Genomic DNA, 72,089 nt, shown 5'->3' with positions numbered 1-72,089 from the left:
GCTGCTGTTGCTGCTGCCTCTCCCACCTCTCTTGTTGACCCCTTAACCTTGGGGCAGCAGAGAGGACGAGGTGGTGAGAATCAACCCGAGAATTCTGAATAAAATAAAAATCTACTTTTCAAACAGATAAATATTCCTGCAAACTGTAAATCCCCTCTTTTTCCCATAAAACCCATCACAGATGAGTAAATTTGATCATATCCCTCCTTTCCCGCCCCTCTGTGACAGTTTGGAGGACGCTGTCAAACCCCCCTTCATCCATTTACCCTACACCTCCTCCTCCTCCTTCTGGCGGCCCCTCCCCCTGTTTGCCCCCTTCCACCTGACTAGCCAATGGGACCAGGCAGGCTTGTCTGGGCATGGTATGACTGGGGAGTGGGAGGGGGTGTGATGACCCACTGGACAGGACCAAACACCTTGCTGGCCAGACAGGCTGCAGCAGAGGAGCTAAGAGTACGTATAGTAAGAAAATCTGTCTAATCTAGGCTTGCGAAAAGACAATTAATGAGTGAAAGAACTTCTCTAGGTGTTGCCTTTCCTCAATGGATCTATATAGCTGCTGGTGTGAAGGGGTGAAGGGAGTTTCTGAACCTGAGACCTGAAAGGAAGACCAGAAGCAGAAGAGAAGAAGGATATAAACAGGAAGGAAGGACGGTCAATTAAAGAGGGAGGAGGACGCAAATTGAAGAGTATCAGACTAAGCTGATGTCCACTGAAGCTGTTAGCACGGACATCAGACTAACACACGCATAGAGTCCTGCATTATGCCAGCAGGAGGGCGGAGGTTTTCGGACATGGAGATGTTAGTGGGGATGGAGGACGAGCGAGCAAACACTGCCAGGAGCAGGGCAAGGAGCTGTGTGGAGTTTGACATCAAAGTAAGTTTACTTTAGCTCCTTTGAAAGAAGGCTGAGGGAGGTAGATAATCAGCATTTTAGATTATAATCAAGAATTTTACTATATTTTGAAAAGTGTATGTCGGACTGAGTAATATATATTATATATAATTTATATTTTGCATGGGAAGTCAGATGATATTATGGAATTTCACAGAGATACACCAGAATGTGGATTCTCACTTGTTGCACACACTTGTTGCATTTCTGAGTGGAAAAATGAGCAACTCAGGAATAAAATACCATCTGCTTCTCACAGTCACATAAAATGAATGAATAAACTGTAGAAAAATCATAAAAATGCACATTTCAGTTCACTGTGGGATTTTATATGTTGTGTGACGATGTGTATGAGTGAGTGAGTGGATTCAAGGCATTCAGTCATGATCGTATGACTTTTGAGAATGTGTTCAATTGCAGATTATGCAAAATATATGAAGGAATGGACCAAATGGTTGCAATAATTATAATGATGACTATATAATTATTATAATAATAATTATAATTAATAATAATTGATGTCCAGGGCAATGAACTGTGTGCCACTGTTATGCATTACAAAATTCTACACAGTAGTCTGTGCACCACAGGTAAAAAAAGAAAAAGCTTAAGCTCTGTTTCATAACCGTGTGTGTTTATATGCTGATACAAATCTCCACAATACAATAAAGTACACATAATGTAGGTGGTATTTAGAGGGATAAGTTCAACCGTTATTACAACCACTTGTCTGTGCCTCCGTTAAAGCCAGCAGACCAAAAGAGATTTGTATGTGATTGCAAGAGCTGAGCTGTTCGAGGGCCTGAGCCCAGTTGCCAGATGCTTAAAACTGCCCCAGCAAGTGAACGCAGCTGAACCTGATGATTTTTGCCAGCTCTGCTCAGCGGTAACCACCGCCAAGTGTTGCAACAAGTCTGTGGTTTTGGTAAGGGATTAATTACTGTACGTGTTCATTGACACCTTATAGTGCTGCTTGAGGTTTAGGACAAATCAGATAAACCTGAAATATAAAGCAAAGGCCTTTCTGTACCAAAGACATTGTTCTCGCTGTCTAATGTTGAGCACATCTGAATAAATAGAATAGACTTGCATTCAAAAATTCAATTATTGCAAAGAACTGTGACTCTGTAGACTATAAACCCACTTACAGCAAGTTGCAGACTCACTGAAGTTGGAAGGTTTTGCAGTTACGAACAAGCAGTGGAGTTGTACAAAACATGGTTAACCAGCCATTAAATCTGTAAAATTTAACGACTTCATCTTGAGCTTCATTGACGCCAAACTGATCCATGAAAGGCCGGTTTGGCTGACTTAACTCATTAAATCACCTGAACGATCTTCAATCAGTTTATTTGTTGAATCAGGTGTGCTCTTGCTTGATTTGAACAAAAACCTGCAGCCACACAGGCCCTTTCATTCACTGATCTACACACTTTAGTCAGCGTAAGAAAGCACATTGCTGTCACCAAATGAGTCATATGTTCGGCTCATATTCTGCAACCAGTGTAGCATTAAAGTATGGTGGAATAAGAAGCTAACTGAGCAGCAGTTCGCTAGGTAACCTGCTAGTTTCCACCATAATTTCATGGCGGACTACTTCGCTGGTAAAACAGCAGAAAGCAGCTTTGGAAACAGACAAGCTTACCAACTAACTGTCTGTTTCCAGGGTTAAATCAGAGTTATCTAACTAGTAAATGTGGCACACTTACGACCCCACCAACAACTAACAATAGATTATTTTAATTAAAAATAAATAAAATAATAAATCTCATTCTATTGCATAGCATTAAAAATAAACCCAATCTTACATTTAATCAGTGGTGGAATGTAACTCAGTAAATTTAGTAAAAAAAACTAAACTAAGTAAAATTTAAAGGTACTTGTACTTTTGTTTTGAATTAAGGACTTTTACTTGAGTAATTACACAGTGTAGTATGAATACTTCTTCTAGCACTGCATTTTATCTTTTACATCAACACAGTATGGTACCCAGCTGGGTTTAATTTACTACTGTTCTGAAAGAAATAACTTTTATGAGTGTCTTCATACTTCGTGTTTGGTCATTTTGTCTTCAGGTGCTTGCCATAAAAGGAAGAGGGTGCTGAAATAACAATGTTTTGGACACAAACAGAGGAGTGTCTCTTTATGTGATGCTGTTGACAGTCTACAAAGGTCTGCTTATAGAAAACTAGAGCTTGCATACTTGTTTGAAATTGTTACTATTATGCTGACTACTTAAAAAAAATATGGTTGTTGAAACACTGCATGACTGTCATCTGCTACACAGCTGTTCAGTGTTAGGAGTCAACAGTGGACTATCAAAATAAAGCATTACCTGATGTGGTTTGAGGCACGGTTTTGGCAGGCGTGGAAGAGATACTGAATTGAGTTCAGCTGCTTTTAAAGTGGACTGTTTATGATCAGTTCTGGCACTTTTCTAAGACTAGCTATAGGCAGCAGTCCAACTTGATTACATTTCTTAATCGGACTCCCTTTAGAAAGGAATTCTGGATATCCCCATGGTTCTGTTTTATCATCACATGTATGTGTTTTATATGACTGGAATACTTCCAAGGTGAATGGCTTGCATGCTTTCTACCACTGATGTAAATATTTATAAATACCACATATTTATCTGGCTGCATAAGGTCATCTGACCTAAATAACTCATCCTTCTTTTCATAGGTTGAACAGTAGGTCAGCTACCTCCCAATCTCTACCTGACCTACTCTTCAGTTTATTGACATACACTACATGGTTTTAACAGGAAATGTGATTTTGTGCATGTCTGACTCTCTTTCCTCTCTCTGCTGTGAAAAACAAAGTATTTTCTTTTTGTGCATTCAGGTTATTCTGTCAATGTTTTTACCGTATTATGCGCACACAAACACACACACACACACACACACACACACACACACACACACACACACACACACACACACACACACACACACACACACTATAAAATTTGGGTTTAATGGTTTAATGGGATTACAGAGGTGTAAGTGTGAGATCCAGTGTGTACAGTAGGAAATCAGGTGGCATCACGTGAAGTGGACCACAGACTGGACAGACTCAGAGGAATGCTGTTTTTGTGTGGAACAAACCCGCCGGCTCTTTGTTCAAAAACCTGGCTGAGAGGCTGCTGTTGTACAGTACATGACCCCTGAAGCAGAAAGCATTCAAAGGACCAATTAGTAAGCAGATTGTACAAATATAAGGATATTTTCTTACAAATGTAAAATCAAGTAATTACTGATCCATTTAGCTTAATAACTGTAAGGTATACTAGATATTGTAGGTTCAGCATTACTTCTTCTTCTGGCCCAGTGTGTCCAAATGCATTTTCAGTCAGCTTTATACATTACATTTCATTTTTATCTTCCTTTCCTTTATTTTTTTTTATTGAGAAATTGAATCCAATTTTAGATTTTGCAGAGATTCACATATCCACCATTGTTATTTACATTCCTGTAAAGGATAATGTATTCAGCCAACCTACCCAGTATAAATAAAGGTTGAACAAGACCTGGATTAAAAATGTGGGGGCCACTGGGCAACAGGCTAGAGGTCTTTAGCATACTATCTGTTGGAAACACCTGTATCTTATACATAATTTTCACTGACAGGATCAGAACCTGAAGGACAACATCAACACCTGTAGATATCTTCTATCAGATAGGCAACAATATCAAGTTAACAGACAATGTTTAGCTGAAGCACATAGTGCCTAACCTCTACCAATACGATTTTATGATTCGGATTAATTTTGTCACACACTCACATACAAACAGTGATCAAATCATACTGATCTGCGTAGGTATACCTAAAGCAAATATAATAATTGCCTATGTAACCTGTATGTCCTATCACACCAGATTTCAACAGGCTAATATTTTCCAAAAATGTACAACTACTTCTCATTGTATAAACACAACACCTAGGAGAGAAGAATACATTGACTAAATTATAATAGGATATAATAATAAATATGAGAAAAGTCTTCAGTGTTTAAAATTCGCTAGAAGTCACTAAATGACATCATCACCTAATTTGCATAATTTGCCATGTGCATGTACTTGTAATGGACGCTGTAGGAGAGAGGAATAATGTGGGAAAGACAAAAAGTGAGTAAAAACACCCTAAATATGATCAGAACTGCAAGTTCATTGTCTTCTGTAGCAATTCCAACCCTCCTCCTTTATCCGGCCTCGGGATCGGCAAAAGTGACCCAATAGAGACACTGTAAACCAGCCAGCAGAAGATATCAATTGAGACAAAATAGCTAGCTAGCAAACTGCCGCAGCTGCTATTAAAACTAATTGCGAAAATACTGACTTAGTACCTTGTGTAACGTCCTTCTTTCTCGTCTTTCTCTTCGAAAAACTGCTCCGCCATGTCAGCATATTCAGATTGTATTTTTTTCAAAAAATAATTGTTGGTTCATCCTGGTTCCCAGTTCAGTTTTAATCCTCGCCATGAGGAAAAAATGAACGCTCCTCTCAGCAGTTTGTCACCGGTAAAAGTTCTGACATGTCGCTGTCAAAATCTCCCCTGACCTCTAACGTCATCCTCATGACAGGCACAGCCAGCAACCAATCAGAATATTTGTCTTATTTCAAAATAAAGTAATACTGCATTCATTGGTTTGTATTTTAACAAACACACTCAATTGATTTATTTTATGTGATGTTAAAATGACAGGATAGTTGGCACAGCTGGTGGGTTTTTGGAGGCCCCTAGAGGTTGGAGAGGTCGACCTAGTGGTTAATGAACTTAACATATAGTAAAATAAACTGTCGTAGCAGCTAAAACGTACAAACACGTGTTCCTTTACAAGGTCTAAGACTTCAAGACATCAACATATTTGGGCAGATAGAGTTTGTGTGACTCAGAGGTCAGTGTGTATGTGTGTGTGTGTGTGTGTGTGGGGGGGGGGGGGGTGGGGGGGGGGGGGTGGGGGGGGATGATGGTCTGTTTGTGTTCAACACAGTCCAGTGATACTATGAGCCTCGTGTCTGATGCTACATCAGTGATACAGCCAATAACATGTCCGCACGCACGCACACACACGCACACACACGCACACACACACACACACACACACACACACACACACACACACACAAGCACACACACAGTTTGAAGTTCAGAAGCCATGAAGCTCAGCATATCATTAAAGTTATCTCCTGACTCTTTCAGGTATATCATTACTGCCCCAAAGTCATAACAAATCAGGCCATACTGATGCACTGTATATGTATTTAGACATGTATGGTGCCTGTGTATATATTCACAGAGGGGGTTAACAATCATGCTATATGAAGGTATGTGATTGTTTTCACGTGACTGCTTTAATGCATGTACAGTGTGTGTGTGTGTGTGTGTGTGTGTTTGTGAGAGAGAGAGAGAGAGAGAGAGAGAGAGAGATTCCTCTGGGGATTTGGTAGTTTATCTTCTCAGTGTGTCACGCCAAGTCTTCTCGAGACCTGACAAATTGAAACTAAAAGATCAAGTCTCATCTTTATAAACTGAAGCAAAAGCTTGGCCCGTTAATTGGGGGATAAATGCAGTGGAAAGGGAACTGGGTCTGGTCCTTTAAGCATCATTTTGATCATCATTTTGTGTTTAAACCAGATCTGCAGACTTAAGACCTGAGACTCAAGTCATTAAAAAATAACGTTTGAGACCTGACTCGTAGACTTAAAGACTTAACTCTCTAAAGACTAGAGAACAAAAACTTTCAAGTGCGAGTTTTGCCTTAATTAAATCCTTGAGACTTGACATCAACCTGCACTTAAGGAGTTGAAACATGACTTGCACTTGTCTCGTTTGATTTTAGATTTTACTTGAAAATGGTATTGAACTTGCCCTTGGAGGTGTTGGACTTGATTGGCCCATAATGACCTGAAACTCGTCTAGAGCTTATTCATGAATAATTGACGGCTCTAGTGTGCAGTTAAAGTCACCAGCTACTACACATTGTCCAGAGAGATTTGATATTGTCAAGAACAAATTGTTTTGGAATTTGGGGTCATCTTCATTTGGCCCATAAACATTTATCAAATGTATATTTTCAGAAAATAAAGTACCTTGAACTATGATATATCTGCCAGCCGGATCCCCTATAACATTATGGATTTGTAAGGGGACTGATTTATGTATCAATATCATGACTCCCCTAGCATGAGTAGTACAAGGAGCAGAAAGCACCTGACCCTGCCACCTTCTTCTTATCTTAGAGATATCCCCGCTTAGCAAATGCGTTTCTTTGCAAAATTATTCAAAACCAGTTCCATGAGGTGATTTTTAGCTTACAGCCATCTGTCATGGGTTATTTGGTAGTACATTTGAGAGAACACCCACAAATAAGCATAATAAAAGTATAGGGAATAAAACAAAACAAAAACAAACAAAACAAAAACAACTCGAAATCCATTGCTCGGCATGTACTTTTTCACATTGGTAATTGTCAATTGCCCCACGTCAATTTTCTTGTTATGACCACTTTTCAATGAATTTATGGCTTCCATGATATCTCCGTTGGTTTCCTCGCCTGAATTGGATGTTTCGCTGGCATTTTCCTCCTCAACGTCAGCCTCCACAAGTGCAATGGCGCCACTCATTCTTGTTGCGGTTTTTGTTTGTCTTTTTTGTTGCCCTTCGATGGCATTTTAACGTCCAAGTAGTCTGATAATCGCGTTGCTGAAGTTTAAGTGAAGTTATGGTTAGCTTTGTAGGATTTATTGCAAGCTAGCAGCAGAGCTCAAAAAGTTGTGACTACCTAGCACCTCGCTATAACCGGGAGTCCCTAAGAACCTTTGACTTGATTTATCTCATCTGACATTAGATCCAACTTGAGTGTCTCTTTGTAAAGACTTGAATCATGGACTTGCCTTTAAAGAATGCTGGACTTGAGACTTGACTTGGACTTCTCTCTCGTGACTTTAGACTTGCTTTGGCAAGACTGAAGACTTGCTTTGGACTTGTTCTTGTTGACTTGAGACTTGGCTTGACAAGACATTGTTTTGACAAGAATTTAGACTTGATATGGACTTGCCCTTGAAGATGTTAGACTCGACTGACCCTTAAGGACTTGAGACTTGATATGGGTTTGGTGGTGTGGACTTGGTGGTGTGGATTTCCCCACCGTGATCAAAGAGGACCCAACTGATTTTATACCATTTAGGATCCATTTCAGATCCAAGGACTTGTTTCCTGATCAACTGTTTTTAGAGGAATTTCTCCCAGCTCTCCCCCTCATGGGTGGCCATTATGGCTCGACAAGGCCTCCTGACATGTCATCATCAGAGCTTTGCTTGCAAAGACAGCCTGAGCAAGGGATTCAACGTCAGGCTGCATTATGTCTCCTCGGCTTCAGACGGTGGTCGTGACACGGAAGGTTGTGAAGTCTGAGACGTCAGGGTGGCGGCAGGAGGTATTAGTCCAGCTGTAAGAGGACGGATTATGTCCCAATGATCCTGCGTTCCCTGGTTGGAGAGCAGGAGGAGGAGAGAAGGTAAAGGAAAATGAGCATTGGTGTAGAGTGACAGAAAAAGAGGAGGAGAAAAAGGTTGTTAGTTAGAGAGGAAGGAAAGGACAAAAGGAAGGATACAAGAAGCGAAATGGATTAAGATTTTGATGAGATGGCATCTGGCGGGTCTTGGCCGCCCCTCCAGTAACTTTTATAACTTCAGTGAAAGAGGTAGCTCCCCCTGCTGCTGCACCTGTGAATGGCCAAAAGATCAGAAGTTTAACAAATGTGTCACATAACTGTAATTTTACAACAACAAAATCAGATGTGAAGCAAGTGTAAAACTTTTTACTGAACAAAATTGCAAAAGATGTACAGTATAGACAGATATATAAGACCAGAGTTTTAGATAGAAAGCTCCTGTCCAGAAAAAACAAAACATTGTCTGTGACATGAAGTGTGTGCACACTCACTCTGAAGGTGATCAATAGCAGTACCTTCAATCAGAGTCTTTTATACCAACTGCTATAAGGATTTTATTTATCTATAATGCACCAACATAGCCTTGCACTTATGTCTGTCTTGAAGCTGCTGTGACACTATAATTATCCTGTAATTTCTGTAAAGCATTAATAAAAGATCTATCTATATATACAGATATAGTTACTGTGGTGGGAAGATTCTTTACAAGATAAGTGGTGACATTTTTTGGTATATCACAAACTTGGCAGTTAGCTGTAACCTTTTTTAACCTAGAGAGGATTCCTAATTCCCTGAAAAATCTTTGCACATTTTTTAATTTACTTCCAACACTCTGCAGAACTCTGCCAACCATGGATCATCTGAATCGGTTTTACTGTGCAGTCTGGGCCCGTCAGGAGGGCGTTGCAGTAGTCAAGTTTTGAGATGACGACTGCTTGTGTCAAGAGTTGAGTGGCATGTTGAGTTAGGTAGTTGGTAAGGCCTGATTTTTCTGATGTTGTAAAAAAAATCAGACCTTACCAAAATCGACATGCCACGACAAGCTGTCGTCATCTCAAAACCTTCTTCTTAGTAAATGTCTTGTAATGTTTCACCCTCTGTCACCAGACTTACGTATTAATATGCAAACCACAACAACATCAAGTCAGACAGTTGTATGATGGCTTGTTGTAAAGTTGTATGTTGTAAAATGACTATAAACTGACTAACTCTGTGCCCTGAGAGATTGTGGTGTGTCTAATGGGGCTGTCCCACACTCTCCAGATTCAAACAATCCTAAAAATTTCAGTGATACTAAGGACAGGGTAGTGATTGAGGAGTGTGCATAGAGGGTCAAACAACGTGTAGTTCACTCTGTTTCTATAGCAGCACCAAACGCAACTGTTCTCTTATCAGCAGTTCATCTTCAGAGAGAGAGACTCTGGGTGCTCTTAAGTGGATGAACTCGTTCAGATTGTTTCCAGAGCGTAAGAGGAGATGGAAGACTAGATTGGGCTTTTGCTTTGTTGTTGCAGTGTGTGTAAATGTGTGTGTGCATCCGTATGTTCACTCCTAAGCCACCCGTGAAGTAATTTGGTCATTAGGTTGGGTTATTATTATGGGATCTGAGGGTGACCTAGTGTAAAAACATGCACTCGTATTGTCTATATTCATCCATGCTGTTTGAAGTCTGCTGTGAGCAGATAATGTGTGAAACCTGATAGCACTGCAGTTTGCATTAGAGGAAAAAATACACAGACAGACTTTCTGTATATTTTCTCCATGAGAAGCAGGAAAAGAGTCCACTTTAGACCAAGAAGCAACCACTGTGCCTGAGCAGTCAGTCTGATGTGGAAGTGCCTTAAACCTGCATTCTTTGAAATGGTCAGCAGAGGGCGACTCCACCGGCTGCACAAAGAAGTCAGTTTGAGTGTAAATCAATAGGAATATAAGCCTATTTCTCACTTGATTTATGACCTCAGTTAACATTGTCATAATTAGTTTATGGTCTCAATTGTTAGTTTTAAGATTTTTCTTGATTACAGCACGATGTTTATTCAGTAAATAATGATCCCATTTAGAGTAAAATAGATGACAAAACAAGGTATGCTTCAGTGCGTGGCTACTGTGTGATTGACAGGTCGCTACCACAGTGCACTGTGTGTTTTTGTCCTTGAACTTTCACCCTTTCACTTCATTAAAGTTAACTGGAACTTTTGGTCACTTAAAAATGTCTTCAGTCGGACTAAAAGACACTCTAAGAAGTTGGCTGTTCTTTTTAGGAGAACAATCGTCCTTTGGTAACCTAGTGTTAGCTGATGTCGTAGCATCATTCAGGCTCCTGATCCGTTCTGAGCATGCGATGGTTGCAAAAGAACAATATGGCTGCAAAAGAACAATATGGCTGCAACTAAAAAGCAAGATGGTGAAAGCCAAAATGCAGAAATCAAGGCTTTAAAGCAGCAGTCCACAAACCAATAGGTGACGTCATTCTAATGCTACAGACTCAGAGGTGGAAGTGATGTAGAGGAGGGAGCTGTGGACCATGTGAGAAAAAAACAAGAAAGAAAAACATCTCTTACACCCTGGAGAGAGTGATTCATCAATAAGCCTTTACGTGATCTGGCATAAGAAGTCACAGGGATGGATTACAACACAGAAAAAAATAGAGTGGAAAAAGAAGGTGCATATATTTTATTGTGCACAGGAAAATGTGGCGGGATGTAGCATGGAAAATGTTTTTTCCTTTTTTATAGCAGAGAGGGGTTTAGGTCAGAGGCTCTCAGACATCACAGCAGTTGGAAACTTGTAAACATATTCCTGTTGCCCCGATGAAAGTGCTCAGACTTTGATGTAAACATTGAAAAACTGTCCAGTTTGCATTAATAAAGGAAATAAGATTTTAAAAAGAAATCTTAGTGATCTGTTGTGTGAAGCAGCAGTTTTTTCCCCTGTTAAATCAATATGAGTTCTGTAATGATAAACTATCAACTAACCAGTATGCTTCACATTTCTGGCTTTCAGATCTCACTTTCCAGCCCAGAAAGCATCTGAGTGTATTATTGTTCCAATATTTAGAAAGGTGATATATCACCTCTCTCACTTGATGTTTTTGTTGGATTTCAGCTACTAATTAGCTTTGCTTCCTCCTCTCGTCGGAATATTTCTGTTGTCGAAGGGTTCACTATAGGACAAAACTCTGCAAACACATGGCATCATTTGAGTACAGTCGCTCAAGAGCAAAACATTTATGTAAAGATGACATTGCATGATTTCTGATAAAACGTACTGCTTCCTGTTTCAAAGCAGTCTGTTATTGGTTTGATGAAACCAAAGGGCAAACCTCAATGTTCACCGTGCCAGCTGCATCTTGATCGTCCGGCAGACGATCTGTGTCTCGATCTAACTGATAACGGCTCTAGCTCCTCAACATGCCACCGTCCTATTGAATCTCGAGCGACACAGAACAGAGGCTGCTGATATGAGTTGTGGCTGGTGGTTTAGAGCCTGCAGATAAATCTTGTGGTTAATTGTTGTTGCTGACAGCAAGGCTTTAGAGAACACTGATAGCTTTTTGCAAAGAGATGTGCTGCAAATGTTGCTGCAGGAAGGACATAAAGGGAATAAATAGATGAATGTTTTCCATCTTTGTTTATTCAGGGGAAGGTGTGTGGACCATGCACATGCTCCTTTTCACTCCGCTCCACATTTATCCAGTGTAAATCCTTCCTCACTGCCACAGGTGTCATGTGGGAGGCTGCAGAGGGCACAATTAACAGATTTTAAATCAGATTTTAGACTGTATTACCAGTCAATCAGGCCATCAATCCCTGATTTTCTCCAAGATAACCCATGTCTTTTAAATTTCATAAAAATTAACATAATTAAATATGCAAACGAAACACACATTGATGTCAATTATGTCTGTGTCCTTCATTTCTGTTTGTTTATGTTTCCAAGTCAACTTATCATCGTTTCAATCTCAACACCACAACCTATTCTGCTTTCTCAGTATGATAAATGTTTGCAGAATCAGATAATGCTGAATAATCACATAACACAAAGCAAATTTTTTCCTTATTCTATCCTTTTTTTTCTGAGTAATTAGATGAAAAAACAGTTCATCTTGCAGAGCACTTCTCAGCAGATAAGGTTTTTAGATGTGGAGACGGAGCAAGAGAAGATAGTGTCCCTCCACGTGTTGAGAGAGGGATGAAAACGGAGAGAATGACATGTTGCTAGGTTCATGAGAGCTATTTTTAGCATAGGGCTCGTTACACGATGCCACTATTTCTCCTCCACAGTAGCAGGAACTCTGCTATGGCAACGCAGGCTGTAATGACTTATGTGAAAGCTTACATTTAACTCTGAGTGTGTGTGTGTGTGTGTGTGTGTGTGTGTGTGTGTGTGTATGTGTGTGTGTGTGTCCCTTTTGCCCCTTTATGGAGCGTTGCCAAGAAATTAGAAGAACTGTCCATTAGTCTCCTCTGTATGAGCGACTTCAAAGAATCACACACAAACTGTCTCTCAAGGACACAAACACACACACAGAACCACACAGTGGTGGATGATACTTTCAGTTACTATGTCCTGGTAAATTTGATCACAAATGATGCTAAGTTTGCTGTAAGAAGGATCGTTTTTTATTTCTGGCAGCAGGGAGTAAGCACAACTTTGATTTGGAAACTCAAAACATGTGCTTCTGATGCACAATTTGGCTAAATATTGTGCAACAGAAAGGAATTAATTTCCCCCCAAAATCACAATAAACTGATTTGTTTCAGTAAACAAAATACGCAAGAAGAAAATGTTTTTTTAAAACTCATTATATATACAAATAAATAAATAAATAAGTATTATTTCTGTGAAGCACTGCGTGCTATATATATAAATTGTATTCTTATAATAATTATTATTATCAATATTATTGTTGTTATGTTATATCCCTTTGTTTCCAGAATTTCTCACCCCTTTTGTATGTGTATATTCTCTTTAATATTTGTGACATATAATCATATTTTTGTATAGAAATTAAGATTAAAAATAAGAATCACAGACTTTCTTTCAGGTGTAAAAAAAGAAGAAGAAAAAGCACAATGCCAGCAACACAAAATGTATGGTTTTACTGGAGTACATTTTGTAGTTCTGATCTGTATTACATGTAAGATGATCTGCCCTATGCATGAACTTCTGTGAATATTTTGTCTAGTTATTTGGGTTGGGCAGGATGATTTGCTGCAACATTTATACTCCCCTCTGTTGTTGTTCCACCTTCTCCTGCACCTGGATGTTTGCAAACTGCTTTGTTTGCATTTGTCTCACCAAATTTTGCCACAAAGGTTGTCATTTGAATATGAAAGTTTTTCAAAAAAACCTGATAACTTTATTTCCAAATGATACTTTGGCATTACTGCCAGTATATTGTTTGGATAATGCGTTTTTATTCTACCGGTTATTATAAGATATTTAGTCATCTTTGGCACACATCTAAAAAATCCCAGTTTAGCATAATTTAATTGGATCTTATTTCCTGCTCTTTAACCTTACTCTACACACAGAAACCCAACAGAAAAGAAAATCTCTTCCGTCTGTAATTAACAGTAACATTTTCTCAGAGTAAGTAGAGCAGTGATGAGGAGGATGGTGGTCAATGATACAAGCACTTTCACACGTTTCGCACACAGATGTTGACACAGCAGTACTGTTTGCATGTTCAGGCCAGAAGTCCTGCTATCTGCAGTACAGTTGGCTCTCGCCGCTGCTGCACGTTTCTTTCTCTGTTTTGACAGGACACATGACTGAATGTACAACGAAAAAAAAATTACAGCACTTACGGCTTAACAGAGTTTAAATATAGCAACAGGCGTTCCCTGGAAGAAGAGAGAGAGGGACAGAGAGAGAGAGAGAGAGAGAGAGAGGGAGAGTGAGCTGGGTGTGTGATTCTGTGTGCGACTAACACATTTTTGTGAGCATGTGTAAGTTAGCGTGTCATTATTGGGTTTGTGTCAGTGTGTGTTGCTGTGTGTTCACAGTTCATCTGTGTGTGTGTGTGCATGTGTGTTCTTAAATTAAAGCGGGTTAACTGTGGTTAGAAAATGGAAAAAAAAGTTCAACATTGCAATTCTGGTCAAGATCCTGGTTTATTTCGGGTGCTGTATAGCCGAGACGTGCCATCTAGTCTCATTAACACACACACACACACACACACACACACACACGCACACACACACACACACACACGCACACACACACACACACAAACACACATATGCTTCCTTGCCTTCTAATAAAATCCAGACCATGCCTTCCCTGTTCTTGCCGGGTTCGTAAAGCCGCAGTGGAACGGCATCCTGTCAAATTACAACTTGAGGGAGCCGCTCCCTCGACCTGGGCTCAGCGTCTCTCTCCCTGTCCTCTGCAAGCTGCTGTACAGCCTCAAACCCCATTCAATGGCAGTGAAGGGCTGGGCGATATAACCATATATATCATCAAAACTATGCAAAAATATCCATTGTATGTATTTATAACCTGCGGCAATATTTATGGCATTTGGATGATGGTTTACACTCTGATCCTTTCACTTGAGGGCCAAACTGGAGCGAACTCTAGAGGCGCTGTTTTACTAACATGAAGTATACAGAAATAGGCTTCAACATGTAATTATTGCATATTAACAATTCTTCTTTATTGATATGTGCTTTTATTTATATATTCACTACCAGAAAAACAAAATACATTTCCGACACTGATGTCTGTTCCACGTTATGTCTCATGTTCAGTCCACTCCTTAGCTCCTGACCTTTGACCTCTTGATGATTGGCTGCTTGTGATCATCGTCAAGTAGAGGATGTTTACTCTGCAGTCTTTTAGAGTTGCACTGGAGAAACCATCATTCCGTAGATGTTAAATAAAATCTCTAAATCAGATTTCATTCATCCTGAGTTCAGCTTCCACTAATGATCCCGACCTCTGGTGGAATGCAGGCTACCTCTCGACCTTTGACCTCTGGTGCAGCTGATAGGAGACGTCTGATAGTGATGGCAGCTCACACACAGGACCCTCCGCTGTGAATGTCGGCGCTGACTGACGTACTCACACAACACACACAGACGCTGGCAGATGGGCTTTACAATCACACACTCTCTCTCTTTTGTGCACTCACAGACACACACACCTTCACCATGAGTGATAAACGGTTGAGGCTGCTGACTGAAGTGTACATAAACACACTTACCCCCTCCTCTAAACGCTCCTGATTAGCTTTTCTTTTCTGACTGTCTGACTCCTCCAGCAGAGAGCGAGTGCTGTCATTACTCTCTCTGTCTTTCACTTCTTTTCTCCCTGCTGTGTTTTCAGACACGACTGATCAAAAATAACAGAGAAATTATCCAATCTTTCATACAAATGAATGCCCAGTCAGCTTCACATCATCAGCACATTGTTACTACAACAGAGAAGTGACTAAACATATCTCACAAAGGCTATTTCTATATTTTTGGTTTCAAGAAATGCCTTTTAGTTCTTCCTTGTCACATAAGAAATGATGCATTTCCTTTTCTTTTAAAACAAAATACAAACAAGAGGAACTTTATTAGTATGCAACATTTCAAACACAGAGCCGATTTACGTGGCTTTTATATGTAAAGAATAGCAGAAAAACCTTCCTTGCTGTCAGTATTTTCGCCGTAGCAGGCTCACTTTTAGGAGTATACTGGATATACTGGTATCATATGAAACAAGAAGATCTAATGAACCTAAAGAGACCAGTCTTCAGGATATTGTGTCAGGAAGTTGTCAAACATAACGCTGCAAAGTTAGGCTCTTTTTTGATGTTAGATGTTGCTTTTCAAAGTGGTCATGTGACCTCTGACGTCATGCTATCTCAATGAAAATAGGCTCTCTGGGTTCCCACAAGTCTCTCCTATACATACATGGCTGTCTCCCTATTCGGAACTGAGGATTTTATCTTGACAAAACAATTCTTGTTTGAATTTAAAATTGCAATAATATCATGTCGGGGCGTCCCGCTGGCATTGTCCTCGTAAGCGGGTGGCCCGGGTTCGAAACCAACTCGGTGCCCATTCCTTCACCTTCACTCTGTCTCTAACAAAAAAAATCTTTAAAAAATGAATAATAATATCGTATTGTGACTCAAGTATTGAGATAAAATCTTATCATGAAGCCTCTGGTGATTCCCACCTCTAAAATGGGAAACACTGAAGTTAAGTGACGGAACAGTTTTCTTCGAACTACCGAACTATAAAGAGGCAGAGAAAAGAAGGCTACATATATTTTTACTGCATCAACAGAGATAGGAGATTGCAGCATGGCACACAGTGTGAGGTTTGACAGGTGACCTCTGGTAAATTCAGTGCAGAAACAGACAGAAATCTGTGACAAGAATCACAAATGGAAGCGGATTTTAAAGATATCAGCTACAAAAGTTCACTGTGTTATAATGAAGTAGAAACAAGCTGTTCTGAACATTCAAACGACACAACTAGACCACTAATAAACTGAAGGAAGTGATGTTTTCTAAGCAGTCTAATTCTTTGCTCCACCTTGTCAAGCTGTCAGCTGCCAGGTCTGATGAGGTCAGGGATTTAAAGCCCCCCCCCCCCCCTCGGGGTTCTGCTGATGTACCGGATATGAGCATATATCAAATGGCTTTGTCTTATTAGTGCTAATATTATCTTGGCTGGTGATTAGCAGGGGGTCAGTTTGATTGACTGGATGAATGTTGATGAAGGTGTAACACCATTTGAAGCACAAGTCAAAGTTGGCTGCTTTCCTACAACAACCCAAGCCAGAAAGAATAAGGGATTAAGTAAAATAATAGCAAATATAATGTGTTCAGAACTCAAAATGACATCTTTTTTTGATTTTGTTTGTTTGACCCACAGTCTAGAATCCAAAGATATTCAATGTTTTCTTGACATTAAACAAAGAAAAACAAGCAAATCATCTTGTTTCAGAGAGTGCAACCAGCAAATACTCCCCACTTTTCATTGATCACTGACAATAAACAACTTACTGATAAATCATCTTAAGCACATTCAGTCAAATGTTTCTAGTTAGAAGAAAACTGGGACAGCTCCATGCATGCTGTTGTCCAGCAGAGCTCTGTGTTAAATTGGCAATTCATCATCATTCAAAGGTTTGAGGGAAACAACAAAAATGCACAAACGAGCTCCTGCAAGTCGTCTCTGACTCGCCAACTGATCCGCAGCATGAAGGTCAAACCGTTGGGAGCAATCTTCTCTTCAGGCAGAACGTGACATTTCATGGTTGTCGGGGCTTTAGTGGAAAACGTGACCACTTCTTCTCGGCAATCAAGTGATTTATATTGACTTCCATCTTCTCTGCTCTCTCCATTCTCTTGATCATTTTCCTTTCAGCTGTTAACTTTGCTTAAATATGTAAGCGTGACCACATTTGTTCTGGTGAAGAATGTCGCTCAGATGATAAAACGACGACCTTTGTATGGACCCAGCGTAGCCCAAAGGGATTTCTTTCCCTGAACATACGAAGAGTACATTTTCAGACGCTGACATGAGTTTCGCTGTTGTTTGGATGAAAACATCAGTCAAATAAGTTGCCAAAGATGTATGCAAACATTTGCTGGCAGCATGATGATCCACTGTGATTACATCAACAACACACGGTTACAGTGTGTGTCAGACAATGCAAACATTTTGTCAATCAAAGATATAAGAGAGAGCATCAACCAGCAACTCTTGAACTCTGTATTTCACTTGCAATAGCTGCAATTTGTAAACAACCACTTGGCTGAAAAAATCCTGCAGCAATCAACATTTTTGATGATCTTTTACAAGGTTTGGATAAAGCATCTGCATGATTTCTTTTTGCGTTGTTTATGGAAGAAAAAATTCTGTACAGTGCTGTTGAATGGTTATGCAATCATGACTGATTTCTGTTTGGAGAAAAGGTAATTAGAAGATGACCTTTGTTTTGGAACTGTCATTGTTTGGCTGATGAGGTCATGAGGGTCAGCCTGCAGGAGTTTAGGCCTGTAGTGTAATTAAGTACGTTTTTTAAACCCGCAGTGAGGAACTTTTGTCTCCCCCCTCTGGCAGTGGCAGTAATTACACAAACCTTGTCGACACATTTCCCCCCGGAGCGATCTCTTCAAGAAATAATTCAGAACAGGCCCGTTTTGAACAGGTACAAAAGATACATTTTTAGAAATTCCAGCCTGTCCAGTAGCACTAAGCATGTTTTGGTGCACTGACACAAACTGTGAAATACGGGGAGCTCTCCTTGGCATTTATAGGGGGCTAAACTGTAAGAGGCATCCATTTATATGTAAAAGTTTCACACTTAAGTTTTATTGTGATCGTCAGAGATGCTCAATTTTATATTCATTAGTCTAATTTTCTAAACTTTAGATGAGCTTCATGGACAAAGTTTGTGACTGTTATTTCTACAATATCCAGCAACTAGAACAAAGTTAAGCTTGGATTAATGTGAGGGAAAGAGTGTGATTATGCCGTTAAAAAAGGAGACGAAGAAGCCAAAGTTTAGTGTTCGACACCTCACTTTATAATCAACACTGTACTTCTTATATTGGACAATCGGGCAATGCAGCATCATCAATGTGAGGGATACAGAGCTGGTTTGAAGAAGAAATTATATTAAAGGACAATTGGACAAGTGAAAATCAACAAATGTTTGTCCAGCCTACTGGAAGCACCAGGAGGGTGGAGGTCACAGCAACATGACAGGTAGTATCAGGTAGGATGTCTCACTAATTTGCATATTTAAAAAGCTTGTTTTACTCTCATGCCTTGAAGCATTGGGTCAAGAATCAAATTAGCACAACATTTAGTGTGAAGATGTGATCCGTCTAGTTTCTCTCCAGATTTACATAGATAATGTTCATGTTCATCTGCTTTGTTTTAAATAAATTGTCCAAATGTCCCAAAAAAACCCTCCAGTTATGGTTCATTCGCTGTTTTATTGGATGAACTCACACTGCATGGCCACACAGGACCCTTGCTGCTCTCTCAAGGAAACCCTGTTTGGTTGAACCTGCTGCTGACACCAGCACGACCCCGTCCACTTAAACCAGTCCTGTCAGCCTGGAGGAAATAACTTAACCTGTCCCGCTGCATCCTCAGGATTACTACCAAAGCACATACACAGACTATTGCATACTGTACACACTATTTAGGGACCAAAACTTAAAAGCAGAAGTTCTTTTATTATAAAATATGATAAAATAGAACTAATGACATTAAAAGATGTTTAAACATGTATAAACAATACAAAAAATCTAAACACTGTGTTTAGATGTGTGTGTTGTGTATATTTTTACAAGTATTTAATGTAATTTACTGCACACTAAACTTAGCTAAAGTGTACAGTTTACGGCTGCATATGTGACACAGTGACATACAGTCAACAACAACAACAAAGATAAAGCACAAACACGCACATTTCAGTGTGTCAATAGCTTCCCTGACTCTGTAGGGAGACTGTGCTAATCAGATTAGCTGGGTTAGAGGGTCTGGAAGGTGGAGGAGGGGTCTCTGTGTGTGTGCGTGTGTGTGTGTGTGCGTGCTCCCAACAAGAGAGCAGATGTAACAAGCCAACAGCAAGGCTCAGACCGTCTGTTTCTCTGATTTCTGTCTTAGTGTCTCTCTCTGTTTGTCTGTCTTAGACGGGTGGGTCTTGGATAATACTGAGGTGTCAGAAAATGTTGGTTTCAGGTTGAAAAATGCAATTTCCCCCCACTTAAGTGTGACTCCTTCCTGAAACAGTGGGAATTAAAATCATTTGTGCTGACAGAAAAATACTTAAATATAATGATAGATAATATGATAATGGTCTCAATGAAAACTGTCCTCAGGGAGGTTTTTGGACAAATCAGATCTCAGCAAATAACAGTGAATCAGCATAATCAGATAGCACTTAAGGTAAGAAATGTGGTTTTGTGGGTATTCTGCTTAAACTGGCCTGTTAAAGTGCATTCACACATTCAAGTTGTTTCAGTTTAACTTCAAGACATTAATTCACACTCTGCTATTCCATCCGTTACTTTTTCTCATTTTTACCAGAAACATGCAGCCTGTGGGTTTAAAAGTCAAATTCTTTTATTTTGTAGTCCACTCCCTTTCTGCTACTTCTCCTTTTTGAAAAACATGACTGAAAGCAATCCTGGCAATGCAAACTAGTAGAATTTATGTATTTTGTAGTTGCACATTGACCTCTGCAGTATAATACGTCAGCTAATTACAGAAACTGGAAATAACTTTGGTTGAACCTTCTGACTTGACAGGATGATAAATTATATAAACTTTTAAACTTGCTCCTTTAAGGCAGAAGACTGTAATCAACAAACCCCAGTTGTAATTTAGTCGGAAGAAATGTATAGGCTCAAAACAAAGAAAAGAAAGGGATTTGTGTATTGCTTTCAGGACATTATGTGTTTTAAAGTGGCCTTAATGTGGTGAAAACCGGCTGTTTGGTGCCTCAAACAATCCTTGAAAACGTCATAGTGCTTGAGCCAGGTCTGGTAGTGGCAGTGGCCAGCTAACCCGCAATTTCCATCTCCAACACAATGTTGTTTAGATGTCTTCCTCCACCTGAGTCACTCCCTCTCACCGCAGGCTTTTGTCTCAGTCTGGTTCGCCTCCGTCTGTCCCCTCCACATGTCTCCACAGCCTGATCCGCCTCGGCCTCGCCGCGCCGCAATGTTTAGACGAACTGAAAGAGACAGAGACACACTGGCTGTGCAGTAGAGTGATGCTGAAATTTCCGCCTTCTCGTTCTGTGTAACTGCCCCTGATGTTTGTCTCGGAGGGTTTAAAGGCTGCATCCCTAAATCCCCGAGAAGTAAACATGTGATGAACTCAGCATGTAAAGAGCAAAACAGTCAAAATAAGAGAAGTCTTCACTTTCAAACTTTTTGAAAGGGCCCCTAATTGATGCAACATTAAACTCTAAGTGTTGGCAATTCAACTTATGTATGTACTTTGTAGTTTGACATTTTGGGGTCAGTCTGTTTGCTGTCTAACTGGGGCTTTGATGGAGCGCTGTGTTCAGTGGAGAGATGGATTTTGAATAAGATGCAGGTATTGGGAGGTAAAGGATGCTAGCCTCAGTCGAAAGAGCAGAAAGTAGCTCCTGGTAACTCTAAAGCTGACATATTCACATATTCTATCCTAGCTGTCGAACCACAGGTAAACCAATATTTAAAATCATCTAGTTCTGTTCATAGATGGAAGGAGAGTGAAGCTGCAAAAAACTTCCTGGTAATGCGTGATAGAACAGTTTTAAAAGTAAACTATGTACATAATTGCCGGCAGTGATGTAGTTATGAGGAAGATGTGACTACTACATAATCATAAGGTTCGCTGTTGTAAAAAAAAAAAAAAAGGCTGAAGTTTTGTTGAATTTAGGCTAAAAAACCACTGACCTAGGTTTAGGGCAAAAAACTTCCTGGTTAGGCATTATAAAAGACAGTTTAAACAATGAATAAATGTATGTAAATGGCAGAAGTGAAATGGTTACAGATGTGACGTGACTTCAGGAAGTAAAACTGTTACATCAAAATGTGATGCACAAAATGTGAGGCGCAGAACTCCAGTGATGTTTAAATCATGATGTTTGTTTTTCACATGGGACACAAAGCCCGTTCTACTGGGTGAAAGTCTGACGTCTGTTCTACACACCCTCGTCAATCATAATTACTAAAGGGCAGTGTAGGTCAGTCTAAAACGTAAATATGGGTCATATTTTGCTGCTTGTACAAACAACCTATTGGTTTGTTTCTGGTTTGGTGCTGCTGCATTTCCACTGAGGTTTAGCTGGCTGTAGATTGTCAGTAAAGAGCAAATAGTGTCTCTTTTTCTATTTAAAAATTGGTTAAAGTAAGAACATTTGCAGCTCAGTGGCCAGAAAAAAATTTTGGCTTTATACTTTTCTGCAAACTGATTAACAGATATCTTAATTATAGATTATAATTGAGTCCCGTTGGAGCAAGCTTTCAACTGACTGCAATGTAAATCCATTTGAGTATATCAATATCAGACACATGGAGGTGCAGGTGCTCCAAAAGTCGTGTGACGTATAACGAGTGGGTGGATGGATGGATGGATGGGTCAAAAATACTGGACTTTCACCCAGCAGACTGTGGTTTGTGTCCTGTTCGTGTCCAGAGTACAAGTAAAACACAGGTTATGTGGCAAGACAAGGCAAGTTTATTTTTATATCACATTTCAGTCAGAGGAAGTTCAGAGTGCTTTACATCAGCATGAACATACATACAAATAAAACTAATACGACAAATCATGACATAAAAAGAATATTGTAAGTAAGTAACGATTATAAGTAATAAGTCAAAGATTTGCAGGGGATAAAAGTTCAATAATACAACATCTTTAAATGACCTCTTGGAAGCCAACAAGAAACTGAATAGTTTTAAGTGATTTAAACACAGACTGACAAAGCTTTAGTTTGTGATGAGAAGGGAAGGAAAACAGGTTGCAGCAGTTCAGAAAATTTGAGATTTAATGTATCTTTGGTTTTCAGAAACTTACATTTTATTCTGGCTGCAGGGTTAGCATATGACATATTTCTGACTTCATTGACACTTTTGATGGAGCTGAGTGCCAAATAATGGAACAGGTAATGTAGATAATTGCCAGTAGTTAATAGTTTTTTCATTGCGTTATATATAAAGTAATATATTATATATATATTTTTTTTTTACAAGAGCAGAGCCAGATAAGATGGAACAAACAGCTACATGAAGTGCACCAGTGGAGTTTTTCAGGTCTTCTAAAGAAGTTTATTGCTTTTCCAAAACACTGAGAGTGACAATAAACTACAGTCTTACACGGCAAAAAAAAAGACTGCACACCCACATGTCATTTTTTCCAGAATTTGCAGAGCCATACCTCAAACATTTGTCACCCAGAAACCTCTGAATTATGCTGCTCAGGGAAAAAGGGAAACAGTGGGTCTTTATTTTTGGTCGGCAACGTGGAAGTCTGGCTTCTTAAAGCAGCAGTGGCGGCAGCGGTGGTGGTAGATGCTGTTTTGGGTCACAGCAACTCCCCGTCTGCCTGAAGCACCTCGATCATCCATCCATCCATCTCTGCATCTAGCTTCTCCTCAAACTCCCTGCACATGTGTGTTTGTTTGCAAAGGAGGGAGGAGAGGGAAGGCTAGAGTGCTCTTTAAATAGATATTCAGCTATGTATAGTGTGTGCGAAGGTGCATTCGTGCATGTGTTTACAGTGCAAAGTGCAACCCCTTACACCCCACGCAGACAAGAATGAAGCCTTCATGTGCGGCTCCTGTCAGAGCTCTGGACGCTCTCCAGCTCATTTTCTCTCCCTGGAATCGACTGTTTGCCTTCCAAGTCGATACTCTCCCTGGCTTCAGGTTTTCAATAGCCTGACTCTCCAGGCGTGACGGAGGCATTCCCTTTCAGACACACTTAAAAGGAAATGTCAGATGATATTCACATGGACACATATTGATTCTGTGTCTTTCATTCTTAGAGGAGAATCACTTGCTCGGATTAGACTTCCCGTTCCCGTCCTGACCTGAAGTTTCTCAGCCAAACTCGGTTCAGGCATGAGGAGAATCTTGCAGTTTTTGGCTGCAGTCTGACAGCAATGTGTGTGACCCACTTTGTTTTTTAAAAATGCGGTATAAATGTGTGTTTTTAACCTATGCTGGAGAAATGTGTTGCTTTTTGCCATGGATACTAAAAGAAAAAAAAACACTCCAAGACACATTTTTTATTGACGCAACCCAACGTCTTGCAGAGTGGAACAAAGAGGAGGCAGAAACAAAACAGTGCAGCAGTCATGGTCAACCAGTGGCGTTTCCAACCACATTTCTGACACACCCTCAATTTAGTCTCGCTTTTTACTTTGGGTCCTTCCAGACGGGCTGCTCCTGACAAAGAGCAGGAAACAAAAGCAGTCATTTAACCCCTGAAACTAGGGAACGTGAAGTGGCCATTGAAGTTCAAAAACAAATGTGACTCTGCTGCACTGAACCCTTGATGACAGCATGATTTAGCCGTAGAGACAATGTTTGTTAGTTGGTTGTGTATCATGATTGAAGCCACTCTCCAGGCTATATCCCCCGGCTGTTGTTTTGTGCAGCTTGTGACATGATTAAAGCGGATGATGGAGCATTATCGATGTTCTTATCACTTTTCAGAGGACAGAAAAGATGGAACAATTGTTGCATACCTTTGTGTTTGTTTAGAGGAGACAATGGTCTACAAGAGGCTGCTGTGGGAATAATGCTACCAGGTCTGTTTAAGACAGATAAACAGCCACTCAGAGGCATCTTCGTGTCTCTTTTTTAATAACAAAAACATCTAAATGGATTTCTAGCGAACTGTTATCTTCAGTAGTTATCCAGCTCCAGGTATCTCTGCAGACATGGATTACTGACTGGGCTAACCAGGCACAAGCTCAGGGTCTCAGAGTGTTTGGTGCTCCCCTTGCTCCCCTTCACCTGCAAAATATCACTTCTTGAGACATGTATCAACCACGAAGAGATGCAGAATGACCACAAAAAGACTGCTAAGAGAGAAAACTAAATCAGCAAAAAGAAATAAGCCCAGAACTATTATAAAAAAAGGCAAAGCAAGCATGAAAAGACACAAAGCAACAACAGAGTCGAAATGAATACAAAGACACAAAAAACTACAAAGAGATCAAAACATCTGCAAGAGACAAGAGTCTCACAACTACTATAAAAGGAGAAAAACAACCACAAAACAATTAAAGGAGAGTCAAAATGAAAACAGAGACGAAAACAAACCACAGACTCAAAATGACTACAAAGAGACCAAAACCTCTTCAAAGAGATACAGAGACTCAAACCTACTATGAAAATGGGCAAAACAACAGCAGAGAGACTCAAAATGACACCAAAAAGACAAAAAAACAAACCTCAGAGACACAAAATGATGATGAAGAGTCACAAAACAACTACAAAAGGGGAAAAACAACCACAACGAAATACAAAGCAGCTATAACAAGACTCAAAATGACATCAAAGAGACACAAAACCTCAGCAAAGTGGCTCAGAGAGACTCACAACTACTAAAAAAAACAACATCCATAAAGACACACAAAACAACTAAAAGAGACTCAAGATGACTGCAAATAGACCAAAACACCTGCAAAGAGATATAGAAGGACTCACAACTACATACATGTGCCAACCAACCACAAAGGGACACAAAATGACAAAGAGGACAAAAAATAACCACAAAAAGACATAAAATGACCATGAAAAGGGACAAAACAACCACAAAGCAACTACAAAAAGACTCAAAATGACTACAAAGTCACCAAAACAAACTAAAAAGAGACACAAAATGATTAAAAGGACGCACAAAACAACTACAAAGAGACCAAAACCAACTAGAGACAAAACTGAGACTCAAAATGACCATAAAGAGACTCACAACAACAACAAAAATAGGCTAATGTCTGTGTCTTTCTTCTATGTTGGAAAGACGGTTTACATGTCTCTGCTGGGGGGCCCTTTGTATTATAATCTATAGTATTACACACCAAACTGTAACCAAAGTTAAAACTCTGTTTGCCTGGTCAACAAATCAGTTTGAGTTAAACTGTGATGGAGGTGTGTTCTCCTCTTTAAAAGTCAACACTCCCACCCACTCTGAAAGCTGTCCTGCAGTAAGGTATACTGTAGATGTAGCTATAGGGTGAATGTGTCATGCGTCATGCTGATGTAGAAGAAAAAATAGTGTGGACATTCCTCCTCATCAGTCGTGTTATTCTTGGCCCTGGGAGTGCATTCTTACACCTGGTCTGGATGCTCAGCAAACCGCCATCCTGTCCTACAGGAACAGGCAGCTTCTATATGAAACAAGAAAAACACATGATGGGCCCTTCAAATAAAAACACACACACTTGTAGGTACACAGAGAGCTCAAGAGTTAAACCAAAGCATCCTTTCAGTTATATGAGCTGTGTCAAGCAGGTTAGGACAGGAAATGACCAGAAGTTAGGTTTGCCTTCAAAATAAAAGAGGGAAAAATGGATAAAGTGATCTGTGTACAAACATCTAACATCTTAATTCCCAAAATGACAGCTCTGCGTATTTCACTGCATTATGATTACGTGTGTTTAAGACATGTTATCAACGGATATAAAATTATAAAAAGAAAAATAGAAAACAAGAAGGAAAATAGGAAATAAAAATATTAAATGGAGCATACATCTTCCATAAGATGTATGATTTAAGATAAGATTTAATTAGATTAGAGACAAAAGTAAAGTGACACACAAACTGGATAAAATGGCAAAAAAAAAATCACAAACTCTAGGGCTTAATCTGACATACATTTCCACAAATATCAAAACAGTATACAGTCAATTACATGATTTTACATTTCAGAAAAAATACAACCAAGTAAAGTTTCTTGTTATATACACCATTAGGACATTCAGACCTTGACCAATAACATGGAAAACCCATCCTGTGATTGCGTTTCAAAAACTTCAGACATTTTGTCAACAGTAGTGTGCTTTCACAGTTAAACGCTTGCAGATAAATCAGTGTGCTAAAGCGAGGTGAGGCCCATAGTTTCCTTTTGGGTTGCAGTGAGTCTGAGAGTTTTAATTGGAGCACTTGCAATCAGAGGCTCCAGAAACGTACCTCAGGTATCGAGTCTTGGTAATTTTTAACTGAATGCAACACTGAATTTCTTCACTTTATTTGTTTGTATTTTAACAAGCGCTGCTAAAAATGTGTCTGGAGCCAAATTTCCCCCTTATCTCGACTATTTTGCTACCTTTTATTGTGCACAAACACAAACGCTTTTACTGTGAAAAGCGGGGGCGGAAGTCATTTGTTTCGTCCTCTTGGTTTTGGCAACATTAGAGTGAGATGAGGCGGACCGGAGTCTCCGCGCTCAGACACACAGAGACACAGAGAGAGGAGTATAGGCTTCACCTCGTCCTCCTCATCTCCGGATCAAAACTCTCCATCATGGATTGTCGTGCTCTTATCTTTGCTGGATAAACTTTGGACTTAACGCTCGTTATCATGGGAATATACTGCCTGCGCGCGTGGCCCCGTGGATCTATACAGCCTTGATGGAAACCATGTCACCACAGCAGGGGACCATGGGACAGAACAGGTCCGACTCTCTGACCGGAGAGAGCAAGGCGCTCCCCGACAACAAAAAGGTACAAGAGACGCTCCTCTGGAGGGCTCACTGCGGACACGGTGCGCGTCTTTACGCACTGAGCTGCCCAGTGCGCTCATTAGGATACATTAGTATGTTTCAGTTACACTCTGAGGAGATGCTGAAGTTGCATTTTAGTCTATTTTGTCCTTTAATATCCCTCTTAGTATCGTGTGTCTATTTGTAAGAGTTTAAAGTCTAAATACTGATATATTTCTGAAATGTCAGTTTTTTTTGCTTTAAATGCACAATTTGTTTGTACTTGTTTTTGATATTCCACCAAATCTGCAGTTTTTGGGCAGTCTTGACTCTGTTTGACCAGAATAATATTTAAGTTCATGATGTTGTGTCAATCTGCTGTGATTGTCTTTTGAGTAACAATCAGTATTTTAAACATTCCCTACAGGTCTGTTTTGATCAGACCTTTTTCTGTATGATTCAGTGTGTTTGATTTATCAGAAGAATTATCTTACCGATCACAAAGGTTGTGCAAGTATGAAGAGTGCAGTTTTTTTTAATCTTCCAGGAAGAAAAGGAGACAGACTTTGCATTTTTTATATTTTATTATAATTCTATTAAGTTCTGACTTGATTAAACAACCTTTTGGACCAATAAAAACGTCCAAAATCCCCCTCTCACTATAAGATTTCACTGCTCTTTGTGTTATCCTGAATAAAATAGTATCTGACAGGAGGAGGACAATGTGCTGATAATGATTATTTGTTAATCAGACAGACAAGAGTCACCAAGTAAACACAGACCACTAGTTCTGTCTCCTCATAATTTGGAGTGATAAAAACACAAAAATTACAGTTTGAATTGAGTCCTGATCTCTAAATTTCTTGTAATTGCAGTCCATATTCTTATTTATTGTAGCTTTCTAACCCTAGTTTTTGGTCCATGACACTGATAGAAGGTGATTCTCCAGCAGCTGGGGCAGTTAAATTGCAGTAAAGAGCGCCCCCCATCTAACGCGTGTTTAAAAGCTGTAACTGCACATTTCTGCAGGCAGGATATGATAACTGAAGGTGACATCAGATTTGCTGCAAAAAGCAGCGATTTATTTGCAAAAGTTCGATTTATTATTAAGTCATGACCTCCAACATAACATCACAAACAGAACGAGTAAAATCTTCAAATAAAGTCTGTCATTTGTTCACTGAAATGCTGTTTTTATGAGCCTTAATCTGTAAAAAAAGAGAAGAAAAAGAAAAAAAAAAAAGAAGGCTGAGTAGAGTTAATTTGACTACAGATTGACACAGAAATCAATGCATGATGTTTAACTGTTTTTTTACAACTGGTACAGTAGGTCTGAGCACTGTTATGGTATCATCCTCCAGTTTCTTCAACCCATTGCATCATTTTCTGGCACCATAATATAGTTACTAATGTTTTCATAATGTTTTTGTAAGTATTTCACCACATCTCAGTCGGGGGCTTGCTGTTAGAGAAAATCTGGCTCATGAATCCACAAATGTTGTTACTGTAGCCCCCTTTTTTATGAGCATGTTGCTGCACTTTGGCCTGGTTCTGGAAAGTTGTGAGAAATGAGCTGTCAGACGGAGCAGGGAAACTTGAGCTTTAAAAAAAAAAATACTGCATGAATGTAGAATTTCCACATGCTGCTCTTTACTTCAGTTTGTTGAGATGTTTGTGTCAGAACGATGACAGTTCTTCTTGAGCTGTACTCGACATGCATGACAGGTACATACATTAAATGTATGTATACTGCGTGCAGTATGTCAGTGATTATACTGCAGAGTAAGCTGAAATAATAACATTGGTATGTTTTTTTAAGATACTGCCTTCACTCAGTGCTTCCTATTTAGTTTCTGCGGACAGTCAGCATTATTTAAGACACCACGGCTCGTTGTTTGCTTTGTTTCATCATATCAAGTGCTTCAAGTTTTCATGTCAGTGTCCTGTCAGTCACCTCACACCTGCAGGGAAAACAGGCTTACATATTTTAGTATTGCCTTGGACTTTTATTTCTCAGAAAATTTCCGCTAATGTGTCAGAAAAACAGAAGCACATTATTATGCAAGAAGCTTACTCTGCAGACTGAAATGGGTCACTTTCTTCTTCCGTCTTCTCACTCATAAGTCTTTAATTATGGCAGCTTAGTCAGTGACCCTACACTTCAAAGCATGACGTTCCATGTGGCAGTAAAAAAGAGTGACAAAGTCCACATAGCGAGAAGGTTGAGGTGGATGGATGGGTCTCAAAGCCAAGAACTTTTTAACCAGGAGAATCCTGTTCATGTTGCGTGTGAAACTAAAAGACAAGGTTGACTTTTTGTGAATGTAATTTATAACTTAACCAAAGCCACGCTTGTTTCATGTGAACTCAGACATTTATTTCGAAATACAATGAAGCCATATTATGAGCTTCAAACTATGACACTCTACGTGGCTGTAGTTTTAGTAGGAGTAAAGGAGAAAGTTAGGAGATGTACTATAAAGAGTGACAAGGTCTACATAGGGAGGATGGCTTTCACCCAGGAGAATGCTGTTGTTGTCCCGTGTGAAACTGAAATACAAGGTTGACTTGTAGAACATAGTCTAAATTACGATCTTTTGTGAAAATGGACGTTTATTTTGAAATGGCAGTGTAGGCACGTACTAAGCTTCAAACTATGACAAAGAGTAAAGGAGGCAGTCAGAAGATGTACTACAAAGAGTGACAAAGTCCACACAGGGAGGAGGTTGAGGTGAATTGATCGGTGGCAAAATCAAGACCTTTCACCCAGGAGAATATTGTTCATGTCCCGTGTTTAACTAAAAGATAAGTTTGACTTAGCTATTACCTAAATCTACCCAATATTTTTGTTTCCTGTGAACATGGACATTTATTTTGAAAAGACGTGGGCACGTAATTCGCAGAAACCAACATGTGCAAAAGAGGGGAACAAAAAGCCTATTAACCGTATTTAACAAGTTGGAAGTAGGAATAATTGTTTTTTATATGAAACTAATGAAAACCATTCCCTTATCTCATCAATACATTTCCCACCAAACATAACCCAAAATAAACAGACCCACAATGTATTGAAATTGTGTTCAGCGGCTCATTTCAGACAAGAAGTATTTGAAACATTTGGAGCAATATAAAGTAGTAGTCGTAGTAGTAGTAAGCACCCCCATAGTGCACATCATGTTATATATTATTCACCACTCTATTATCTTTGGCCTGCATGAGTCAAATTCTTCCCTCAACACTTCTAGAGGAAAGGAATGTTTCCCATAAGTCACAGAAAAAGAGTTTAGGACGCACATTCTTATTTCATTTCTGTCCCTACTTTTGACTCTTTTCCCCCCAGATTGGATGACTGTAGTGTATGTTTTGGGCTCACATGGTTTTGGTATGTTGTAAATAGATTTAGGTTTAATTAAAATAGCTGCGGCGGCTGCAGGGATGCCTGTCATACTTCTGTGAGGCAGCTTCCCATTCATCATGTTACAGTGAGAATATACGAGGGCTCATAAACGTTGTGCAACTGCTGGACGACATATTTGCCTTTCTCAGTGTCCCTTTTGTCATTTATCTTTCTGACAGACGCCATCTTTAACCATTTAGCCCACTTCCTCTTTGGCTCTTTTCCTTCTTTTCTGCTGTCACTTCTGCTTTTCTTTCAGTCATCGTCCTCCCTGTCCTACTTTAAATTCTCCCTGAACACACTGAATTTGTGTCTATTTCCCTTTTTCTATATTTCCTGCATTGACCTCAGGCAACAACAGCCCTGACTGAGTGTTTTTAAAGTCATGTTTGCCATCATTTGTCATGCAATGTGCATTAAAAAGAATAGTGCAAAAAACAGTCAGCTCCAGCCCCTACTTGACCCACCTCCTCTCTCTTTCTCTTTCTGACTGTGTAGAAGATGAAGACCTTGGCTCAGAGACGACAGTCAGCTCCCTCGCTGGTCATCAGCAAAGCACTTACCAGATCGAGAAGCACATCCAGGTATGAGCATGCACACACACACACACACACACACACACACACACACACAAGCTGCTTTCATAAGAAAGAGCTGCTGTGGCGTTGACATCGTTGTTGGCCTGCAGTTCTTGAATGAAGCAATGGGATCTCTCAGTGGATGTTACAGATGTTGCTGCTGCTCCACTGGAGGAGAAATCATCTCACTGTTTTACTGAGCAGTTTGTAGTTGTATTTCTTTTTCTTCTGGCTTCTTCCAAGTCCTGTGTAAAGTTTTGGTACTTCTCACTAATAAGGCAAACTTGATAAAGTTGTTGCCAATGGCTTTACTTAAATAATGAGTCAGTTCTTTCTACTCCATTAGTCTTTTTTGTATCCCATAACTTATGGAACGGTAGTGTTTACTAATACATTATTATTTTCTACAAATGCAGACTATACAGACTGTTAAAATATGCCTTTATTTACCATAGATGACTTCCCAATATTTGTTCATTGCTCATCATTCAGCTTATATGGATGATTTACCAATTTGTCATTGCTAGTTTAAAACCTTTTTATGGATGGTTGATGCATGAATTGACTCTCAAACCCCCCGTGATATGGAAGTCAGAGCATCTTCAGCTTCTGTGTGTGACTTATTTCCCTTGTGTTCCAGGTTTTTTAAGCATATTTGGACAGTTAACACATGGACACAAGGTTAAAACTGTACTTTTGTACTTTAAACTGGACTTTAATTGAATCCTCTCATTCAGTCCCAGAAAAACTGACTGAATTTAAGCATAGAGATTAGAGAAAAGTGATGCTGGGAAGCTGCAGGTTAAAGTCAATGGACTGACTGGAAGAAGAAAGTGAGCAGAAGTGGAGGGTTGAGCTTCCTCTGGGCTGCTCTGACTTGCAGAATCTCTCTGGAGAAAAAAACAATTACAGAATCTGTGAAAAAGAAGTTTCAAACTGCCGTTACAGATGAGATATTTTCACAAGATTTAGGCAGTTCTCCCACACTGCCTTAAACGTGTCTCAAACATCAGATCTAAGAGCTTTGACCTCTCGACTCATTCATGGCTTAGAGCGGCTTTAAATGCTCACTTCTCCCAGAGCTATCAGGCTTTTCATCGCTAGCGTATCGCTCAAATCCCTTCCTCTTCCTTCAGCAGGGTCGGAAAAAAGCCATTACAAACCTCTCAGGGACAGTTATTATTTACTGGAATCTTTGTCTCGTGTATCTTTGGATGTCAAGGGAAGTCTTTTGAAGAAAATCACCTTATTACAGAGAAATAAACAGCTTGAATTTAAATCAAGGGGAAGTGGATCAGGATTCCTTCAGGAATGTTGTGGAGCTCCTTCTGGATGCAGGCGGAAAAAGCTTGAATAAGCTCTTTCCGGCTTAAAGAACTAGGTTTTTATGCCATTATAATGTCTCCAATGAGCAAATGCTTGATGTTGAAGCTTGTTGTGGTGTGTTTATCTGACATGTTTATAATGTATGTGGGACCTAGTGGCAGTTTGAGTGTTTGTAGAGGGAGATCAGGCTGGGTTGAACTGTGAAACTGAACCATTAAGACCAGTGCTGAGGGAAACACTCCACACTGTTAAATGGGTCAGCGCTCTTGTGGCTGTGTGTGTGTGTGTGTGTGTGTGTGTGTGTGTGAGTGAAGATGAAAGTGACAGCTCACATATTGAGTTTTTAGGCACAGTGGAAGGGTAAACCAGGCAAACTATTGAGTGAAAGTCACTTAGTCTGACCAGTGTGTGTGTGTGTGTGTGTGTGTGTGTGTGTGAGAGAGAGAGACAGAGAGAGAGAGAGACAGAGAGAGAGAGAGAGTCTCAGGGGCTGTGGAGCCAGGGCTTGACACTCTCAGCTGTCACCCCTGACCTTTGACCTCTCATCAGGAGGTGTAGGGGCCAGTGGGGGTCACCTGAGGTCAAAACCTCTGATGTCTGTGCATGTGTGAGGTATTCATTAATGTCCGGGAGTGCGTGTGTGCGTGTGTGCGTGTGTGCGTGTTTGCCACGGGAGAGATGTGAAAGTATTGTGGTCAGGTGACTCACAGCAGGTGAAGGTGAAAGGCCATTGTAGACATTATTGGGATTATTACTTCCAATCTTTTTTAGAAAGATTATTATTGATCTGTCTTTGTTTTTTTTGTTATGAATTGTAGAAGTTTCTCAGATTGTCTTCATGCTTTGGTAACTGTTAAAACTATAACGCCCTTAAGTCCTATTAATACAGTTTTAATGGATACTTCAGTTCTGCCAACAGTTCTTGGCAGCAGCTTACTCATTATTGCATCACCCCTGTGGTTTTTATCCGAGAATGAGAGTAAATATTAGAAAGCATAAGCAGCACTGATTTTATTTTAAAATTGATTTCCTTGTTAAGAAACAACAACCAAAACATATACAATGTAATCCAGTACTTTTGGCACTTTATACTGCATAAATTGGCTCGCAGACTTTTTCCTCTTATCTACTCATATCTTAGTTGTGGCTAAACACTACGATTGAATTTCAGCCTGCATTGACATTTTTCAGCCTGAAATTGTTGAAGCAGAGAGCAAGTTAGTTTATTTCTTCTCCAATTTCAACTTGTGCAGCCACTGAACAGCATCAGCTCCTCGTGTTGCAACCACAACTTGTACACTGTTTAATAGTTACAGTTAAAATCAGAATGAAGGACTTTTTTTCATTTGATGCACAGCTAAATATAATTTTTTTTAAAGCTCCTATTTGACGACCTTCTTCGTTCTGATGTTGGGCTTGTTTGGAGCATCAGCTGGATGTCTGAAAAATAAAAATATCACAAGTGTTTTTAACAATTCTAAGCTTTTACATTTTCCTTTTTCCTTTTATCTTTTGCAATGACGCCTTCTTTTGCTCCATCTGTCCTGCCATTCCCATCAGGCCGGGAGGCGCTGAGAGGCTCTCTGGCCCTCCGCTCAGCCACTTACATCACCTCATCACACACACACACACACACACACACACACACACACACACACACACTTACAAACGCACCTCATCCAAAAGTATAACCTCATCCTTACAGCCTCCAGACTTACAGTACAGGGTGTTATGGGTTCAAACTGGAGTATAGATCCCCTCCTCCTCCTCTTCCGGCAGTGAAATGTATACTGCAGGAGGGAGGAAAGTGGCTGCACCTTAAAGAATAAAAACAGATGACTGGCTCACAGCCCTGACCTCACACTTTCACTCACTATCAGTCACAAGTGTCACCACAAAGTGACACATATTATACGACAGCCTGTCAGTCAATTCTTCTTGCATTCTTGTATACAAACACAGGTTTATGTCACTGAGTTTATTTTATTTGAAACCTGATTCCTAACTTGCATTAAGATCTTAAAAAAAGAAAGAAAATGTCCCTAACATGGCTGATTTTCCTGCTTGTTTGAGGACATTTAGTCCCCAAAAATGTCACACACAAGAACACACACACTTACTCACACATCATGCAAAAGATATTTCCTGGTTTTAATAATGAGCTCTGCTAAGGACATCATGGCTGACAGCCCCTGGTCACTTCTCTTTTACTGGCTGCAAAAAAGGGGGAGAGTTTCAATATTCTGACCTCATCCTCTGTGTGTGTGTCCCTGTATGTGTGCGTCCCTGTGTGTGTGTGTGTGTGTGTGTGTGTGTGTGTGTGTGTGTGTGTGTTTCCTCTGGCTGTATTGAGGGCATTGTGTGTCAGCCAGGGATGACATTATAGTTTGCCTATGGAAATGATCCGGCTCAGTCAGTCAGGTGGAAACAGGAAGGACAGAGGAGGGAAAACATCTGCAGCAGTCCAGTTTGATTGTAAAAATCTGGTTGCCTGCTCAATGTTTCTGCACTTGACTGTGTGGACATAAGGATTGTATCTCTTTTGGATTTTCCATGAAAGAAGTTGTGCATTTCATTAGAGATATATACGCTCGTAGTAATGAACTCAGAGACACTTTCCACCTGCAGTTTCCTTCAGGTCTTCCAAGATTTTTGCTTGTGTTTAGCATGTTGTTTTGGTTTTTCAGCCCATAAAAATCACTCTTATAAACTAGTAAAATAATATATTTGAACCCTCTAAATGCCACAATCCGGCCAGGTGGAAAATTATGTTTGTCAAAATAAAAAAATTGCCAAAGATATTGTGAAATCTCATAGAAAGAAGTCACAAAAACAGGCATTATTGTCAGAAATTGACCTTTTCTAACAGTCCTTGAACAGATCATGGTTACGAAAGTTTTCATTGGAAAAAGTAACCAAATAGAAGCTTAAAATTGTGAGATTTCTGTCAAAGAAACACCCTGAAGCGACTTTTTGAGGTTTAGGGGTTTAAATGAAAATAATAACCTGTTTTTTCATAGATAACTCTAAGAGTTCTGTGAACGCTCCACATAAAATTAAACCAATTTCAAAAACAGTGTGTCAAATGAAAAAATGTGCCATGATTCATTCAATTCTAATTTTCAAGAATACATATATAAATACAAACATATTCAGTTTGTTTTAATTGGAGCATTCAGAAATGCAGCTTTTGTTTCATGTCTTTACTGTCATCCTTAATGCAGTTTTGTCGGACAAAAGCCTCCACTGTGGGTTTAGGAGATGGCACAGACTGGTGTGTGTTTGTTCTAAATGACATCTTCTTTAATCTGCATGTTGACAGTGTCTCTTTCTCTCTCTGACACACATTCACTGAGCCATCAATTGATGCTTGTCTGGATGGCTTTTATCTGCGATAAAGAGGTCAAACTACCCGTGATGCAATCCTACTAATGCAAAGACACACATACAAGTTCAATTGAGGACACGCACACACAGAAGGGCACTCACGTACACAGTCTCTGGCTTTCTCTTCCACAAAAATAAAACAGTTTTATATACACAAACCTTCAATGAATGGCTGTCACATCTCTGACTCGGCTCTTTTACTTGGAAATCTCAGTCAGAGTTCACTTGTTGCGTAATAAACAAAAGCAGCGAGCTGAAGGTTTCTTCTCCAGCCAGCATCTTTCTTTTCATTCAGTTGAATTCGACTTGAATTGATGACATAAAAACCTCAAATGCTTTGGTGGCCTTGCAGTCAGATTTAGCTACCAGAGCAAGTCAGCTGCACACAAACACAAACACACACACACGCACACGCACACGCACACGCACACGCACACACACACACACACACACACACACACACACACACACACACACACACACACAAACATAGTCAGTGTTATTAAAAAAGCAGAACAGATGGACACTTATACAAGTGTGTGTCACTGCTGCCCTCGGGGAGGCAGTCTGCTCGGTCAGGGGAGACTGTTTGACCACTGAGGTGACATAACACTGTATACAAAATACTACATTCGAGCATTGGGTGCATTCAGTCAGGGGGAAAAACTGCACAAGAAGAAAGTGAGACAGGGAGTCAAAGAAGGGGGTCGAGAGAGGACAGTGGACATGACGGACATGTCGTCAAAGATAATCAGGGAGAGGGAGAGGAGAAAGAGAAAGTTGCAGCTGTTTTTCCAGCTAGACCCAGGGTGTGTGATTACAGGTGTATGTGTGTGTGTGTGTGTGTGTGTCCATGACTAAGGCTTTACTTATCCTCCCCATCCCAGCTTCCAGAGGGAATCAGATGTGAGTGTTTGCTCTATACGAACACAAGGAGCAATGATGTTTCATGATAATCCACAGTAAAATTGTGTAGTTTTACGGTTTCAAATTTGAATTATCACTAAAACCGTGTTTGGAAAATCTCTGCAGTGTTTCGCCAGTTTTTCACCAGGTTAGGGATATATATATATATATTTATTTTTTTTCTAGATCTAGATCTTTATTAAATACAGTTTCGCTCAGTGATAAGAGGAAACTTTTGTCTGTTATACAATTTACTTTTATTACATTAGCCTTAATCATTTCTGAAACTAAACCCATGCCCTTGGTTGTATTTGATATTTATGATGATCTAAAACTTTGTAGTTCTTGCTTATTATTGTTATTTGTTGTCTATATATATTGTGATTCCACTGACTAACTGATGGAAAGGATAGAGAGGCTTCTTGGACAGATTTTAGGCAATATAAAAAATAAAAAAAACGTTGTCACCTTGCCCTACTTTGTGATAAATACCGATAAGATCAACCTTTTCTATCCAAATCATGTCGATGCTGTTTAATTATTCATGCTGGGACATTAGTATGCTGTGTTGTGTGGTTCATTGTACGCCGGCCTCTTATTGTGTCGTCCCAAAAAAAGTCAACAGTTCTCCCCGCACGGTGCCGTGCCTCGACAAAAGGTGGCCATGTCTGCGCGGGCAGGCTGAGCACTCAATTTATCAACATCACATGACTTACAATGGAGCTATTAGCTGCTCATCCGTCAGATTCAAAGGACGGCTGGCTCAACTGTCAATCTCACATTCAGGAGGGAGGGATGTGCGGTGAATACGGAAGATGTTGTCTTTTCTCGGGGCAGCTAGAAATGAAAGGGCCTTTACAGGACGGTTTGTCCGTTTGTGTTAATGTGTGTGAGTGTGTTCTCTCCTGACAGCAGCGTTTCCCCGAAAACTGCCCAGACAATCGGGACAGAGGAGGACGTGTTGATGAATTTTTGAGACTTTTACCCCCAATGCTCCTTTATCAAGAAAGCCCCAAACCCTCCCATCATCCTTCTATGGTGGTCTTTTAGTAGATGCTGAGCTTTCAAGAGAAATTTGAACAAAGGGAAAAGGAAAATTTTGAGGCCTGTCACAGATTGCCACGATGCCAAAGAAGTGACACCAACAATGTGCATTTTATTGCTGCTTCCTGACAAACAAACAAAGAAATGCTTAATTTTTTTTCGGTAATGGTGCATGAGTTATGTAAATGTTGTCAAAGGGGGTAAAATCATTTTACAGTCCACCACATGGAAAGCATTTTCTTTCTCTCAGGGAACAATAGCTGATTGTTTTGCAAATGTTGATTCTGCAATTTTTATAGCAACATGGTGTTCTGTATACAGTTGCTGAACAAAAGAATGGGGGAAAAAGATTTGTTTTACTCTCTTTAACTCATTCTTCGTCAAGGCTTAATTGGCTACATTCATCGCTTTTAATTGAACTCGCTCAGCCTCCTTTTGGATTTATTTTTGGATGACACACAAAGACGGACCAAGAGGGAAGCACTCCAGCGTGGCTGTCTGTTCTTCGTTAATTAATTACGTAACCAATCACTTATGCAATGAAGCAGGAATGATCATAGCGTATGAAAGAGTCCAAGCTTCTGTTTTTCTCAGCAAGACTTGGACTACGACCGGGTGCTTTGTTGGTGATTACCAACAGCATTGTGTGTGTTTGCGTGTGTATCAAAGTTGTGCATGTTTGAGAGAAGGGATGGAGAGTATAAACTGTGGTAAGAAGTGGGTGTGTCAAAGCGTGAGAGCGCAGACAGCGTGTTTGGGTGTTTGTGTACATGAGAGAGACACAGAAAGGTAGAGAATGAGATAGAAAATGTCTATATTTGTGTGTAAGTGGAGATTTAGGCCTTTTATCTGGCAGTGAAGGGTAAACAGGAAAGGATGGAGCCCTCAAAGTATTTCCTCTTCCTCCAAAAATTCCCCCTCTGCTTGTTTACTTCGGTCCATCAGCGGCAACTATTGACAGCAGGGAAACAAGATAGACAGTTTTAATTAAAACAGATTCCTTGTGTATTTTAGTAGCAAACAGGAGCCAGGAGTTTTTTAAAAAGTGTTTTACTGAAAGGAGAAAAAAAGACAAGACAGTGTACAAACACAAGACAAACAATGGTGTTGGATAAACCTTTTATTGCAAAATAATTCACTATTTAACTCACACACTGTAGTTAAAGTTCTATTGATGCTGGCAGGAACTTCCATCTGAACTTTTTATGGCTCATTAAGTTAACAGAGGCACATTTGTGCAGCTCCAAAACATGCAAATAATAACACATTTCTATCCAAATGATTGCACTGCAGGTCCAAAAGTCCAATATTTACTCTGCTGATAATGCTCGGCTATGTGTGTGGTTTCATCTGCGAGGAATCAGCAAAGGAAATCCAGGAAATAGCAAGACAAATATTCCGCTTTTGGACTTTTACTGAGCTGCATGAAGCTATTTGGACACTTGAGCCTTTACCAAGTTTGGTTCACCACAACATGGGCCTCATGTTTTTTTCGTGCATCGTTCTTTCTCGCTGTTGAGTTTGGAAAATCCTAGAGTGCTAATACGACACAGTAAAAACACTGTAGTGAATAAAGCAATGCAAATACAAGGTGTTAGGGAATATTCAAGGTTTAGCCAACAACTATACCTTGTTAGAATCCAATGATTCAGTGGCTGCAAGGAAAGCTAGCAGTTGAATCTGATGTGTACCACAATTAAGATTCCTAGTAAGTGACTCTTGCTGTAACACTTTACGGGGACTTTGAGTGCTTTGCACAAAAAAAGCAATTGACCATTGGCCAACTTGGAACCAAGCCCCCAGGCCAATTTAATATAGTGTAGAAATGGTGGAATTACAATTTCCGGGTCTGTCACATGATGCCATTTGACCCAGAAAGACCTTTTCCCATAGACGTACATTGGTAAAGAATGACACAAACTGCTGCAAAATAACTTGTTTCACTGACAGAATTAGCTCCATTTGGTCAGATAACATCAAGTTAAAGTCTAGAAGAGTAGTAAGATTAATTTGTTTTATTCACATTCATTTTAGTGGAGAGCTAAACCAGAAGTAGTCGGAAGTCTTTAAACTCCCATGTCCTACGGGCCCAATATGTGCAGAAGAGCAGCAGAAGATCTGCAGTAAAGTCGAATATTTTTTGGCTTCATGCGCTACTGAGCAACTTTATATCAAATAACCAGAGCCCGACCAACACTGTATCCAGTTCTCTTTATACACCCGCTCTCTCTCTTCTGGCTGCTTTGTTCCAGATGTTCAGCCTCTCCTCTTCTTCGTCACTTCTTCTACCTTGTGTGCATGTTGTCCTTTGTGATATGAGATAACATTGGAGGTTAAGAACTTGTTTTTTAGAGGCATGGATGACTACTTTCTCCTTTGTGTCTAACAGTGTATTTCATTCTCTGTCTCTCCCACAGGGAAAGCTGTCTGACGCCGGTCAGCCCAGAGTCTTGTCCCCTGGTCCAGGCCTTTCTGGCCGAGTGTCCACGCCGCCTTTTCCTGGGTCATGTCCAAACGCAGTTAAAGACGGGCCTGCAGACCCAGGAGAGACACCTCTTCCTCTTCACGGACACATTGCTAGTTGCCAAGGCCAAGTGAGTTTCCTTCTGTGTGTTTCGTGAAATGACAGACATGAAGAAGGAGTGTGTGTTTATGTGGTTGTGTGAGTGAGACAGAGATGGAAAAATGCAGACCGGGGAGACATAAACAGGGAAAAACAAAAAAAGCAACATTTCATGTAGTTGTTTCTGTAACACTGATACTAAAAACTATTTAGCTACATCCTTCTTCTATCTTTCCCGAAATTCTCTTTCCCCTTACTGCCCTGGTCTTTCACTTCTCCCTCCCTCATTTTCTTCCAAGTATATAATTATTTCCCAGCCAATTAAATCCATATGAAGCCTGGCTCAGATCAAAGCCACACTGGCCTGCCTCGGGCCTACAGTATGGGGCTCTCCACCCACAAACTGCCACACACACATGTTCAAAAATAGACCCTTAAAGAGCACATTTATGTTTTTGAAGTCCACAAACACACATATACAGGCACTAACGCACACATATGAGCACATGGACATGTACACTTCAGCTCTGTGTACTTATATTTACTGTACAGACACACACAGGTCTCAACACATACACAGCAGGACCTCTGTGGTCCCTCTTAAGACTCATGTGGAGCTGACCCTTCCAGCACAGAGTATACGCCATAATTGGCCATTACGTTGTGGCTGAACACAGGGTGAGTTTGAGGAATGTGTGTGTGTTTGAGAGAGAGAGAGAGAGAGAGGGAGAAGAAGTTAATTGATGTGTCTGTGCATTTGTGTGCCTTTCTATCTGTGTAATAGCAGTGAGAGCATGTGTGTACGCCACATGTGTGCATTTGAACCTTTTCCCTCTATAATCACACATGTAGTGGTGGATAAATACATTCTGGCAGAGAGTTCCCTGTCCTAAAATGCTGAAAATAGCTTGATCTTTTAATAATTTCATTTCTTGAAAGACTGCCATGTGGTGGAGGTTTGTGGAAAAATGTTCTGTAAAGAAAATTAAAAGTTAGGTTGTAAACAGTAGAGGACCCCAGTTCGTTCCTTGTGGAACTCCTTGATAAGGGACCTTCAGGTTTTTATGCAATCTTTTCCAAAATAAACCTTTTGGGTGTTTTCATTGCAAACTTTTTTCCTAACTCTACTGTTTGATTAATTTTTTAAGTCATCATATCGTAATCTACAACAATTTTGATATTTTGTTCATCATTTAAGTCATTTTTGCAGAAAATAATCCAGTTTTTATTGGTTGCAGCGTCTAAAATGTGAAGATTTATTGCTTTTTCTGTTTTAAATAGTTTGAGCTTTAGACTGTTGGGCAGTCAAAACAAACAATCTGGAGATGTCATGTCACAATTCCCCATATCTATTGCATGAGCCAGGTGTATGTAAGAGGGAAGAGTTGATCAAAAGTTGCAAACAAACTATCAGAATATATCAGTATATATAAATATATATCAATATCAATACACTCTAGTTTAATGTTCCAAACATTCTCTTCTGCAGGTCTCCCACTCATTTTAAAGTGAAGTCCCAAGTCCGAGTGTGTGAGATGTGGACGGCCAGCTGCATGGAGGAGGTGTGTGAGGGAAGCACCAACCCAGAGAGGAGCTTCGTCATGGGCTGGCCCACCTGCAACTGCGTGGCTACCTTCAGGTACACAGATTAGAAAGTTGTTCACACTCAAATGTTTCCCTTTAGTATAACTTTGCAAAATTATTTTAATTTGATGCAAAATAACTCAATTTCCTCTTATATAACTTCATTGAGTACATCTGCCAGCAATGCATGATAATCATTCATGCCAAGCATAGTAAAGATATTTTCAAAGTCGCTGCAGTATACTATTAACTGAGTACACTGTGTTCTGAGGTGCCAATGCCCATCATAAAAAGGAACTAAATACCAAACACGGAACCACAGCATCCCTTAACTCTCAAGTGTGAAGTCAGTTCCCAGTCATAAAGCCACTCAGACAGCCACAGTCGGATTGGATTATATAACTACGTATGCACAACAGGCACAAACAGGTAAAAACACATACATTCATATATAGTCAGCTGTATATTTGCAAGTTCCTCGATGGCTCGACGCATTCATGCACAGGCTCATTACGCTCTGCATCAGAAAGAATCTACTCATAGCTCGGGGGGAAGTCTGTGCAGTTACATAACAGAGAGAAACAGACAGACAGTTGCTATTAACATGATTTCCTCTAAATTATGTTTTTATCGCTCTGTTTACTCTTCTTCAGCTCCGAGGAGCACAAAAACAAGTGGCTGGCGCTCATCAAAAGGTAAATCCATGTTTTATTCTCATTTTGCTTTTTCTGCAATGGCTTGTTTTGCTATTTTTAGCCTTTAGTTTATGTTGCAATTCAAAGATGAGATTTGCATGAAAGATAAGTAATTAAATAGAAGCCAGCTCAACATGAATGAGAGTCACCGCAGTGTGAATAACATGCTTGCATTAAATCCAAGTGTTAGTCTCCCATATCACAGTGCTGGATTAACCATATGTACCTATATTAAAATGTTTCCTTTGTGTTTTCTTTAGTCGGATAATTGAGGGAAAAGAAAAGGATGACCCCAAGACGATTCCTCTGAAGATATTTGCAAAGGATATTGGAAATTGTGCATATGTAAGATTCTCCTCTCCCCTCTGTGATTTTTATTGCTTCTATCAGCAAAAAATGTGTACTTTTATGGCTTTGCCTTGTCTGTCTTTAAGTGGGAAATTAATGTGCTGTCATTTATGTAACACGCAAACAACCAGATATTCTCATAATGTTTCCAAAATGTTTCCACCAGGCCAAGACGCTTGCGGTCAGCAACATTGACAGCACCACTGATGTCATCCGCATGGCTCTGCTGCAGTTTGGCATCTCGGTGAGTAACCACAGACCGCTGCTGATATTCTACTTCATGTCCACTGATTTTACTTTGATGTAAGTTAAACGGAGCCTCAAGGTTGGATGCTAGAAATAAGCTTTATTAACCATCTACATCCAATGGCTGAGAATATCAATGTTAGACAGTCCACACTAAGTATTATCACAGTGTCAACCATGAATACAAACTGGGATTTTAGATGTGTCCCAAGATTTGTAATAGTTAAAAAAACAAATTGAACTTACAACCACAACTCCAAAACGTAATAAAACGTAATAAAAACAAAATTCATCAAATAATTCAGAATTCAGTGTGTGAGTTGTGAACATAAAATATACTGTTTTTGTACAGTTTTCAATTGAATATTTGTTACAAACGATTAGAAAAGTATTGCATTTTTTTTGCATTTGCATTTTAGACGGTGTCCCAACTTTTTGGGAATCTGGATTGCAGCATCTAGATCAGACATTTTGTAAAAATTCTGTGCAAATATTGGTTGGCTAAACTGGTTTTGCACAGCATATTAATCTGTACTGTAACATAATCTGTAGGTTTGTTTAGACCACAGACATGGATTCATGAAGGTACATTGACTAGTAAAAGCAGGTCATTTAATTAAAGTTTAAACTAAATTGTTAAACCTTTATTTCTTCTTCTCTGTCCAGGGGTGTGTTAAAGACCACAGGTTGTGGGTGAGCTCCAGTAAGGATGACCCTCCATACCCTCTCATTGGTGAGCCAACCTGTCAAAGACACTCTTAAACCTTTCCTTTAAAACACCATCAGAAGCAAGAAAAGTTAAAAAAAAGACAATAACTCTTTTCCCTCTAGTCTTCCCTTTTTTTCCTTTTTCTCTTAAGAAAACTGCTTAATCTCCAGTTTTTTCGGATAAAACTTTTAATGCCTTTTTTAACTGCATGGCACAGCTCTGCTCTACTCAACTCACTTTTAAAACCAGGTCCTTTTCTCGATTTCTCCTGTAAATAGTACACCCTCAGTGTAGGTTTTGAAACTTAACAATTCAACTATTGTCTCAGCTCGTTTGAAACTTTGGCTACTAAAAGAAGTATCACTGTTGCTAATGGAAAACCCCCAGAAATTAGTGAGTAGAGTTGAGTAAAGCTGTGTGGTATCATACAGTTGAAATGTGGCGTAATAAGACTGGTGATTCTTAAAAACCTGTGTGCACACTTTCAATTACAATTGCAAGTTAAACAAAAAACAACAACAATGGGCTTCATGCAACAACATCTTCCATATTCTTATCTTAACTTTCTCTTACTTTGTCATTTATAGTTTATATGGATTTTCTGCAAAAAAAACCTGCATGATATCAAATTGTCTTCGTGCCACAGAGAAAATTAAAAATCAGAGAAAATATGTGAATGCGTCAAGCATCACTTTTACACGCTGCTTAATAATTACTCTGTTCATGTGAGTAGTTCTTGCTTGAGGCCTTCATGATGTGTCTAATCCCTCTGATGATGATGAATATTTTGGAGGCGAGCAGTACCAGAGCAGAGAATACCCGCAGCAGGGGTGACTACTGCATCAGCAGTACACAGAAAACTCAACATCTGGGAGCGTTTCAGAGCAGTTAGTTTTGTGTCACAGTGGTATTTCCGTGACTTTTTTTCTTCACACTGAATTCCTCACATCCTGACTCCAGACCACTGATTCATCGCTGTGTGGCACGAGCTCTGCCCTAATTTTTAGCACATTTTTAATTTATTTTTTGCCTCGTCTCCATGTCACATGCACAGACTACACATAGCTGACCCCCTGACCTCTGACCTCTCTTTCAGGCCATGAGTTTCCCTTCAGCATTAAGATGAGCCACATACGGGATGGTGGGACCAGTGGAGGAGGACTGGGAGGAGGGAGGGACCCAGCTAGTCCCACAGACTGTCCAGGGGTGCTGCTGCTGGACCAGTGTCTGCCTCCGGACACCCAGTGCCAGTTCATCCTCAAACCCAGCAAGGTCGCCCCGGGACAGACTCCACTCATAGGTAAGAGAAGTCAGAGCCTTTTCATGAGAATCTTTTAAGAAAGTATATTTCAGAATAAAAAGGCAACTTTGTACCATCTCACACACACATACATGGATACACATATGCATACATAGTTTTGCTTGAGCTCTGATTTGGCCTTTTTATTTTTATTTTTTATATGTTGTATTAAATTATTCACTCATACTTGCCATATTCCTTGCACCTTGTCTTTTTATTTATTCATTTTGTATTTATTTATTTTTATTTTTACTTAGTTTGACTTGTTTTGATTGTTTGATTTGTTTTATATTTGATGGTGTTTAGATCTGTTTTATTTAATTTTTATTTAATTTGCCTTTTCATTCCCTCTTGTTTTTTTTGTCATTATATGGCTCTATACAAAGTATATTTCAAAATTAACTTTGTACCATCTCACACAGATGCATGGATGTATATGCAGTTTTGCTTGAACTCTGATTTTCTGATTTGGCCCATTTAAACTTGGACTATCTAACGTAATCAAAGGGAGAAAAAGTCAGAGCAACACTGATAAATGTGATTTAAAAAAATCGCATTAGGTTTTTCCATTGGTCTAACATCAAAATCTGGCCTTGTAAATCCATCATGCGGATCAGTTCTTTTCTGTCAAGTGCAAATAAAAACACCTTTTCTTGTGAGAAAGTTGCAGCTGAATAGTGTCTCCAAGAAGTATTTAGTAAAAGTGCTTTCAAACCAAAAATTCTAGTCTTCATTAAGTGTTAAAAGCAGCATTAAGCAGCATTTTGGGGAAAGGAAATATGCATATAACCGCTGTCAACAGTGAAAGTATGTGTTGTGAGGAAGAGCAGTGAAAAATATTAGTTATTTTCATCAACATGACAGCTGAGGTTTCCAAAAGTAGATGGTTGGACATTTTCAGGAATCCTTTCATGAATCCAACTGTGTATGCAACCGCGAGAAGAAATATGAGGATACAGAAGTATTAATGCAGAACAGAAAGTACTTCCTCAGAATTGATTTCGCTTACATAAACCAACACAATTTGTTTGTGCTCGTTCTTGACACTCAGTGATGTTGTTGGTTGTGATGATGAATATGGAGGTAAAAAGAAGAAAAGGAGTGAAAGAGAATGGTGGGAAAAGAGATTGCAGCGGACATGAGGTTACAGCGGGGGTTAGGAGAGACGCAGAGACAGAATAAGAAAAACATCAGACGGACAAAGAGGAAGAAACCCCAGAAGGGACGGAAGAGTGTGAGAAGAGGAAGATGGAAAGTGAAAAGAGATGACACAGCTATTGAGTAAGTCTGAAGGCCAGCGGAGGTGAAGGGAAAAAGAAACAACAGACTGTAACAGATAGAGAGAGAAGAATTTGCCAGGCGGGAAAGGGGACCTCAAAAGAGAGAGGGACAGAAAAATGAGGAGGAGGAGAAAGAAAAACAAGAGGACAGGATGGAGGACGAGTAACGGGGGGACAGGAATGGAAAAAAGAGGAGGATGAGGTTTAGAGGAAAACAAGTTGAGGAGAAAAAAGTGTGTGTTTTCCAGTCAAGGAGGCTACACTTTGCCAACCACAAGCTTCGCCTCAGATTCCTTTGCCACGAGCATAACAGCATCTTACATAATCGCTGCGTACCAGCCCTGCCGCCATCCAGGCCCGATCGCTCACACCCAGCCCAAAAGCTAACAAACGTGTTATTTAACAGTGGCCATGCCATTCTTATTCTGAAACAAACCTGCAGGCAGTTCTGCCGCCAGCATTAAAAACTAATTGGTACATGTAACAAAGAACTTTGTTGATGTTATTTATTACCCCAACATTTTTTAAAATGCTCCGAGACTCCAATACTGCATTCTGCATTCTGCATTCTGCATTCTGCATGTTGAATTACCTGTACTGCTGATAGCATCCAGCCGTAAGGCCATGATTTTTTTTCGGGCTGTGTTAAAAATAAATTTCCCCAGCTGCATATTTTGTGCATAAGTGTGCATTTGCTGATTTGAGGCAAACTAAGGCACCAAAAACAACGTCTTTAACATTAAAACTCTGCTTGACCTTGAATGATTTAAAGGATAAAGATGCATTTTTTGTTACAGTTTGAAATCATTTGATTACTTTTTGGAATACTAAAAAAAAATTAAATAATAACCCATTTTTTCATGCAAAATTCTCAGTTCAACCATATTTCAGGATATTCAGCATAAATATTCACATTAGCTTGTCAGTAGCCACATTTTTCACAAAACTCACCCTCAAAATATCAGATGCTCGAGCGGTTCATCTTCTGGAGCTGATAATGAGAATCTTTCAATCTTGGTTTATTTAAAAGAAGCAAACAAAAAAGTAGGGCAGTGAGTGCCTTACTAGATTTTCTGATCTGGCATCACTATCATGACATTGTTTATCTTCTTATGACCATTACTAAAATGATAGCAGAAGATCAGATCATAGACGCTGCCCACCCACTCATCAAGTGGTTTATTTCCTCACTGTAATGATGTAACGCCTGATTTACAGCGAGGTCGTGTTTTTTTTTCGATGTTGGTGCAGAACAGTAACTCTGCTCCAGAGTGTATTTGGGCAAGACGCCACAACAGATCGTTAAATCACGAGTTCTGTGAGAGGTATGCTACGTATTCTGGGTCCTCCACCCAATGAAAGAGTCCTATGTTTTTCAGGAGAGTCCCACCCTTGATTACAAGTCACAGTTGCTTTATAATGTAAATGTTATCATTCTAAGACTTCTGGTGTCAAAGAGGTTACAACCATTAAATTTCACCCTTTAAAAGATTTATTGCAGCTTTTGCAATCTTAGACGTCGCCAAGAGGTCACACATCAGTATCAAATCATCTATTGTGTATTTTTCTGATATTAATCAAGATTATTTTTTAGTTTATTAGTTGTTCCTGCCCATTTTAAGTTCCCAGAATGCAAGGCGAAATTTTCACAGTGCTTGTTTTTTTTTAAAAAAGCAGAAAGTATTGAATACTTAAACCTGCAAATATTCAGTGTTTTGTATCTTCAAAGTTGGTTGCAATGCATGCAGTGTTTTTTCTGCCTGCGTCATTTTCCACAGAGATCAGATCAAACTGCAAACGTTTGCTTTGCATTCTCATTTACATGCACTCCAGTGCTAACACATTATTCAGTTTCATTACTGCAGAAACATGCTGAGCTGTTATGTCACACAGAACATATCGTGAAGACGGACATGCAGACAGACGCACAGGTAGAAATTGTGACTTGGCACCACTGAGCAAATAACTCAACAAGGAACATTCAGTCACAAGCCTTCTGAGACACAGAGTCCCATACATGCTGTCACACGTGTTTGGATAAACACACACACCTACACACACAAATTAAACGGTGCTCTTGAGCATGAGTTCATGTCCACATATATCTCTCTCAGACACAAAGGTTCTTTTTTCTTCTGTCCTTCTGTCGCTGTCTTATTGGTGTCTTTCTCTTCAACAATCTCCCTCTGTGACTTTTTCTGCAGCTTTTTTTTGCTAAAGGGTGTGAATAATCCAACAGATGCAGCATTCATGCAAAAAAGGAAAAGAAAGTCCACCCTTTGGGACCTTTAAGCTAAACAATTCACACAACTTTGCTGGAAAACAGTAAAAAAGTTATACAATCGTGACATTTGGTGGATCACAGACTGGACATGCACACCAGTGACTCCAACATGCATTACTGAAGCAGCAGCAGCAGTCTGATTCTGTCTTATAAAAGTTGCTCAGTGGTGCATGAAGCCTAAAAGGCTTGATTTCTGTGCATGAAATTACTCAGATTTTCTTTGGCTCTTCCGCATCTGTCGGCCCGTAGAGCAGAGACTTCCAGCCACTTCCGGTTTAGTGCTCTGCTTACTTGAATTTTAATGAAATAACGTAACATATAATAAACGTATAGACTTTCCCAAATGACTTCAGGCTGAATTAATCAAATTCAGATAGTATAAAACGACTCATTTTGCATTTTTGAGTTGATGACCACATAGACTTCTCTCAAACACAATCAATTGTTCATATTTCTACCCTATTTCCATCAGTGTCTACTTCACAATGTCCCTCTGTGTCTGTTTGTCCATCTTTCCTAACATTTTTTAGAATGTGAATATTCTGACAGATTAAGCATTCATGTGCAAGCTGAAAAAATCAGCCGTCTGGGACTTTTAAGCTGAACAATTCACCTAACTTTGCTGGATTTGACCCAGAACTCTAAAAAAAAAAGTTGTTACACAAGCATAACATTTAGTGTATCACAGACTGGAAGTGCACTCCAGTGACTTCAACATGCATTACTCAAGCAGCAGCAGTCTGATTATGTCTGAAACCACAGCTCACCTCTTCCTCTTTTCTCTCTCCCCCCCCTGCAGAGCCTGGTCAGCAGAAGTCCTTTAAGAGGAAGAGATCTTTGATCAACTGGCCTTTCTGGAGAGGCTCCAACACGCAGCTGGACGGCATGCCCCTGTCCCCGATCGCGCTCTCCCCCACTCAGGGACGGCTGTTCGGACGACCCCTGAGCTCCGTCTGCTCTCCAGAACATGGCCTGCCCAAGCCCGTCATGGTGAGCTGAGAAGAGGTCATGTAAGGCCGACGGGAGGGGTCAGGGTCCCGTCTGCAGGGGTCACAGTGTATTTGGGGAAAGGGAGATGCAGTGGGAAGTAGATTTAATGCTGTCACTATTTACTGCTACTGTTGGAGTACTATTCTGTAAGTTATTGACACTCCAGAAATAATGGACCTGCTGGACTCACTTGTGAAGTGAATAAGCAATCCAGTTTCGACACGCTTTAATTTGTGGTTTTGTTCAAACCAATTAATTGGCTTCTGGAGTCACAATAATTGTTTGAAAAATCATTTATAAAATCTTTGGGGCAGGCCGCCACAGAGCACAGAAGCATTTATGCTCAACGTGTTGTTTGTTGCAGTTTTTCTCCAAAATCACAGCAGGCGAACAAACAAAATATTCTGCGAAAAAGCAAGAAGTAAAACGAAAAAAAAGTTGAAATTAGGCTGCCTGTCAAAAGAAGTTAACAACAACGAACATTTGTCAATTTCCTCCTCAGACAAAATTAATGATATTTAACAAACTTCCCTCAAGTCCATGTTAAATTGAACAGTGCACCTTGTTACATAATTCAGAGATGCACAACCAAGCGACTCGACAACTTTTGAAGCCTCTTAGCGATTATCCCGGGGAAGTCATTTTTTTCACATGCACCCCTGCGATGGGAACACTTTGTAAACGTACCATTACGTAAACATAATCCCAGCTTTACCCTCTTAATTTGGTGTCCACTGAGCTCTTCGTCTCTTTGTTCATAGTGAAATAAAGCCATTTGAGGCTGCAGAACACAATTCATAATCATATTCATGCAAATGAAATTCTGACTCTACAGCAGGGTTTGAGAATGCTAAATTGACGTAATCCAAAAATCCCTTGATTTGAAACAAGCGATCTTAGCAATTAAGAGATTTGGTGTCAAACATGAAGTGCTTTTTGCTATTAGGGGCTTTTGAGCTTTTTGTTCTGTCAGTGATACAAAGCTGCTAATTTCTCTGTTCTGTTCAGAACATGGATTAAAAGGATGACTGTTTCCTGCAGGAAATGCTGGTGTTCCTGTACCTGGAGGGGCCGTACACCAGGGGCGTCTTCAGGCGCTCTGCTGGGGCCAAAGCCTGCCGGGAGCTTCGGGACCGACTGGACAGCGGAACAGACGACCCGGAGATCACACACCAGTCTGTGTTCGTCATCGCTGCCGTCCTCAAGGTAACACACACACACACACACACACACACACACACACACTTAACCAGACAGTGACCCTTAACACTGGTTTGAAACCAGACAACAGAAAGCAGGAGCGACTGATGTTTGTCCAAAGTCACATAAATCCAGACAGGATAATCTGTCTCTGCAGAGCCAGGCAGGCTGCCAGTCGCACTCACAAGGTGCTGCATTGTTCAGCATCCAGGCCAAACAGCCGCTGCAGCGCGTAGCATCCAGGGAGCAGCTGAGGTGGTCCGAGGGTTTAAACCATCTCCCGTTTTTGTTGTGCTTTACCTGTTTGCTGCACAACGGACAAGGAGTGTGCCTCAACTGAGACAAACACAAATCTGCTGTGAATCTATTAGTCTTACAGAAAATAAGTTAATGCGGAAAACAACCAAAGCAGGGATGTCAAACTGATCAATGAAAGGGCCAATGTGGCTGCAGGTTTTTGTTCCAACCAAGCAACCAGAAGCCACCTTTTTAATGGATCAGTTTGATTCCTTCCGTGACTAATTATCATTTTTATATTGTCTATATTGTATTGGTTTCACACTTTGTTGTTTTGTGGTCTTTTATGTTGTTAAGGCTTCCATTTAATCTATTATAGAAACGTATTCCTGCTCAGGATGTTCTCTATGTCTTTGTCTTTTTGTCTCCTTCTGACAGTGTGATATTTTACTTTTTAACCTTTTTACCTTGATGGCTATTTCTGTTAATCCCTCAGGTGTTTCCTGCATCACATGGCCTCATTTCTGTGGTACTGTCATTAATTTAACACCATGTTCTTGAACATGATGAAGGTTGTTTAGACTGAAAAGTTGCACGTATGAAGGAGGAAATAAAGCAGCAGTGTGCGGAACTTTGTGTGCAATATTAAGGCTGTATGTTGTGATTTTATTATTTAAGATTATCTTAAGTTCTAGGATAATTGTGCTCAAAATATTTTTTTCAATTTCTGCATGCAGGACTTCTTGCGAAATGTCCCGGGCAGCGTGCTGAGTGTTGACCTGTATGAGCAGTGGATGGACGTGATGGAAGGAGACGGAGGGGACGAGAGGACACAATCTGTCCAGAGGTACGCTCTCTCTCTCTCTCTCTCTCTCTCTCTCTTCAAACCCTAAAATACATCATATCTGACATGTTAATGTGTTCTGTGTGGCTGTGGTGGCTCCAACACCTTACTGTGTTGGTTTTTCCTTTTAATTACAAACTGTTTATGTCTAGACAGTGAAAAAAAGACGAATGGGAAAATAAAAAACAAGTAACTTAAAACAATGAAAATGGAATTTCTGCGGAGATCTGCAGACAACACACACACACACACACACACACACACACACACACAGGCACACACTGTGAGAAAGTCTATTTTATGATTTTTTTTTATATATACTCTTCTCTCAGGTTGCTCCACCTCCTGCCCAGTGACAACCTGCTCCTGCTGCGACATGTGATCGCCGTGCTGCACTGTATCCAAGGCAACGCCCACGACAACCAGATGAACGCCTTCAACCTGTCTGTCTGCATCGCTCCCAGCATGCTTTGGGCTCCGGCGCCGACCACCCCCGAGATGGAGGGAGAGGGCACCAAGAAGGTGAGGGGGAACACAGATTTGGGAAATACACTGATTTACTTACTCGCAAAGTCTCTCAAACTAATAATTATTATTTTTTGTTTATTAATCTGCTGATCAGCTCACCTGGCTCTGTCCGAATATATCAAAATCAGCCGACTAACATCCCTGAAGCTCACTTATGAACACATTATTCGTCACCATGATGTTGGCAGTCAAAATACAATGTCATTGCTCCCAGACAAGAAATTGTTCCACACATAACCCGCAGTAAAACCATAAAACCTTTGTTTTTATACTTTGTTTTTGAACAGATTAAACAAATAAGCTTTAGGACAGTACCTGCTTCCCGTTACTTTTTTGCTCAAGGTTTCAAGCGAGCTGAGATGATGCTAGAAGGTGGAGTTGAAACACTCCAAACCGCTGGCTGGTCTGAGAGAATTGCCACTAGCATTACACGGGTTCCTCTTTGTTTGTTTGCCAATGAAAGGATTCAGTGAGTGTTGCACCGAAGATGATGTCAAGGCTGTTTCCACAATAGGGCTTTTGGCGATCAGCTGCATTAGCCGCTGCAGTGAAAAACAAAATACAGAAAAGAACCTGGTACCAAAAGTCAACCAAGTCAAGCAGAGCTGCAGAAAACAAAAGTTACCGTAGCTCAGCTAGCTGTTTCCTCCTGTATCCAGTCTTTATGTTAAACTATGCTAAGCTAAACATTGTATTGAACATACAGCATCAATATTCTCATCTTACTCTAGACTCTGAACCAGTGTGTGCAGCCTGTGAGGAATTTAACATTTAAATGGAATAATAGAAGCAAACTGCCTCAGTGTGAGTGTGTACGTGCAGCTTTGCGCATATGAAACAGGTGTGATGAGACAGACAGGCAAGAGTTTGACGGACAGGTAAGAAATTTAGATTTTTTTTTCTGTGTGTGTGTGTGTGCTCACACATGTGTTCACATGCACACACAATCTCTCCGTCAACCTGAGAGCCGTTTGTCAGCAGACAGTTTCCCTGAGGATGTGGGTGTTGACCCTCTGAACAGGAGCTGACCCACTAACACACAGCTGTACAACACACACACACACACACACACACATGCTCAGTCACATTCACATGTCATCGCTGACTATCATTCATGAGCTAAAATCTCCGAGCTGAGAGCAAGACATGACAGGAAAGAGGAAGGCTTCACAGTTTCATGCTGTTTTACTCCCAAGCACGCTGAAAAATGTGTTTTTAACTATTTTTTTTCATATACCTCTGGTGGATTTTTGCCAAGCATTTATCTTTGGTTTAATTTACTGACAGTGTGCTTCATGCAAGAACTACTCGTACCAACAGTTTTGTTCCTAAGTCGCTTATACAAGTGATTTAGGAGAGCTTAACGATTCATCCTGAATTTTCTCTCGGGCACAAACATAACTAACGAGCGGCCCAGACCTGTTGTAGGAGACATGTGCAGTCTTTCACTAATTTATTGTGTATTTCACTCCTTGGAAGCGATTTTAAGTTTGATAATCCTTTATAAAGTGAGAGAAAGTTGCAATAAAGTTATGAAAGCTGAAAAAAATTAATTGATCATGCTCATATTTTTGTTGAACTGAACCATTCTCTTGTTAACTCTTTTGACTCATGCAGTGAGTTTTCTGGCATCCAAGGATTTGTAGCGGCTGGCATGCCGATGTTGTGTCGAAGTCTTTCCCGATAAATTAACAAAATTAGGTTTCTGGTAGCGCCCCCTCTGTGGTTAGGATTAGGGATAAAGTTTGGTTTAATTCAGACAACACAGCTACAGATTATTCATTTTAAATAAAGACCCTGTTAACTGGCAGCTCTCAGCTGAATGTGTCGGTGGTTGTTTCCTTCACTAAAACCTTACATTTTTACTTCACTCAATTATAAATACACACTTATTAGTGTGTATTATCTATGCCAACCATTCATGTAAGTTAATGCAAGTAACTGATGTATTGGGCAGAAAGTTACCAGTTAATACAGGCACTTGTTAAAACTGAAACACTGGTGCTGCTGAATATTTGAAGAAGATTTATGAACAAATCAGTAACATGAACAGATTACAACTAAATAAATATTGCATTTTGATACAAATGATACCTGAGCAGTCTAAAAAATAAGTCAGAACTTAAGCCAAAATAATGAGAACTTGCACAACAGGACTATTTAATATCAGTTTGTAGGATTTTTTTTTTTACCCTAAACTTTGTAAAATGAAGCAACATTGCTCAATGTTTCTCAATTACTTCTCAGATGGCCTGCTTACCTGAAATGACTTAATCCCGCAGCAGCAGAAGCCAGAGCACACAGTGCAGCCCCCCAGAGCCCATCATCATGTAGTCATACAAAGAGCTCTGATTTGTGGTCTGCTTGGAAAGTTACAGTAATTGTGTTACACTAAACCTCTGTGTGTGGCTGGTTTGCTTATCTTTTCGAGTGTGTGTGTGTGTGTGTGTGTGTGTGTGGTGGTTGAGGTTCATTGAGAAAACATGAAAAGAATTTCCTCCAGAATCCTGAGGCTAAGTGTGCGTTTTAGTGGAAAATTGTGTCGCAGAAACACCCCTTTTCTCTCTGCACACACACACACACACACACACACAGTTGTCATCACAAATACCCACAAATACCTAAATATCTCTTTCCAAAACACTCCCCTGATAAAACTTCCCCCCTTGCTTGTTTGTGTGTGCAGCCCGAGCCCCGGCAGGCGGCCCTTTTTCTGGGAAAAAAATCTTAAACAAAATGACAAAGTGAGATTTCGACATTTCCCTGCTTGCGGTCGGAGCCAGGGGCCAATTTAAACTTGCGTGGGCTCCCGGCTGGGTAATGGCTGCTGCCCAGCTCTGTGTGGAGACACGTGAACACTCAGTTTGAGCCAGTTCAGTTTAGTCTCCATTTCCCTCCTTCTTCCACGCAGCATGTGATTTAAATGTTTTTGGTTTGAACTTGGCTGTTCAGTAGGTAAATACAGCTTTACTGTGAGTGTTACTTTAGATGGACACAAATCACTGAAAAGAACTTTGTTTTTCTCTTCAGTTTCGTTCTTGAAATGTGGACCAAACTTAAGCTATTCTTCTGCTTTCCTACATTACAGTAGAAGAAAAAATAGAAAAGACCATAAAAACCACAGAAAAGACGTAAGCAATTTAAAAAATAGAGACCAATGCACAAAAACAATAAAAATTATAAAAATGTAATAAAACATCAATAAAAATGAATAAAATAAAATACAAGAAAAAGACGTAAGCTATACCAAGAGTAATTATAGATAAAACTGATAAAAAGACAAACATAAATCAAATCAAAAGAAGGATAAAATGCTAGAAAATAACAATACTACATAAATACAATGAGATAAGTCAATAAAAAAGCATAAATAATATCTACAAACTCTTTCTTTTCAAATTCTTGCCTGAAGTTTTATGTTTACGAAGTGAAATAAAAACTAGACTATAAATTACATAAAAAGACAAAACAAGGATAAATAATGATAATTATAATAAAATGCAATAAAAGACAAAATCTAGATAAAAATGATTAAATCACAAAAGTGAATACAATTGAAAGAGGGATAAAATGAAAAAAGTAACAGATACAATAAAAAATTAAAATAATAATACTAATAATAATAACGAAAAGTGATGCACAAGCAGCTCAGTAGACTCTTCTTTGCCGCCTGCTTTATAAATGTATTAACTAATGACCTCGGAAATACTCAGAAATGTCCCACTTACACACACACAGTGTGTGTTCCGTAAATCCTGCAGTGGTGTTTTGTGTAGAAAGTACTTTGTGATCTACAGCAGAACAGGTGAGCGAGAGTTTAAGAAAACATCCTATTGAGTTAAAGAAGAAGAAGCTGTTCTGAATGGGCTGCTGATGGATGGATGGATGAGTGAGAGACTCCTGGATGCCCGCGGGCTCTTTCTACCTGTGCTCTGTGTCACGTAGCAGCGCCTCTGTGAGTGACAGCCAAGAATGCTGAAGGAGTGATTGAAACAGAGACTGGTACTGTAGGTTTATGGGAGGGAAGTAAACAGGAAACTAAAGAGAGGAGGGAAAAAGGAGAGAGGTGAAAACAATGAAAAGAAGAGATGAAAAGGCTTTGATTGTGCAATCAATAAGTTTGACAAAATCCTGTCACATTTTACTTACTGTGGCCTCATTTTTCAGTCCTGCACCACTGTGGAAAAAGCACAATTCTGGCTGGAAGTAGGGAGAACTCAGAAATGTCTTTTTTGTGGAGAATAACACAGATTTGATGCCATGAAATATGAATAACAGAAAAGTAAATGCAAGTTGAATTTCTTTGATAATTTTTACAAAAATTAGAATGACATGGAATCATCATCAAGTTCCCACAGGTGTTACAAAAATACAAAAACAAATAAATTATTTTCAACTATTTACACTTTACAACCTGTCTTGTCCTCTCTTCTCTGCTGCAAAAAAAGCCTGCAGTTCATTTGAAGTTTCACAGAATTGTTGTCACATGACTGGCCATTCACAGCTTCCTAGTTGCATTAAGACATCCAGAATTGTATGTTTTTTACAGAATCTGGTTCCTGCCAATGGTTTATTTTTGGCAAAATTTTAAATGAGACACTTTAAATAAAGTGATGTGCAGGAAATATCTTTATTTTTAAGCTCAGATTTAATTATTTTTCCTAATAAAAGAGTTCCTCAGACATGATTCATTCAAAGATCATCAAAAAATGTGAAATCCCAATAATATATATATATTTTTTAACAGTTTCTTGCTGTAATAATGGTGTTTTTTTGCTGATTCTTTTTAAAAGAAAACATGCCTGAGTGAGTGATGCAGATGTAGCAGTTTAAAGGCATACATTTCCCCTTTCATTGTGAATTGATAAACACATATTTACCTGTTTACTGCCTGGTAAAATGCCTGTGAGATGATGTGTTGTTCTTCAGGAATGAGACAGATGAATGTCTTTGTGCTCTGATTGAAGACAGATCTCATAAAGTAGCAACAGTATCCAAAGGTAAAGATATATTACCTGTAATTATAAACAGGTTTATTATTTTATAGATCATTCGATGTGTTCGCTGACAGGCCTCTGATGTTTTTCATTGGTATATATAGGCGGATAGTTTTAATGAGAAAGGATCACAGAGAGATGAGACATTTGTGCCTTCATCTGCTTGTTATATAAGTTAAAGTGCTGCTGCAGGACATGGGAGAGCTTAGAATTACCCTAATCCAAGTCAAATCTGGCCTCAGGACTTTCATACAGTTGTCATCAGCACATCTGAAGAGAGGTGTGTGTACACAGAGAGTAGATAAAAACCAGAAGAGTTATGTTGGATTTTCTCTCTGCTAACATTTTTAAGGGATTAACTGTCTGATTGCTTGTATGAAACTACCGTGGAAGTTATGTAACAGTTCTCATCTCCTCCTGTCATCTGTCAGGTAAACTCTTTGTCTGTCATATTTTAATCTAAACTTTGGTCTGTTATCAGGCCCTCAAAGTGGTGTTTAATGTGACAAAAATTCCAGTGCATGAAAATAACTGCTTCTTATATAAATCCACTTGTTGTTTCTTGCCAGAATAGAGAAAAACGACACTTGAGTCTTTAAAATTCTTGAAACGAGTTGGTTTTTAATGGAAAACGGATTTAATATATTTAAATAATATATCAATTTGCTTGCTTTAACAGTCTGGATTCAATCAAATTACTTTTTCATGACGTGACTACTTAAAAATGAAGTAGCATGTTTCCCTGCCCGCAGCTTCCCTCTATAGTGCTGACTTGAACTCCACACCAGTTTTTGTTTGATGATGATCGGCCAAGTTAAACCAGGGATAAGGTCAAATATATTTTGTATAAAAAATATAGAATTGTGACAACCTGCCCCCTCCATCTTGTTGTTTTTTCATTCTATGCTTTCTGCTCACTGGAAGTAACCTCCCTGTTGTAGCAAATAAAGGTATAAAAAATTAACAATCTTGAAAAAAGCAATATGGATAGAGACAATTTTGAATCCACCTTTCCTAAGTCACAGCGGGACAAATAACTTTTACAGTATATATCGCTTTAGATATCCTCCTCATTTTACCTCTTATATGTTATATTTGAAACCTGTGTTTACATTTTCAACATTTAAATTCTTCATTGAACAGGATTGAGTTTTGAAAGTAAAAAACCCATCATTTTTAAAATCCAATTTTATGTTTTTTACATTCAAAATGTTGATCCAGTAAGTCAAAGTGTAAAATTAATTATCAGGTCATATAGGTGAGGTTGTGCTGAAAGAAATGATACCAACATGGCTGAAGTGGATTATATAGGCAGAATGAAAAGAAGTCAAAAGAAAATAAGCCATATAACTTTCAACCTAGTTGTGCATTGCTCCGTCTTTGTTTGACCACTGATTGCTGCAACACATATGGACACCATACAGATGCAAACAGACATCATACCCAACAAAGAAACAAAGAAACAGTGAGGCTCTAAATTGTGTTTTCTCTCCATCATGTTTTCCAAAGTGTCACAGCAACAGCAGGAAAAACAGCTCATTTATAAACACAACAGACAGATTTTTGTGGAAACCTTTCACAACTTGTTCGGAGGATATGACTTGTGTCGCAGCTAGTCGTATGTGTTTAGTAAATGTTTTGTCTGTTTAGTTTAAAAGGCGGTGGTTTCTGCCAAGTAACGTGATTTGTTTGAGTACAGGTTCCAACTGGGCCGATAACTCTTAAAAAACAGAAACTGGCAGCTCATTTCAAAATTCCCCTCAAACCGACTCTCTAAGAATACAGCAGAGAGTTTATTTTGCAACTTTCCCCTCTCTGTGTTTTAATGAATACAGTGATATAAATTACATCTCACCAGACATAAAACATTATTCTCTCAGAAAAGCTACTGTCAGAAACTTCCACACTGGATCCGTCGATCTCGGACACTCAGCAAACATTTAAGCCAGCGATTATCAGAGTCAATACATGATGCCAATTAATATTATCAGGACGTTATCCAGCACTGGGAAGAAAGAGTTTGGTGTTTTCTTGGTCGGCTAGGAATGCAAACACTCGCGGAGTTGGAAGGTCGACATCAACGCAAACAAACCAACGCAAACTTTTCTCATAATGATAATGTGGGACACATACAGAAAAAACAGGGCTCTAGACAGCTGTTTGGAGCTGATAGTAGGCAGTTATTTGGGTCATGATTCCTCAAAATGAAACAGGGAGTCGTACAGTCCAATACACACCAGTTTCACTAGGCATTGTTTATTTTTTAATTTATATTTTGTGTCCTGGAAGCTGCATATTTTGCTGAACTTTGGAGGAATGAATGAATCTCTGCACAAACAGGAACAAAAATACACCATCAGCCAACTGCATAACAGTGAAAATGAATCGTCAGCAGCTGCAGCGAAAGCAAAGAAGTGTTCATGCATTAATCAGGTATTTTTTTCTCTCCCGCAGGTGTGTGAGCTCGTCCGATTCCTCATCGAGAACTGCAGCAGCGTGCTGGGAGAAGACGTAACCTTGCTGTTCAGGAGCTTCAGCCAGAAGAGCAGCAGCAGCGACCATGGATCAGGTACGAACTGAGAGTGAGAGTGACTGACTGAAAAATGATGGTAGAGTCGTGGATCGAGCTTCTACGCCTCGTTTTCCCATTTCTGTTCCTTCCCAAAAGCCACATTTCTACTACATCTAATATAAAGTAAAACTAATAACATCACAATTTAGAAATACTGAAGTAAAAGTCCTCCAGTGAAGTAAAAGTAGAAAAGTAATTAAGCATCAAAACAAACTTAAAGAACTGAAAGTAAAAGTGCTCATTATGCAGAATAAACCATTTCATGTTCATGATCACTTCATGTTTTCTGAAAATGCTTTTTAACCGACAATGCCTCAGTGTGTTTCAACTCAAACACACTCACTGTGTGTTTGTGTGTGTGTGTGTGTGTGTAGCCTCGGCTCTTTCAGACCTGTTGATTGGGGTCAGCAGATTGACCTGCAGTAATTGCAGTGATTGCTGGTGTCACAGGTGCTGATTAACACAGCGCTGAATCTCCTCATTCATAAACAGGGCTCACACTATAATTACCCAGCGGAGGTGCTCACAGCGGGACGACACTCTGTCCTCTGTTCTCCTCGTGTCCTGCAGTGAACTGTGGCATTGTTCATTTCAGGGTCTTAAGATTAGCTTTTAGGGATGTAGGACTTTTTGTTAGTTTGTTGTGTAAATATAAAAGTTTTTGGAGCTAGTTTGTGGAAGTAGAGAATTTTTGCCAGAATCAAACCTAAACTTTCAGCAAAAAACACAGACTAATAGAACCTACATTTATTTTTTATTCCCTCATTTCTCTTCCCTTCCCAGATGCGTCGTCCTTCCAGATGAACGACTCGTCCTACGACAGTCTGGAGAACGAGCTGAATGACGACCCCGAGTCTCCGTTCCAGGAGCAGCTCCCGCTGCGTGACAAGGACAAGCCGGACAGCCGCAGCCGCGACTCCGTCATCACACTCAGCGACTGCGACCCTGATCCCGACCAGGAGAACGATCTCCTGCTGCAGCTCCCCCCGCTGGCCAGACCCAGGAGGTTCAACCCCGCGCTTCGACAGCCTCGCACCCGCCAGACCAACGGTCAGTCGCAGGGTCCCAGGAGGCTGCGGAGGAGCTCCGAGCCCGCCTTGGCCCTGACAGGCACGCCACCCATGGGCATGGTGATGGTCCACGCTGATAACCACCACCTGCCGGTAAGAAAGGCGAGCTATGATGCCGCCATGGAGGGTGAGAGGGGAGAGGACGAGGTGTTTCTGGAGCGGGAGCTGAGCCAGCTGCAGCTAAAGGAGGAGGAGGAGGACGGATGTGAGAAAGGAGGAGCCAAAGTCCAAAATGGCGGGCGGAGGAAGATGAAGCACGCTCCCCCGCCTCCGCTGCGGCTGGATGCCAGCTGCTCCAGCCTGTCGTCACCTGCGACCTCGCCCACAGGCTCCTCCCTCAGCTCGTTAGACTCCGCCTTCTCACAGTACTCTACAGACTACGCCACCAACGGGGCGATTTCGTTGGCTGAGCCCGCTCCTCTCTCCCCTCTCTTTCCTGGGCGACCCCAGCTGTCACCCAGAGACTCTCCCCCTCAGAGAGAAGCCCCGCCCATTTGGCCACAGCCCGGCCAGGTGCCTCGGAGCAGCCAAACCCCGCCTCACGGCCTCCACCCTAACACGTGGCTCAAGAAGGACCGCCGCCTGTCACTGAGGCAGACTGATAACGGACATTCAGAGGAGGAAATGCCTTCACTGAACGGGAAATCAAACCAGACCAGTAACAGTGTTACGACCTCTGTCAGCACTCAGGAGGGCGTGGTGACGAACCAGCGGCGGTCGAGCAGCCCGCCGTCCTACCAGCAGGCTCTCCTGCAGCTGCAGCGCAGCCGCTCCCCGTTCTACAAGGGGACAGAGAAACCTCTGACGGTCCGGGAGCTAAGGCAGCTCCATGACCAGACCTGCACCTACAGCCCCAAAGCTCACACAGGAAGTGAGGTCACACATCGGCTGGCGAGAAACGAGTGCGTGCAGCCACCGCAGGGGGTTTTCTTTGGACAGAACGCCACGACTCTGGTCCTCCAGAGGCAGAAGTCCCACTCTCTAACTCCGACTGTGGATGGACAAAACAGGCAGAGGACCCTTCCCCGCCGAGCTTCCGAACCGAACTCTAACCACTCCTCCACCCTGGACAGACTCCGCCCCCCTAAAGCTCAGCCCCAGGACGGCGGCCTGAGAGTGTCAGAGGTGGAACCCAACCACGCCGAGCCACGCTTCTGCCTGTCTCCCTCCGCCACCCGGGCTGTCAGGGACTACTTCTCCTCGCAGGGGCAGGAGGATGCAGACGCCTGCCTGCGGAGGAGTCAGGAGGTGGCGCTGGCCATCGTGCAGGGGAAGCGGGAGTGGCAGAACCGGCGCTGCAGTGACCCGCGAGTCGACGACTTCGACCAGCTATTTTTTGCAGAAGAGTCGTACGTGTAAATAAGATTCTGTGTACAGACAAACTGTGGATGAGAGACTCATTTTTATCTTCAACATTCTGTGTAAACAGTCCTGTCTTCATGTGATAAAATTCCCCTATATTCACCTTTTTTCCTCTTGGCAGCAGCAGGCATCCCAAAACAGAAAGGTGATGCAGTTTACTGTGATGGTACAGCAAAGGTTATAGATTTTAAAAGGTACAGATGAACTTCCTGCTTCCACATTTCACCTCCATGTGATAGTTATCCTTCATAAAATTCAACAAAAATCTGACAAACTACAGCAAAAGGTTTGAAGTAGTTTGTTATAATTCACAGTATTTTAAAGTGTTTTCATGTATTTGACAAGAAGTTTGTTCCTTAAATATTGATTGAATAGTGATTCTGTAAACAATTACAGAGAAATTGTGCAGGAAAAAGTCAATTAAATTTGACTTTTTAGATCCCTAAACAATCATTAAAGCTGCTGTTAAAACATTTTAAAGTTTGAGCCAAAATCTGCCTCCTCTGAGAAATTGTTTTCTCTGTCCTTGTTTTGCCACATGAAGAACAGAAAGGACCAGGGTTTTGGAAAAAAAAATTAAAAACAAAATTAATTTTTACCATTTCCAAAGCCATCAGAAAGACAGAAATCAAGGCTGTGATGCGATTTGTTTCAACAGCAAAACATTTCATTAAAATGTTGACTCCTACACACTGTCACTGCAAAAAAGTTTAATGTAACAATAGACTATGTGTGCAGGAGTCTTCTCTCTTTTTGTATGTGGATATTTCCTCCTACGCACCTTCCCCATAACTTTTCAGGTGTGCATCAGCTTTAATAGATTTTTATTAACAATTTTGACTAAATTTGCATGAAAATTCAGACTTTATATAAGACAATACAATACAATAAATCTTTATTATCCACCATGGTGGAAATTTGCCTTCGGCTCACTGTAAAGATACAGAATTTCATTAAAACCATACAGCAGTTATCATCATCATCACTGTTTTTTTGGGCAAAATGAAACAATTCAAGGTTCCTTTTTTTTAGAGGATACAAATGTTGGCACAACAACATTTCTGCAGCTCTCTGCAGCCACAGTGACAACAACATGATCATTATGATGCTGTGACTTCATGCAATTACCTAAATAATTTTAGCTCCGTACAGGTCTAACACCTGCAATATTTTGCTGGACTGCCAGAGGAGGAAAGTTTTAGGACAGACTGCTCCCGCTGTACATACTTCACAAAACATTTTATTTTATTGGTGTTTGTACCTTTTTATGATATTGCATTGCATCTGTAAAGTTGTAAAGTGAAACATATTTTTTCCCCCACAGAGTGAAGTGTTTGTCTGTCTGAATAAGTGAATCAACAGGGCCGGTATTTATTCATATGAGCCGAGTTTCCGCAGCACACAGTGTTGTTCTCTGTAGCTCTGGTTTATATCTGTGTGACCTGGGAGGAGGGGAGGGGGGAAGAGAAAGTATCCATGCGTGTGTGTGTGTGTGTTTGTGTGGGGGTGTGTGTGTGTGGTTATTGACAGTGTGTCCTGAGCAGGAATGTGAGAAAACGTGTGCCATTGAGGGAGAAATGTCTCTTTTTAGTCTTGCTTGTATAGCACTTCATTATTCTCAACAAGAAATCCTATTTTAGTCTCACAAGAATGACGAAGACACAGCTTATCATGTGTGTGTGTGTGTGTGTGTGTGTGTGTGTCCATAATAATTATGATATTTGTGTGTCAGTGCTGCCGTCACTGCAGTGCTGATTTCTTGGTGACCCTTAATGATAAATGACTTTATTTCACTGTGCATTCATTTACTAAAAAGTATGTAAATACATACTTATTAATAATATATTCATAGCACAATATAAAAACAGTTTTCATGAGTATTACCACAGTGTTATTATGATTCTAACATAGTTTATCCTGCAGGCTCACACACTGAAATAAGGTCGTTGTCGTGTAAAGTGTCGCAGTTTTAAATGGTCTCAAAATGTACTTTATCCTGAAATATTATTATTAATATTATAACTGTTATCTCCATTACAGTGAATTGTGTTCCACGTGTATAGTTCTGCATATTTATAATACAGAAATATATAAATATATATAAATCTATTATCTTGTTACTTTGGTATGTTGTGTTGTTGTGTGAAAAAAATCAAATGTGTATTTTTGTACATGCCAATTCTGCTGCTGCTGCTGCTGTCTCTATAGAAAGTATATTTGCTACAAAATGCACCATTTGTATATTTGTGTACATCTGATGTCCAATGCTCACGAGAACAAAATGTCATTGATTTTAATAAATGTTGCTCTTGTGAACTACTTCTGCTGCAGATTGATGAATTTGTTCTTTAAGTGTGACGGCTCGTGACAGTTACATTTCTGCAGGGAGGGACACAGGAGAGAAAACTAAAAATAGCTCAGGCAGAGAAACGTATGTCAAGGCATTAAAAAAGACAAATTATCCAAATGAATAATCATGAACTACAAGTTCCACATCACTAAAAACCTGTACAGTATACAACACGTCCTCTGTAGAGGAGGCAGAGTCTGAAGACTCAGGGGAAGACTCACCAGTATCCCTGGCAGAGGTCGCCGAGGTAGTCAAAAAGCTACCCGGCGGCAAGGCGCCAGGGTTGGATGAGATTCGCCCTGAGATGCTGAAGGCTCTGGACACTGTTGGGCTGTCATGGTTGACACGCCTCTTCAGTGTCGCGTGGAGGTCTGGGACAGTGCCAGTGGAGTGGCAGACCGGGGTGGTGGTTCCCATTTTTAAAAAGGGGACCGGAGGGTGTGTTCCAATTACCGTGGAATCACACTTCTAGAGAGATACTGCCTCAAGCGAAGGAGTTCAAGTATCTCGGGGTCTTGTTCACGAGTGAGGGTAGAACGGAGCGTGAGATGGACAGGCGGTTGGGTGCGGCGTCAGCAGTGATGCGGACGTTGTACCGGACCGTCGTGGTGAAGAAGGATCTGAGCCGGAAGGCAAAGCTCTCGATTTACCGGTCCATCTACGTTCCAACCCTCACCTATGGTCACGAGCTTTGGGTAGTGACCGAAAGAGCAAGATCGCGGATACAAGCGGCTGAAATGAGCTTCCTCCGTAGGGTGGCTGGGCTCAGCCTTAGAGATAGGGTGAGGAGCTCAGACATCCGGAGGGAGCTCGGAGTAGAGCCGCTGCTCCTTCGCGTCGAAAGGAGTCAGATGAGGTGGTTTGGGCATCTGGTAAGGATGCCTCCCGGGCGCCTCCCGTTAGAGGTGTTCCGGGCACGTCCAACTGGTAGGAGGCCCCGGGGAAGACCCAGAACGCCTCGGGGTCCCCCAGGAGGAGCTGGACGTTGTGGCTGGGGAGAGGGACGTCTGGAATGCCCTGCTTAGCCTGCTGCCCCCGCGACCCGGCCCCGGATAAGCGGAAGAAAATGGATGGATGGATGGAGTATACATACTCTTTCACTGCTTCCTTGTCTGGTTGCTGAAAAACTCAACCTTTGACAACATACTGAGCCGCTCTCAGTGTATTTTTGCATTTTGACAATATTTCATATTTTTATATTTCCTTCCTGACAATGCTACTACCACTCTGCTCACCAGTTATTTATTTATTTTTTTAAATAACTCGCAAAGTCTCGACTCAAAGTCGCAAAAAGACGGTTGTTGCTACAACATGAAGATGCTGCTCTGCGCTGTACTTAATGTAGTTTAAACATATTTAAATGTAAGTGTTAACATAGGAGTATATGGTGACTGACTCACTTGTGGAGCTGGCCTCAAGTGCAGTTTTTGGCACTTGCATGTTGACTTCATTTCTGAGGCCCTGAGGCTGACACTTGGTTGAAAACACTGGTTGCAGAGAAAAATCTTGAACCTGCATTAACCTTTTGACCCTTTGGAGGCAGCAGAAACAAGTTGTAGAGACAGCATTGATATATAATCAGTTCAAATTGCAGTTCAAATGGCAACCAGTTGCTAATTTGCAGCACTATCTTGTATTTGGAGTCATGTTTGTATCCACTTGGCAAACATGAGTTCACTCTCTTTTAGCTATATTTTGGTCTCTACCTAATCCTGATGGAGATATCATAAAGAAGATATAAGATACCTTTACTGTCGCTGTGAGCAATGAGTACAAATACATTTAATGTGGAGCAATACAGAAGATGCATAATTAAGAATAGAAGCTATAAAAATATAAAACAATTATACTAAAATATCAAATAACATAAATATGACAAAATAAATACTGTGTATATAAAGTGTCCAGTACTGCAAGTGGAGCCAGTAGTGCAACATCAGTTATTGCACACAGATTAAAGAGATGATTTCACATTAAGGGGTTGGTAAAATAAATACAATAGAATTGCATTATTGCGCATGAAATTAAAGTGACCCGAAACAGTAAAGTTGCAGGTTTGACAGTTTAACAATAATCTTAAACTCACTATAAACCTCTTTAAAGCTGCTTCAAATTAAAAAAAAATAATAATATTCATTTTTTATGTTTGGAAAATCTGATAAGACTATTAGAATTCATTGGATGTACACCTCATTCAGTGAGGCTGCAGAAGTCAGAGGATTACACAATTCTCTTTGAGGTTCATAAAATGGTGCAGTTCATCTCTGTCGGCGGTCTGAAAGGTTTGTTTAAGCCCTGTGAGTTATGAGTGTTACCCCGATACAGATATATTTACTGCAAGGAAACTTTGAGAGCAAAATTTACTTACACAAAAAGCAACCAGGGGTTTGGAACTGTTCCTCTGAACTGAATTTATAATCTCTTCTGAAAGCGGCTAGTGGTCAGAGTTGACTCATGTAGTAACACATTCTGAGACGTCGAAAGCAGCAGAAATATAGACATTATCATCAAAAGCCTGCAGGTTTATACACGCTTGAATCTTTGTTCTGCTCATATTTTCCACCAGAACACGACATTAAGATATACATGCTGTGTGCTGATGTTTCTCAGGTTGCTCAGCAGTTCGGCGTGATGTAATCCAAACACAACTCTGTTGCATAATGGGAATGTCGCCCATAAACTTCACAGTTCACAAGTTTCTTTATGAGACTCTGTTTGAGCTCCATGTGATGAATTCAGTGGAGACTGACAGGAAGGGTGTGTGTGTTGTAGAAGTTTCCTTTGCCTTTAACTTTCTCTAATATATGTTTTTAAAGAGTTGCTAAATAGATGGTGGCTACCAGACACTAGACATCCCAACACCTCCTGTCTACAGTGATTTACACAGTGGTGGAAGAAGTATTCAGACCCCTTACTTAAGTAAAAGTACTAACACCACACTGTGAAATTACTCCAACACAAGTGAAAGTCCTGCATTCAAAACTTCATCAGTAAAAGTATCAGCATCAAAATGTACTTAAAGTATCAAAAGTAAAAGTAGTCATTATACAGAATGAACCCACTCAGATTATTTTATATATTCCAAATATATTATAGGATTATTAATATTGATGCATATATGTAAGCTGCGTTTAAATGTTGTCATTGTAGGGCTCATTTTAACTACTTAATATACTGTTTTGTGGTTTAATTTATAAAAATACATAATCATTAAGTATCAATCAATAAGTTAAATCTCGACCTGAAAAGTAACTAAAGCTGTCAGCTAAATGTATTGGAGTAAAAACAACAATATATGCCTCTGCAATGTAGTGGAGTAGAAGTATAAAGTTACATAATACTTGAGTAAATGTACTTAGTTACATTCCATTGCTTAAATTACATGGACCTGTAACTGATGCAAGCAATATTTCACAAGAGGAACATTTTACATTTTAGCTTGAGAGTGGCCGGCTTCAGCTTTTGCAGTTGAAATGTTTAGGGATATTGGCCTCTTGTTTCTACATTTATTAAAATTTTAGAGTGAGTCTTCATTAACTCATCCATTATCTGTAACCACTTATCCAAAGTTGGGTCGTGGGGGGCTGGAGCCGGTCCCACACTGCAAAAAAAGCCAACTTGTATTTTTTGGCCTAAAACAGTGATTTAAGTTGGTAAAACTTGGAAATATAAATTATTGACATTTAGGGCAATAATGTAAGTTAGCACAACAAAGGAAGCCAGTTGTCTGCTCAAAAACAACTTTGTGAGTTGTTGTTACTTATATCTTTAAGTTGAGGTTCACAAGGGACAATAGTTCTGCTAACTCTTATTTCTTTGTTGTGAAATGCGGGAAAGCGGTGAAATTCGGTCATTAGCGAAAGCTAGCGGCTAACTGATGCTAGCGGTTAACTGATGCTAGCGGCTAACTGATGCTAGCGGCGCTGCTTGTTATAGCTACAAGAGTAGCCATTAGCGTATCAGTATTGCTAACTCAAAATTTTAGTCGCAACATTAACTGACATTTCATAGCGCCATTACAATCGTGCCAATTCTGCACATTGCAGAAGTTAGGATTAAAAGTTATTATAATGTATAATGTGAAATTATAAGTTAGTACAACTTATAGTTGAGTTGACAAAAATCTGAATTCAGAGTTGAGCAAACTCAAGAACAAAACTTAAAATATTTAGTTTAATTGTCCAACTTAAAATTTTATCGAAGTTTGTTGCCTTGAAATTTTGAGTTCACCCAACTTTTCTTTTTTTACAGTGCAGCAGACATTGGGCAAGAGGAGGGGTACACCCTGGACAGGTAGCCAGACTATCACAGGGCTGACACAAAACCCTCACGCTTTCATTCACTCCTACGGTCAATTTAAAGTCACCAATTAAACCTAAGCTGCATGTTTTTGGACTGTGAGAGGAAGCTGGAGAACCTGGTGAGAACCCACGCTGACATGGAGACAGGGACGGACTGGGACTAAAAAAGACCCTGGACTTTTTGTAAAATGTAGGTCCACAACCCATACACGATTACGCATTTAAATAACCACTTGCCAGCGTCTTAAGATACTTTACCACAAGCCCACTAGACAAGATATTGACATTGAATAACATTTCACAAGAGAGAGAGAGTTCCTTCTCCAAAACCCAAAAGTAATATTTGGAGGATGTTTTGACTTATTTCCCTTTTTCTAGCATATCAGAAGTGACACCAATGAAATGGAAATTAATGTATCAATCATTCATAACATATACAGCCCCATACACATCAAGTTGGACTGCACTAAATCGCACAAATCATTATCATCATCATGAACGCTCGACGTTCATGAACCCTGATAGATGTAGGTTAGGCTATTATACTTGTGTCCTGCTCCTGCAACTCACCAGCGCCTCTCACTCATCTGTACTCATCTGTGCTCCTCCTGGCCGTCCTCCACAGTCTTACTAGGTGGTTCAATACTAAATAGCTCAGTAAGCTTTCTACGTTTGAATGCCTCCGCCTCAAACGATTTGGCCCTTTATGAAAAGATGAAGGTCGAAGCAGGATGGAAAGATGAAGTGATGGAGGAGACGGTTTGGTTATGAGTGATGGGAAAAGAGAAAGGGAACCAGGGGAGTCAAGGATCTGAGTGGGGGTGCTGTCTCTTCATGTGCTGATACTAACAGCGCCTCCAGTGGATCCTGTAACCAGGGCGAGAGAGAGAATGGAGGGGTAAAAGAAAAAAGAAAAGGGGATTTGGGGAAGAGGGATTGTGAAAACAGAGTCAGAGGCATGTGTTTGAGGCATTGTTCCTGAACCTATTTCTATAAATCTACATTTCTGAAAATATCAGCAGCTGATAAAGAAATCTGTGGTGCAGGTTGACCTTCTCATCCTCCTCTATGTTGTGACAACCCCCCCCCCTCTTCTCTTTCTCTCTCTCTCTCTCTCTCTCTCTCTCTCTCTCTCTCTCTCCTCTCTGCAGGAGGCTGCTGGGCGAGTCGTGTGGTCAGGAGGATTCAACTCACCTGCTCTGACTCCAGGACTACATAATCTGGTGCAGTCAGCCAGGCTTTGTCTCTTCCATGCCTTTCACGCTGTCTGGCTTCTCTTGTGTTCAGTTTGTCTTGCATGAACGTCCCTTTTAGTTACATAAAATAGAGATATTCCTGCGTTTGTTCAGCCTTGAGCTGAGTTGTGGCGATATATTCGGCTAAATTTGTGCTAAGAAGTAAGAAAACATTATGGGCTTTAGCTCCTACCATCCCGTCTCTTCAGCTGCAGAGCTGATACACTTTGTAAAGTCAAGAAGTGTGTCATAATTTCTGTACTTACACTTGTTAATGTTTAGTGCACTCTGAGTACCCAGATGTTGTACTCATGACCGTCAGAAAGTTGAGCGTGGAATTACTGCCAATACGCTGTGATGTTTGAGTGACTGATCTTCCAGTCAGTTCAGCTGCAAGCATCTTCACCAACAAACAACTTGTGCACCATTTAGATAACATTATCAAACTTAACGACAAATATAAACATCAGTTTTTATGACCAAAAGACTAATGTTTAAATAGTACACGATATGCATATTCAACAACAGTAAATCCAAATCAAAAAGGAGCAAAACCACCAAAAAAACCCCAATGCCTAACAGATCACATGAATCTACACAAACAGAGAAAAAATGATAGACAATATGCAAAATATATGTAAAATAAAATACAATAACAATACATAATCACACTGTACTGGAAAGCTTAGTTGTCTATTATTTTAAAATGCAAACACTGAACCACAGGGCCGCTCATCATGGGTCACTACACAAAAGGAGTCAATCATGGTCCTGCAATAAGATCAATATATTTCCCCCATTTAGTGTGCTACATGTCTAGCTGATTTACCATCCTGTATGCCAACTTTTCATAGGCTGCCACTAAACTTCATTGGGTGAACCGTAGGCTGCACAGAGGAAGATCCACCGATTTCCATTCTCTAAGAAACATCAGTTTAACGTTTTTTGCCATAAACTTGGCAAAAACCCTGGAGATTGTCTTTATAACCTTTTAAAAACAGCAGTTTACAAAGTGCTTCCGCAGAGAGCAGCTAATCACAACGAGAGTGATGCCATAAGGCTAAAAACAATTCTTACATTAAAAGAAAAATAAGAGACAGAACAGGAACAAGTCTATAAAATTGGGTTTAAAAGAAGTGATTTAAAAGAAGTTCTAACTCTGCGCGCCTTGTCTCCTCGGACAGTTTTGACTTTGGAATGTCAGAAGGGTGCCCTCGCGGA

At 40.2% G+C, this 72,089-nt stretch overlaps 1 protein-coding gene across 1 annotated transcript; it reads left to right on the top strand.

Moving 5' to 3' along the window:
- Positions 1-27,213: 27,213 nt before the first annotated feature.
- LOC131979243 (rho GTPase-activating protein 20-like) lies at positions 27,214-63,503 on the top strand. Its single transcript, XM_059343185.1, has 15 exons — positions 27,214-27,557; positions 31,431-31,516; positions 40,591-40,767; positions 42,226-42,375; positions 42,974-43,015; positions 43,276-43,360; positions 43,530-43,607; positions 44,276-44,342; positions 45,415-45,618; positions 49,982-50,172; positions 51,214-51,378; positions 52,347-52,456; positions 52,786-52,975; positions 60,433-60,547; positions 61,334-63,503. Exons 1-15 carry the CDS (start codon positions 27,465-27,467, stop codon positions 62,977-62,979), a joined length of 3,399 nt encoding a protein of 1,132 aa, XP_059199168.1. The 5' UTR covers positions 27,214-27,464; the 3' UTR covers positions 62,980-63,503.
- Positions 63,504-72,089: the final 8,586 nt, after the last annotated feature.

This window comes from Centropristis striata, chromosome 10, assembly GCF_030273125.1.
Source record: "Centropristis striata isolate RG_2023a ecotype Rhode Island chromosome 10, C.striata_1.0, whole genome shotgun sequence".
NCBI lineage: Eukaryota > Metazoa > Chordata > Actinopteri > Perciformes > Serranidae > Centropristis > Centropristis striata.
This window is presented reverse-complemented; position numbering and strand designations above follow the sequence as displayed.

Coding starts and splice junctions, on each gene's coding strand:
- LOC131979243 (XM_059343185.1), top strand. CDS start 27,465: ATGGAAACCATGTCACCACAGCAGGGGACCATGGGACAGAACAGGTCC. Junction 45,619..49,981: donor GGGACAGACTCCACTCATAG/GTAAGAGAAGTC, acceptor CCCCCCCTGCAG/AGCCTGGTCAGCAGAAGTCC. Junction 52,976..60,432: donor AGGGAGAGGGCACCAAGAAG/GTGAGGGGGAAC, acceptor TCTCTCCCGCAG/GTGTGTGAGCTCGTCCGATT.